The 72,089-nt window shown below is 34.4% G+C and overlaps 4 protein-coding genes and 2 pseudogenes across 5 annotated transcripts; 2 read left to right on the top strand and 4 right to left on the bottom strand.

Moving 5' to 3' along the window:
• Positions 1-19,123: 19,123 nt before the first annotated feature.
• On the bottom strand, positions 19,124-24,328 carry LOC128166066 (uncharacterized; annotated as a pseudogene).
• A 6,048-nt stretch (positions 24,329-30,376) lies between these two features.
• LOC128164443 (polypyrimidine tract-binding protein 1-like) lies at positions 30,377-36,625 on the bottom strand. 2 transcript variants are annotated; one of them, XM_052828253.1, is made up of 8 exons: positions 36,512-36,625; positions 34,901-34,934; positions 34,636-34,728; positions 32,979-33,076; positions 32,525-32,646; positions 31,970-32,044; positions 31,657-31,720; positions 30,377-31,319 (listed from the first exon to the last, which is right to left on the bottom strand). In XM_052828253.1, the coding sequence occupies exons 1-8, from the start codon at positions 36,581-36,583 to the stop codon at positions 31,251-31,253; spliced, it is 627 nt and encodes a 208-aa protein (XP_052684213.1). In that variant the 5' UTR covers positions 36,584-36,625; the 3' UTR covers positions 30,377-31,250. The 2 variants fall into 2 exon arrangements, with proteins under 2 accessions (XP_052684213.1, XP_052684214.1); XM_052828254.1 differs by having other exon boundaries at positions 32,525-32,643; positions 36,512-36,624.
• Positions 36,626-43,536: 6,911 nt separating this feature from the next.
• On the bottom strand, positions 43,537-46,364 carry LOC128166065 (uncharacterized; annotated as a pseudogene).
• Positions 46,365-50,384: 4,020 nt separating this feature from the next.
• LOC128166064 (uncharacterized) lies at positions 50,385-52,798 on the top strand. Its single transcript, XM_052830965.1, has 2 exons — positions 50,385-50,686; positions 50,839-52,798. The coding sequence occupies exons 1-2, from the start codon at positions 50,385-50,387 to the stop codon at positions 52,796-52,798; spliced, it is 2,262 nt and encodes a 753-aa protein (XP_052686925.1).
• Positions 52,799-55,306: 2,508 nt separating this feature from the next.
• LOC128164444 (uncharacterized) lies at positions 55,307-56,081 on the top strand. Its single transcript, XM_052828256.1, has 3 exons — positions 55,307-55,460; positions 55,571-55,719; positions 55,829-56,081. Exons 1-3 carry the CDS (start codon positions 55,450-55,452, stop codon positions 56,011-56,013), a joined length of 345 nt encoding a protein of 114 aa, XP_052684216.1. The 5' UTR covers positions 55,307-55,449; the 3' UTR covers positions 56,014-56,081.
• Positions 56,082-61,807: 5,726 nt separating this feature from the next.
• Positions 61,808-65,899, bottom strand: LOC128164440 (uncharacterized). The gene is made up of 2 exons (XM_052828244.1): positions 65,872-65,899; positions 61,808-64,507 (listed from the first exon to the last, which is right to left on the bottom strand). Exon 2 carries the CDS (start codon positions 64,505-64,507, stop codon positions 62,582-62,584), a length of 1,926 nt encoding a protein of 641 aa, XP_052684204.1. The 5' UTR covers positions 65,872-65,899; the 3' UTR covers positions 61,808-62,581.
• Positions 65,900-72,089: the final 6,190 nt, after the last annotated feature.

Genomic DNA, 72,089 nt, shown 5'->3' with positions numbered 1-72,089 from the left:
AAGAAATAAGATGCAAGGTATATAATATGTGATGAAATGCTAAGTTACAAAGTGTTTTGATGCAGAAATATTTCGTACACTGCCTAAAAAATAACATCCTTGCTAATTGCTAATTTAAGAAAAATATGTATCCCCTTGGAGTAAAATTTTGACGTCCTTACTAAAAAAGAAAGTGTCTAAGAAGAGCAGTCTTGTATTGGTATAGATTATTAACTCTCTCTCTCTCTCTCTCTCTCTCTCTCTCTCTCTCTCTCTCTCTCTCTCTCTCTCTCTCTTTCACATCCAAAGATGAGATCTGCCCCGATGAAATATTGGTATCATTGTTGAATAGGAAAAAGTGAAACTAATTGACACTTTTATGACTTTCATTTAATGATCTTTTATTTCAGTGGGGGGGGGGGGGGGGGGGGTAGGACCCAATATTGTAGTTCACGAAAAGGTCCGCCTCGTTGTAATACTGAATGCAACTAATTAATAAAAATATTGATATTGCCTTGATTTATCTCGAAGAACCTTTAATTTAGGGGTAGGACCTAATATTATGACTCAAGAAAAGGTCTGCCTGTTAAAATACTTGATGCAGATAATAATATTCACACTGATGCTTGCTTTGATTTATCCCGATCTTTTAATTTAGGAGTAGGACCCAATACTAAAAAAATTAGTATGAGGATCTAATATTATGGCTCATGAAAATGTCCAGACGTTGAGAAAAACATGTTAACATTGAGTTAAACAATGAGCTAAGTACTAGTAGTTAATACATATTGGTCAAGTTTTGTTGTTCATCTAAATTACATTTTCATTTAGGGGGTAGGACACAATATCATTGTACAAGAAAAGGTCCGCCCCATTGAAATGCTGTATGGAAAAAATTAACGGTTATTTAACCCGATAACCTTTTATTTTAGAGGAAGGACCCAATATTATAGTTCAAGAAAAGGTCCGCCTGTTGAAATAACTGGTCATACATTGATGTAGTGAGTTTTAATATTGATTTTGTAGTGATATTTTTCACTTGATCTTGGAGTGGACATAAAATTAACTTCAGCGTAGTTTTTTTTAAATTATTCAGAGTAGTTAAACATGATTTATAATAGTATTGATATACTTGATTTCCAACGTAAGATATTTAAATTAAAGGAATGAAACCCGGTACATGTATATATATACATGCATTGTGTCATTAAAAAGACCGTAAAATTAATCTAATGTTAAGTAAGAGAAGTAATAAAAAATATATACAATTGAATTTTATCCGATGACTTTTTTAAAATGTGACAAAGGCCTGGAATCCATTTGAAGCGATTGTCTGACTCGTTGAAAAATCTGAAAATATGAAGGTGGGTTTGTCTTATTTATCTCCCCCCCCCCCCCCCGATTAAAAATTTCTTGAATTTGGGAAATAGGGTTTGGTTTTTTTTTTTTGGCGTGTCAAGATTTCTGATGATTAGTCTAACCCCCCAACTCCACTTTCAATTTGCTTCCAACGCCACTGCATATGATGGCGTTCTTATTCTTTTTATTGGGGGAGGGGCCCAGAAATGCATCTCATAATGTTTAAAGTGACTTGGACACGAATTGTGATCAAAATTGTAAATTTTATTTTTCCATTTTTAATGTTTAGAATGGTTAATATGGGTATTTTTAATGCTTTATCAAAATTTGAACGTCACATATTGAGTTATAAGCAATATACAGAGTTTGGAATTCTTTGTTTTGTAAACAAAGCTGCCGTTTACATATGTGTTTTATTGGTATAAGTTTGAATCAAATGTTGCTTTCTTCTATTGATAATATATTTTATAAACACATTGAACAAGTTTGCCTTGTTTCTTACGAGTTATTTTGTCAAGGAAATGGTAATTCCATACTTTACATTACTTGTAAACAAATATAAGAATCGAGCTTTGTTTACATAACAATGAATTCTTACCTCTGTATCTCTCTTATAAGTTAAATTAAAACATTTAAATTTTGGCCAATCATTCAAAATATGCAAGTCAATCAGTTTATATCTAAAGAATAAGAAATAAAATGTTGATCTAAAACCGTGTCCAAGTCCTTTCAAATGATGCTTGTGAAAAAAACCAATTAATGTTATATGTGGGTGTAGCAGGCAGGAATTTAGAATAAAATTTTACCAGGGTGTCAACACTTGCCTTTTTCACACAACTATTTTCTTTTTAGGAAAAAAAAATCCCCTTAAATTCTTTTAAGATACAAAAAGCTAACACAGCTGAAGGAATTGGACTCTTTATTAATCTTATCTGTGTTTAATTTCTTAAAAACAAATAAATTCCTCTGGATGCTCCCTTTCTTTGATTATAACAAAGGTAAACGTCCGATCCAAAAATATAATTATAGAAAAAAAGGATCGAAGAACTAACAATTTATTATTATAGCAAATAGCAATGATAAGTACCGCTTGCAGGTATCGATATAACTTAATTGTAAAGAATATTTGATTTTGTAATGGGTCACGTTTTAAAGCGTGTATCATTTTGGAAAGATGTGCAAAAAGAGGAATTTCAAATATACGTGATCATTTCAAACAGTCAAACACCTGATGGTGTGAACCTTCCACACCTGCAGGGTGGCGTGTGTGTGTATAGAACACCTGACTGAAGCCATTGTTTAATTAGTGACACCAATCAGTTTCATTTCCTGTTTATAAAAGATCGACTTGCAAAATTAATGTTGAAATAAAATAAAATTACAGTTTTAAATTGTTTATTTGTGTCCTAACTACATGCAAAATTATGTATTTTCATTTACACTTTGTGATGCGTGTTTACGAACTCACTTCAGGTAAGTACATTGTACTCCTATTAAAGAATTACAAAATAATACCACTTATTTTATAACAAAATACCCGAAATTGAAAAAAATACAAATGAAAAATATACCCCGAACCTTTTATGTTAGGCGGACATTTTCTTATACGGGTCGGACCCTTTTAGTGCTAAGGCGGACCTTACATGTTAACATAAATGGTCCGCCGCGGACAATTTTACAGGGCGGACCTTAAATTATACGACAACGGTCAGCAGAGGATGCTCACTCTTCCATGGCACTTAAAATCCATTGTTTAATAAACCTTAGAAGTGTGCATTTTTGTACAGAAAAGGTTTGTACAGAAAACCTTTTCTGTACAAAATGAAAAATTACTCCAAAAGATTTACCTTTGGCTTAAATAGTGCACAATGGAAGGTTTATTGATTAATCAAAACTGATAACTAGTTTGACCCGTGTATATATATAATTAAAACTCTTTTATAGGGATGGGAGGGGGTGATCCGAGTTATAATATCATTTCCAAGGAAGGGATTGGTTCCAGGCGGTTTTATTTGTCAACACACATTATGCAGAATCAGGTATCTACACCCAAGTTTTGCTTTTGTTAACACATAGTCGCTCCATTGAACACAGATCGATATTATCAGCACCGCTCCAATAGATACAGATTGCCGATATAAAAAAAAATAATTTTTTTTTTTTGGTTTCAAAACTATTGTAGGGGCGAGCGCAGTTTTTGTAACTAAATCTGCGCATGAAATTATATTAAAGTATGTTTGTTTCCTTTAAAAAATTTATCGGTGAAAGAGCTCTTTCTCGATCTCGCTCTCTCTCTCTCTCTCATTAAAAAATAGTTTCATCTTCTTCCTTGCATTTCAATTAGTTATGAATTAAGTAAACGTATATATACCCGGTTTAAATTCATTAACAAAATACTAGTAAGCCTAACAGTTTTCATTCAGGTATAATATATTCTTTTCCACTGAAGAATAAGTACTGTATTTTATTCTAAGTACATGCATGCATGTAATTTATAAATTAGATATAATTGATTGTTACAAACTAAATGGACGTCAAAATCTTTTCAAGTAAAATATACACTCATTACATTGATTCAATAGCCACCGATTTATAGGATTAAAATAAACATAAAACATATAAGTTGCCGTGGCGCTGAGGGATTTAGGTGATGCTAGTAAACGAAGTATTCAGGGTTCAATCCTCGTCTGGGCGTTTTGATTTGTTTTTTTTTTATTTTTTAGAGCAAAATCCGTTTTAATACCTTTTCTGTATTGGAATCATTAAAATTTGTGACAGAATATACATTATTTACTTATCTTTTGTACATGTTCATGTATAATCAAATTCACTTGTTAAAATCGCTGCGTTGTGTGTCTAGACATGCTTTTATTTCTTTGTGCATATGTAATTAAAATCCATTGTTTAATAAACCTTAGAAAAACCCTAGAACTAACACAGAATATACAGGATATACACAACAGATGTATTTTTTGTCCAGACGAACGATTATGCTTTTTTAAAATAAATACTTCGCATTTAGGTTGAAAATATATTTCTCTATTGATCACGGCTGATTAAATTGTCATAAAGTTATACATTTTGTCGGTATATTAAGCAAAATATTTGAATAAAGATTTTTTAAAATGGCTTAAAGGTGGCTTAAAGACGCTTGGACATTAAGGGCCTATAAGTTCATCTTAAAGGTGGCTTAAAGCTGAATTGAATTCATAAATACGCATTATTTCCCTTTTATCTTCGACTACCGTCATATTAGTTGTCGATTTCTATTGTTCTGCTCATCGCTACACATCCCCTATATAAGGCCGAGATCACTATTCATGCTTCACCGCATTCAGGAATTTCATACACCGAACACGTTACCTTGGACGAAAAGACCTGTAAAAATGCGTTAGGAACAAAAATAATATGACAACCACTGCACTGGCAAGATATATCCAATAAACGACGAAACAAGATAGACTGAAATCCAGGCGCAGATACTTCGAAAATTCCTCATTAATTGTAGACCGTTTTCCTGTGTATGTTATGACATCGCACATGCGCAAACCACACGCTGTAGTAGATCGAGCAATGTCAATTATCGCATGGATTTTAAAAACGGGGCATTTTTGTAGGAACGGATGGAAACGTTCAACTTGTTACTTTGTTGGATTTACTATCGTTTAGCCACTGTGTTTGATGTAGTGTCGCCGGCCAGGTTTTCAAGAAGATGCAGACGTTATGTACTCTGTATGAACGGCACACGAAGTAAGACAGCATTGTCAGTGCAAAATAATACGGATACCTTGGACATCCTTTCAAAGAATAAATATATTTTGTGATTCATTGATTGTTGTTATCTTTATTCTTTATTACTACATTTTACTAAAATGTGTAGTTCATGCATTTAGAAGTCCGTGCAACGTGAATGCCTCGATCGGAAAGCAACCGACCGTAACTTTCTCAACCGGTATATACTGTGGTTTCATTAATATTCAAGGGTATCAATTTTCGTGGATAAAGTAAAAATCAGAGTTTGAAAGATACGTAAAGTCGTGGCAATTGACCCTAACAATAGAAAATGTTAATAGAAATTGCACTTCAATGAACATTTAATTTCGTGGATCAACTTAACAACGAAATCCACGAAAATTGGTATTCAACGAATATTGATGAAACCACAGTATACCCCAGTGGCAGTAGAGGAGAGATCGAAACTAATATGGCGACCAAATGCTTTTATGAATTCATGTCAGCTTTAAAGACGGTCTTTAAGGCGCCTTAAAGGACCAAGCAGCCATCTTTAAGTCACCTTTAAGCCATCTTTAAGCCACCTTTAAGCCACATTGAAAATTAAAGGTAGTTCACCTTTAATGAAAACTTAAAGATGATCATTCATCCTGTGCATAGGGTTTATTGCAAAACCCTATGGGGTTTGCATGGGGTTTTCTGTGGGGTACTTTTTCCAAGCTAATATGCCATGGGGTTGGAGCTTTTGAGTTCAAATATCTAAAAAAAACCATCTAAAAATGTTCCAACTTTCTTTCCATCAATTTAATAAGAATAAAAAAAACTACCATTTGGTACTAAACTTTGGTGGATAGTGTGAATTGAAAAGGGTCCGCAAAGCCGGCAAAATGTCCATTCTGTAGTTCTCCGTCCCACTGATTACTTGTAGATTTTCCAACAATATTCGTTGTATATTACCACCAAATCACACATTTCTAGGTATACGTTGTGAATTAAAAGCGTACGTTTGGGAAAAAATCCTGACATTTTTAATTAACATATACTGCTTTCTTTACATTTGCTTAGCCCCCCCCCCCCCCCCCAAAAAAAAAAAAAACAAACAAAACAAAACAAAACAAAAACAAAAGCAAAAACACAACAAAACAACAAACAATTTTAACAATCTAACCAACACAAAACAATACACTAATACTGAACAAGAAAACCCGAGCGAGTGTTGCAAGATAGGTTGTTTACATCGAACATTTGAACATATTAGTGTTTAAAGATTTATCCTTGGGTCTTTTCAATTCTTATGAAACAACATGAATCGAGTATTAACTAAAAAAATTAAAAATTTCATAACAAAAATAGGATGATCAGATATATAACATTGTGATTTTATTGTTATATATACGGACATTTTATTTCTTTATGTATAATATACAACCCTACAAAATGATTTAATGTTTAGTGATGTGAACAGCTATACATATCTTTTCATCATAAGCAATTGCAACTGTTCAAAACTATCTTGATGGAAAAAAGTAATATTGACTAGTTTACCTGCTGTTTGATCCACGGTCATTGAACATCTTGAATAATTTCATTTTAAACTGGAAGTCTTGTTATTCATATCAACATGAAATATTACTTTTAAGACAAATTAAATAGTTCAACTTACTTATACTATTAAAAGCTAATAGTGTATCAATATAACTGAATAGAATGTCATAGTTTAGACTTATTTAGAAATATATTCTAAAAAATATTACATTTTACAAAAATGTATATTCTTCGATAATTAACAATTCGATGCATTTTCCAATTGCTTTGATAATTTCCGTTTTATGTATAATTATAGGTAAAAATTAAAAAAAAAGTCAATAGTAATATAACCTTTCTGTTCTCCAAAAGAGTTTTGGTTTAAATTTTGGTTGAGAGCACATTAACAAGTAAAAGAATCACACTGATAATACGCTACAAAGTCTGAGTTTAGTAGGTAGTGCGTATATATAAGGTTATCGTTTTATGACTGATTAGAAACTTGTACATGTATGTTACATAATCAACGTAGATAAAGTCTGGGTGGTACGTCATTTAACTTCAAATGATTAGTAACGTAAATATCTCTGTACTTTGTAATAAAACAACTTCCTAACCTATAAATCAGGAATGTTTTTAACTTACCGTATTTCCGCGGTGTTTTGTGTGTCACAAAATAGGGAAGGGGGGAAGGTGAATTGGTAATAGAACTTGATATTCATAAATGGTCAATTTCTTCGATATGAAATCTTATAGAGAAAGTTTCGGTGATTAAAGTTGTAAATGTTGCTAAATAATATATCTAGATTATCCTTATCAAAGCTTCTTTTTGTTTACCAATTGATTTTGAACTATAGATCCGAGTTCCTTCGTTCTTCGTGTTTACAATATGCAACCAAAAAAGGGGTTATGATTTCATAAGAGCATTACTTTTTGAAAATACATACATGATAGTGCTATCGTATGTGCGTCTAACTTTTGGCTGATGACAACTCAGCAGGTCTGTATGATTGATCCCTTTAAATGTTATCCTGTGAGGGAGAGGATACAGAGAGATAGCTTTGGAGGCTCTGTATTTCAATGTTTTACATGTATGATACGTGAATGTAAGCGCAGTATTATTATGGACTCCTTGTGTGTGATGCAATGAAAACAGATAATTGACGCACAGGTTACTCGCTGTTAGTGTGGAATCAACTGGTGGTGTGTGATCTGGTGTTAAGGTCATATGTTTTGTACATGTTATAGTGTAGGACAATACTGTTATTTATTCACACATATTGAGTATTCTGATCAAACAATTTTTCTTTGTATCAACGTTACACAACTTCATTCCTTTTTTTATCTTCAATAAATTATCTACATATAAGAAATTTTGTCAGCATCTTTTTTTTTTTTTATTTGTCTTCAAGTACCTAATTTTATTACATTCTGGCATTAAAAAAATGAATTATTTAAAAACTAACGTAAATGGTTTTATTCGTATTAAAGGTGTTTCCATTCTATACGGGGTTTTAATACTGGGTTACGTTTCAACAGTATTTTCTAGGTTATTGCAAACCATTGTTTTCACTTACCTTTATTTTCTGAAAACTCCAACTGTATATCCGTGTAAGTTGTTGTCGGCGTCTTTATTTGGGTAATTGTTAAAAGTTCTTGATGCTTAAAATCATGGAGCCTTTTCAGGATGCGCTGAAAGAGATAAGATTGTCTTTATGTACTCTAGTTTTAAACTTCAAACATACAAATATACACACTTCAATAATCTGGAAAATATAAAACCCATCTTATCATATTATCCCCCCTCTACAAAACAAAAAGGAAAAAAAAAAACTTGCCACTTAGTAATGAAATTTCATGTACCAGATAATCTATATTCTATATTCAGCTAAGCTTAAGATAATATAAGGAATTACAAGAAGACCAGGTAAACAACCAATGTCGCTTTATGGCATAACGGTTTAAAAACTAAAACAATTATAGGCCTTATCAAAACGTTCAGAAAAAAATACGGAAATAATACGGAAAATCAGAAGGAAACATTTCAATCAAATAATTTTAAATGAATTACATAGGGAAGTAACGTAGTATAAAGAGAGTCTACTTGCTTGAAGCCAAGATCTAATGCTCTGAGGATATTTTGTTGTATATATGATACATATACAAATTGTTTGGACAAAACTGTTTACAGCTTACAAGGTCTTTACCACAAAATCTAATAAAGGCAAGATGCCCACAGGTTAATGAAATTCATATATTCTTTTTTAATGATATGTGCCTCATAACAATAGCTTTGTTCAGAGGGGTGTACCGAGGCTGAATGTTTTAGCAAACACAATAAAATCGAGGCTGAATGTTTGAGCAAACACAATAAAAATCCACGTTTTTAATTTCTATTTAATATGAAGGAAATAATATAAAAACTTCGAATTTACACACCATGTTGACATTTCGGAACTCCCGGGATTTTTCGTATGCAAACTAAGTTAGAGTTATCTTCCGTATTTTTTTTATGAACAGAATATATGACAAATTCTCAATAAAAATTGACACGTATTTGTAATATCGTTTTTGAGTTTGTCCATGCAAATGTGCTATAGTGGAAACATACACTAAAGAGCCTCCCTTGATTTAGCGTGAATGTTATGCGCTTGCGTAAGATTGTAAAATCAAAAAATCCAGAAGATTTCCGGATTTTGGAAAGGATTAATTAGCGAAGCTTGGTTGAGAAAAAATAAAAACAAATTGATAATCTTCAAGTACCAATGATGTTTTAAATATATATAACAAAAGACAGTACTCTTCAGATTTCTGTGTATTAAAGCCCAAAAATTCGAGTCTATTATTTTAATATAGTAGTATAGAAATATTCCATAGATGACTGCAAAGTAATTTAATGTTTAGTCATTTGATCAGATATATTGGTGGGTGTTTTTGTTTTTGGATTATCGACATATTCGACTCTTAAAAAGTTCTTTTTATACAGATAATTTATATACGATGTTTTAACTGATGTTTGATCCATGCTCATTGTATATACATAAAATAAATCAATAAAGTCGGGCTATGTCGATTTTTTGACATGTTTTAGAAATAGTTCAGCCTTCTTTTATTGTTAAACGTTCATAGAATATCTCAATTGTAGTGTGACGACATAATTGAATAAAATGCCATTGTTTAACTTATTTGAACATATATTTTTATAAAATATTACATTTTCAGGAGATGCAGTTTCGAAAATTGATATTACAATGCATTTTTCCATTGAATTAATAAATTCAGTTTGATGTATATATAAATTTTAATAAAGTTAGCAAATATTAATATTACCTTCTGTTCACCAAAAGATATTGGCTTCTATTCTGGTTGAGAGCACATTAACAAGTAAAGTATAACACTGATAATACGCTACAAAGTCTGAGTTTAGTAGGTAGTGCGTATATATAAGGTTATCGTTTTATGACTGATTAGAGACGTGTACATGTATGTTACATAATCAATGTTGATAAAGTCTGGGTGGTATGTGTTTTGTGTTTCACAAAATGGGGGAGGGAGAGGTGAATGTGTAATAAAACATGATATTCATAACTGGTCAATTTCTTCGATACGATATCTTATAGACAGGGTGTTGGTGGTTAAAGTGGTAAATGTTGTTAAATAATATATCTAGTTCATCCTTATCAAAGCTTCTTTTTGTTTACCAATTAACTTTGAACTATTGATCCGATTTCCTTCGTTCTTCGTGTCTACAATATGTAACCAAAAAAGGGGATATGATTTCATATGAGCATTAATTTTGAAAATACATATACGATAGTGCTATCGTATGTGCGTCTAACTTTTGGCTGGTGTCAACTCAGCAGGTCTGTGTGTTTGATCCCTTAAAATGTTATCCTGTGAGAAAGAGGATACAGAGAGACAGCTTTGGAGGCTCTGTATTTCAATGTTGTACATGTTGATACGTGAATGTAAGTGCAAGATTATTATGGACTCTTTGTGTGTGATGCATTGAAAACAGATGATTGACGCACAGGTTACTCTCTGTTAGTGTGGAAACAACTGGTAGTGTGTGATTTGTTGTTTAGGTCATGTGTTTTGTACATGTTATAGCGTAGGACAATAATGTAATTTATACACACCTATTGAGTATTCTGATCAAACAATTTATCTTTGTATCACTAATACCAAATATCCACACTTCCCCGAAAGGTTAAGTACCAAAATCAAGTTGACGCTGGAGGATGATCACACATCTGTCTTACCCTCCGTCTCTTGGTATCAATGCATTTATAGATCCTCAATTATGTTCAGTAAAATATACATCTTTTGAATCTGTTGTGAATATGATTGCAGAGTTGGGACAGGGTGCAGAACTGGACAAAGTTGACATTAAAAATTCCTTTAGGTTACTTCCAATTTTTCCTGGGGACTTTGAGCTGTTAGGTTTTAAATTTCAAGGACAATATTAGTATAATAAATGTTTGCCAATAGGCTGTTCATTATCCTGTGCCATTTTTGAGGTTTTCAACATTTTTAGAGTTGGCTACAGTTGAAAATTCAGGTTTAGATACATTGTCGCATTATTTAGATGATTTCATTTTTGCAGGAAGTAAAGGTTCAGGAAGTTGCTACAATTTAATGAGTTCATTTCAGTCAATTTGCACAGAATGCGGTGTTCCTTTGGCAGTTGAAAAAACTCAAGGCCCAGTCACATGTTTAACTTTTTAAGGTATAAAGATAGACACAAATCAAATGTGTATTAGGATACCTAGGGGAAAATACTAGAGCTGAAAGGTTTATTTGAAGCCCTCGTGGTCAGAAAAAAGGTCAAAGTTCGTACATTAGGATCTTTGGTAGGTAAGCTTAATTTCTTTAGCAAAGCAGTCAGAGGTGGTCGAGCTTTTAACGGAAGGTTTTATGATGCGATGATAGGTATTTCAAATTCAGATTTTCATATTCGACTCAATTTAACTGTTAAACAGGATGTGACAATGTGGCTAAGTTTCTTGGTTGATTTTAATGGTTAAGCTTATTTCCCCCAAAGGGAATGGACTAGTTCAAGGGTTCTTCAGTTGTTTTCAGATAGTGCTGGCTCAGCAGGATGTTATTTTGGGGGTATATGGATGTATTGTCAATGGCCTTGTTGTTGGAATAATCAGACTATTATGAGAGACATAACTTTTCTAGAGCTAGTGCTTATAGTATTGTCAGTGATGGTTTGGGGGAGGCATCAAGTGGGAAAAAGGTGCAATGTCATAAAGATAATATGGCTTTAGTTGGTATCCTGAACTCACAGTCATCAAAATCACCAAGAAATATGTGTTTGTTAAGGCAACTGGTTTTTTTTGTTATGAAATATAATATTACATTTAAAGCTAAGCACATAGCTGGTCTAGATAACAGTAAAGCAAATGCAATTTCTCGGAAGCAGTGGAGGCGTTTTCGTATCCTTGCTCTTGTAGCTAGAAAAGACCCAGATCTAATTCCAGCAAGGTTTCACAGTTTGATCTTAGAAGTGAGGCCACTAGATTGTTAAATTCAGCAAATGCAGTTAACACCAGATCTACATACATCACTGGAATTTCTGCCTTTGAAAGGTTTAGAGTTAACCCAGTTGTCAGTTACCTGGCCTCCTCCTCTTGATCAGTTAGTAAATTTTATAGCATACCTGTCCCTAAATGGCTATTCAGATGCAACAGCTAGAGCTTACATATCATCTATTGGGTACAAATGCAAGATTGAGTTTTTAATAGATAATACAAATAGGTTTATTGTAGCAAAACTCCTTCAGGGTTTTAAGCGTCTTCGAAATAGGGTGGACGGAAGATTACCTTTGATTGAGCACATGCTTGCTCAATTGATCAGGGTGCTGACTAGCATATGCCATAACAAGAATGAAACCATTTTGTTTTCGTCTGCCTATACCTTAACATTCTTTGCATTTCTAAAGTTGGGGAACTGACTTTATCATAAGGTAACAATTTAGAAGTTATATTAGGGATTCAAGATGTCAAGATTAAAGATAAAAAATTAAAAATAGTGTTAATGCATTCCAAGACTGATCAGTTTAACAAGGGAGGTAACAATTGTATTAAATAGTCATGCAGGCATTGCATGTCCAGTGCATTGTTTGATTGATTACATGCAAAAATATCAGGTCCACTGTATTGTCATGTTGATGGCAAATAACCTACAGGGGGCATTGGAATACTTTGTCAAAAACAAGGAGGGAGTGGTTCTCTCAGTGAATTAAATTCTAGGGTCCTTACAAACATGTCCACAGTGGTGTTAAATTGAAGTTGCCTACCCCCACGAGGTGGCGGTGGACACCTTTGGTGCCCTAAGGTGCCCATATGGCGTAATTGTCACCTTCAATTTAACCATCGAACTGTTCTTAGTATGTAGTGAGTTTGCTGTGGTTGATGTTGAGGTATATTGATATATTATATGGAGTAATAAGACATTTCAGTAAAGAAAATCAAAATTATGTAATACAAATATATTATCAATTTGTGTTGAATTGTGTCTGTAGCACGATTGCGGTCAATCCAGCGTGCTACTTTTTCCAGCAGGGAGGGCATAAACTGTTGATGTAGGGGGTATGCAATGTTGTTGGCTAGCCTATTGTTGTTACATTTTTTGACCACTGTGGACATTACCTGCCAACTTAATAAATCAGTTCAAAAACACTTGTGTTGTTGAAAATATACTTATATAAGGTCTTTGATAAATAAAATAAAGCCTTAACGGGAGGTTAAAATAGCGTCGCAATACGTTTGCGGTTGCTCCGGGTCACTGGACATTGGCAAGTTTGTCAGCTTACCAGGAATGATCAAATTGTTCCATGGACAAGAACATTTTTACACTTATAAATTTTATCCTGGTGTACATTTTGGACAGTTTTCAAGGGTGCTACTACATTTTCTAAGAAATAAGGGTAATTGTTTCAATCATTTCCTAACAGCCCTCGTAAACATATATTTCATGCATATGTTCCACTTACCGGTGATACGTATTATCAATTAAATCACTAAATTAATTTTGATTTTTTGCCCAATAAACGTTCGTTAAAATCACACGATTGTTTTTTTCTTAATTGCTGAAATTCAAACATTGTAAATATTTTAACAATTAATTGTACTAGATCTAAAAGAACTTATGCAATATAAATTTAGATATTATAACAACGAACGTTAATGAAAATATGAAAGCAATCATGAATTTACTTTTAATCATACACTAAAACTGGGATAGGAGCATCTTAATGTTGTATGTATTTGGTCTTTGCCATGTCTTAGCACGGTGTCTTGATGTGTCGCATAAAATTACATCATATCACAAAATTTGAGGAATTTTGTCATTAATTATATCACAGTTTATATTTCTAGAATCCTTATTATAATTTTGCAGATTATTTTTAATTATGTATACATGTAACTATTGGTGGCTCGAACTTCTATCGCTCGAAGTTCTTGATCGCTCGAAGTGAGTCTAAGGTCCTGATTTTTTTCTCTATATAACTAAGCAAAACTCTTGATTTCCCGAACTCTTGATCTCTCGAAACCCTTGATCCCTCGAAGTCAAACTGCAGTCCCGTTCTTCATAATCTATAGTTTTTCACTCTCGATACCGCGAAGTGGCTGTATATCTCCAAGAATTACCTTATTAACACCTTCTTGGTCATTTAAATGGCTCCAAGGGTTAAACGCGGGACCCGTGTCACGGTTTGTTTATTCAGGCGAAACTTGTACTGTAAAGTGATAATTGCTTGATGATTGACCATACCGATACCTAATCTACAATTAATACCAACCTTTTTACGATAATTTGGAGACGCAATAAAAATGCGAAATTAATTGAGATGAAACGATAATACTAAGTATATTAAGCAATGGTCAAAATTTTAGAATTATAAAACTGTTAAAATTGTGCTTATCAGCATCATTTTCATTATAATGATTATTGCTGTTCAAGTTCTTACAGCTGGTGAAGGACCCATAAAGTGGGAACAATTGGTAGTACTCAGTTATCTCATTAACGGCATGTCGTCTCGCAGTCCAGTAGTGCTGAGCAATCTGGTCTTAATATAATGCATGAAATAATAATTATCATGAATTTATTCAATATTTGTTTCTCTTTGGTTTTTAAAACATCTAGTTCTGTGTATTTAAATGAAAAAAAAAACGTTGTTTAACACGTGCGTAAGGTTACCACTAAATAAATGGCTAAATCATAACATCTTGTAAGACTAATTTTATAAACCCGTCGGTCACACCGGAAAATTCTGATCTCTTGAAAACTCGAACTCCTGAAAACTCGAGTTTTTCTCGGTCCCATGGACTTCAAGCTATCGAGAGTTACAGGTATATGTATTCAAATGCTTAATAATTTATATAAGGTTTTTTTTTATATTTATCTTAAATATAACCTGTAATCAAAGCAGACATTGAGAAACTAAATTAAAGAACATCAAATTTTTATTATTAGCCAATACCTTTTTTAACCCTTTAAATATAGTTTTAAGTATGGAAAAAACTTTAATGAATCAGGTTCTACAATAATATGTTAAATTGCCATATGCACTTTTTTCCTCATTAAATTCACACAACGAATGCTAAAAGTTTTTAATTCAAAACGCGCATAAAATTCCTATGTACTTATTTGGAAACAATATTCTCTATTTATTGAGGCTCTTCAACATGATTTGAAGGTTTATTTACATGAAATAGTCAAACTTTAAAGGGACTTGGACACGATTTGACTTAAAATTTTCAAATTTTATTTTTCTATTTTCAATGGTTATACTGATAAATATAGAAGTTTATAATGCTATGTCAAAATTTGAAACTCAAATATTAAGTTATAAGCAAGATACAGAATTTAAAATTCTTTGTTTTGTAAACAAAGCTCGAATATTGTCATTTTTACATATTCGTTGTATTGGTGTAAATTTCAATCAAATGTAACATTCTTTTGTTGATGATAGTATTTAAGAAGATATTGAATTAGTTTAAATTGTTTTTACATGTCATTTTGTCTAAGAAATGGTAGTTCTCTACATAACAATTTTTGTAAACAACAATAAAACTCGAGCTTTGTTTACATAACTATCAATTCTTACCTCTGTATCTCGCTTGTAACTTGACGTTAACATTTAATATTTTGGTCAATCATTTAAAATGCACCAAAACACTATTTTATACAAAAAAAATAAAAATAAAATTTTTGATCTCAAATCGTGTCCAAGTCCCTTTACGTTTAACTTTAAAACCAAGGTTACATTTCCAATGACAAAATAAACGAACAACTTTAATGAAGTCGTATTATCTTAAAAGGCAATTGGACATCCAGCAAGTATGTAATCTCATATCAAATAAACTCAAACGAAAACAACTTCAAATGGGAAATTTAGCATAATTTTGCCTCAGCCAGGTTTTTCCGTAAACCTAATAGGCGATGAATTTAAGGATATACTAAAAGGTTTTGTGAATACAATTTTTTATATAATAAACGAGTCTTGTTGTTTTCCCATCTATTTATTAAGCTTTGAGCCTATAGTTAAAGAATTATGCGAACGTACGATATTTTGTGGAAAAAATTAATTGTATAATTACGGTAGAAAATATATGGCTTGCTATCTAAACTTGCTCTTGCAAAAATAAGGACACTAAAACTAAGGTCTGTGAATTTAATGAGGACCATACACTCTGGACCACCTTTCTGTAACATTCTGTGTTTTCTGCGCATATATTGATATTCATATCTCACAATCTGCATAAATAGAGTGTTCCGCCAATCTTTGGCATATCATTTTTCTATTTGTTTTTCTTTTCTATAAATGATAATTGTTTATTGACAGAATGTTTTTAATCTAAATCTGCTGAATATTTTGTTGCGGTTTTTTTGTCTTTCTTATTTGCTTATGATTTTATGCATTGAACTTTTAACGTAATTGTCTTTTTTTAAAATTTAGTTTTTCTATTCTCGAGTGTGTCCGTCAGTTTTATTTTTAAATCTAAAATGCTGTTTTAAATTTGCTTTATTAATATCTAATTATCCTCTAGATTTTTACAAATGAGCATAAAAGTCTTATTTCCTTTTATTAACGGGGTTTTCCAAAGGAAAAATCCGGTAACTGAAATTGTGAAAATGGCGGGCGGGCGGCTGTCAAAAGGGTACCCTTATTGTACGGATAACTCTTCCTACAGTTTCCAAGATAAAAAGTGACCTTTTGCAGATTAATTGGCCATTGATAAGAAGTGTGCATATTGTTAGGATTTTGATTTCTAATGATTTATGAAAAAATTCCAGCTGTTGAACTTAGTCATTCTTTGGCAAAAAATTGCATACAGGGTACCCTGATTGTACGGATAACTCCTCCTACAGTTTTCAAGATAGGAAGTTGTTCTTTTGCAGATCAATTGGAAATATATTAGAAATGTGCATTATGCTAGGGCTTTAATGGATTATAGATACTGTTCACACAAAAGAAAACCCGATTTGCTGTCACATTGACAGCTTTTCTCTTGTCTATGATAAACGTTAATTAATAGGGTCAAATGATATTTAAAAAGATTTTACAAAAGAACCCCTTAAAATGATTTGTTCATGTATTGTAAAAGCATACAGAAGATTTCACTCTGTCCCGTGTCTATTTATGAAGATTCTAGACTACCTAAAACCTTTCTAAACTAAGTTTTGCTAAAATAAGTATTTAAAACAGCAAAATTTGTTTGTAAAGATGATCAGGGCTCAACAACCTGAATCACTTTTGGTAATAAGTTTCTAGATATATACATGTGCTAAGTTTTTGAAAACTCTTAGAGAATAGTGCTTGGTCAGTATCTTTAAAATTCAAAGAAAGAGTTGCCTCATCAGCGGTCTTACCTCGATTAATTATTCAAATAATGTTGCAGTAACTTATAATCTTACATGTATGTTTGCGATAAGCAGTCATTGAATCAAACCGACTAATTTCATGTAAGTGTTTTTAATAATACTTTTTAAAAACTCTTTAGAGTGTGTATTGTAGTAACTATAACTTCTCACTTAACAAAATCTGCATAAAGGAAATCAATTTTCTTACTAAAATATAAAGAACCCATAGAGCTTAGTCATTTAATTGCAAAAACAACAAGTATTAAAATACAACAATTTAATGAAATAGCTTAAACTCCGTTTTAATAGATAAATCATATTTTAAAAATGATTCTAAAATAATGAGTCCTGTAATTTTCAATAAAGAAACATATTTATAATGAAAACCATTGTAGAAGATGAGATATAAATGGGAAAAGTATTTAACAACTGAAAAAAAATTAAAATATAGCAATGAATTAAAGGAAAACCAGAGTAAATACATTTTTATACAAAATATGATAGACATTTTGTTTAGAAATTACATATGTAAAAATAGAAACATAAACGATATCAACAATTTAAGCAAAATTACCTTTACAAGTTGAAACAATGTTAAATAAACTAAATGTTGGTAGCTTCACAGAGCTTTGTTTGTGGTATTGTAATTTCTCAGAAAAACCTTGGATGAAATAATTATGCTGAAACAATTTCTAAACATCAAAATTTAAAAAAACTCTCATACAATCGCATAACAAATCCACTATCATATTGTTTCTTTTATGCACGGAGAAAAACTGTTTTTTTGGCATGTAAGTATTATTAAGAGAATGTTTGCAATAGAAAAAGACAGTGCTTAATTTATTCCTAGTCTTTTTAAAAGCCAAAGTTTCTATCTGTATTTTAGTCCTGAACTGTGCATTAAAAAGACTCAGTCATAGAGAGTTTGGTTTGAAATGATATATACAAGCAATTGATAAACCTGATGGTGTTAAAGAAGATTTTAAAAATATCAACAATTTCTGAATAATTCTTAATCTTCCCTTACTGAGAGCCTGGCAAGTTAAGTTGAAATCGACCCAGTGGTGTAAGAAGTCGAAAATGTAAACAGGTTACGGATGGACGGACGGACAAACAGACAAGCGGATGCCGGATTAAAAGTGATCAAAATAACTAATTTAAGCTTACCGCTCAGGTTAGCCAAAAATATTCATCAATATGTCTTTCGATGCATTCATATTCCTCATAAATCATGATTTTTATATGTTAAAAAAGGAATCTAACAATATAAAAGCCAAGAGGTTAGCACCATATACAAGACAATGAAAGCAAGTTTTTTATGAATTCAAATTATACCACCCACCAAAGAATGAAATTAATGATAGTATATACACAATATGTTTACGGCATTAAAATTATTCTAAAATCGGTATTTTTCCTAAATATAATGAAAAAAGGAATGTTTCATTGACATTATCAGTTTAAAAAATAAAGACCATGATGACTGAAAAGCATTATTTATTACATATTTGAAGATAAAATAATATATCCATAATATTAATTTTATTCAAATAATAATGAATGATTTTGCATGGGGCGTGAAAATGGTATAAACACATCTCTTAGTAAACGTATTTCAAATAAGTAAATATTTTCTTTAGTTATATATCTTTCAAAAAAAAAAAAAGCGTTCAGTTACGGGAAAATGTGTTACAGTATCAGCTAAGGCATCTAGATTTTCCCGAAAACAACCGTTTTTCAACGATTTCTTGATGGTCGTTTTCATCTTGTTGTATTTTTCTTTATCTTCTGCAGTTGTAAATTTGGCATCAGGTTTAAAAATCCTAAGAATTTCAGAATTATTCTCCCTGCTACTTAAGAGAAAATCTTCTAGGTCCCCATCTCTCCAAATAAATGTTTTTTTCCTTTGTTGCCAAATCAGTAGAAAGTGCTTCAAAACCGTTAGGGTCAACAAGAAAGTCCGAAACGAGAACTCCCTCAAACCTATTATAACTTGAATAACCAAGTCCAATTTTCTTAATACGCTTGGTTGACTCTTCTGTTACAATAACTGCGTCCCTATCCAAGACTAGGCAAAATTTTATGTTCAATTTGTTGCAGAACTCTGATATATTTTCTCTTAGAGCATATCTCGTGACTCAATATTGGAAGAATATCTTCGTACGTCTTTGAGGACCGTTGTATCAAATATCGAAAAATTGCTTCCAGAACAATTTTGTCAGTGCTTCCTTCAACAAAAAGAACTTTTGACGAAAATAAAATTGCTTTTAAGTCTTCCATTTTTACAATCTTCAAATATTTATTGCTCTCAAGTTTGTCATATATATTAACGACGTCAATCGCGACATCATATTTCCTGGAAAAGAAAAAGATGTTTTTCAACGACATGGAGTCGAGAAGATATGGAGTGTGTGTTACAACAATGATTGGTCGAGAAGATATGGAGTGTGTGTTACAACAATGATTGGTCGAGAAGATATGGAGTGTGTGTTACAACAATGATTGGTCGAGAAGATATGGAGTGTGTGTTACAACAATGATTGGTCGAGAAGATATGGAGTGTGTGTTACAACAATGATTGGTCGAGAAGATATGGAGTGTGTGTTACAACAATGATTGTTTTGTGTCGACTTTCGTGATGCAGCACTTCTTTTAAACGTTCAATCATCTGAGGATGCATTCCGCGATCGGGTTCTTCTAAACAAATTGTTTTTAGTGTCCTGTGAGCCATTATGAGAGAAAACTGTTTTGCTTCTATGATCCCAACTGAGGTCTGGAGCAGTGGAAACTCATTCATTCCATTTTTGACCTGAATTAAATTTATACGATTCGCATTCGGTGCTTCCTTCCTAAAGACAATTTTACTGGGATTTGTTAAAAAAACTGAATATTTCTTGCTCTTTCTGTTTATCTATAATGTCGCTGTCCAAAAGTTCGGTAATAATTTCTGCATGAACAAAAGTGCCTTCGTAATTTTTTGTTTTATTTTCCGATTCTATCAATTTACTCTTTGTCCACTGAATTGTGCCTAGTCCTCTCGTGGGTAAAATTCCAACAAATTGTTCTTCAATTTTTCTCCATAACTCTTGACACACATGGTAAGTCTTATTTTCTCTTTGCTTTATTTCTATTTCTCCTAATACTTTTACAACGAAATCTTCATTAAAGAGATCCGTGATCCCCTTACTAATATGATTTTCCTTTGTTTCTATGTACCCTCTAAGGTCATCCAGTATTTGAGAAAGTTAAACATTCTTTTCGAGATTAACAATTTTACCGTCACTTCTCTCTAAATATTTTTCAGAACAAAATTCTATTTTTCCTCCTAACGTGTACAATTATTACTTTGTGAAACATCGTACCCTCCTCATCCAAGTCCATTTCTTTTTCTTTCTTATTTTGACTTCCCTGTTCCTCTCCCTGTTCTCCACTCATTTCTTCAGGTTTATTGTCTTTTTTCATTTTCTTCTTTTGACTTCCCTGTTCGTCTCCCTGTTCACTCATTTCGTCAAGCTTATTCTCTCTTCCTTTTTCTTCTTTATCTTCTGATTTCACTTCAGGGTTTGCTTTTACTTCTTTGTCAGTTTGCATTGTACTAGAGTAATTGTCAGTTCTGGCATCTACTATCATTCCTGTTATAACAGTTGGCCCATATTTATCGATATCAAGATAAAATTCGCAAAACACGTATGCTCTTTCATTTGAGTTTGCTCTGTTGGTAAGAGATGAGTTGAGTCTGCTGTCCATACATCTTCTGATTAGTTCAAGGACTGCCGTTTTTCCCGTTGAGCTTGCACCAACAAAAATGTTTGGGCCATTTTTGGTTTTGGAAAAATCTAAGACAAATCTCTTTTCGAAATGAACAAAGTTCTGTAGAGCCATACCACGAAGCATCTACAAATTATCACCAATATTATGTTTTGTTTTTGTCATATGAAATTTAATCATTTGCTCTAAGGATTTAAAATTTGATATCGCATTACATCAACCACATGGAGACTTAATTGCGGTTATTTAATAAAATAAACTAATTTGTTGTTTAAAACGGAATGTAACAGTGAAGGACAATTAAGGAGAAACTAAAACTCGAAGACTATCTGATGTTATATAGGGAAAACATATGATTTTAAAATACATGTATGTATAAAAGTGAAACAGGAAATTTTTTGAAAAAACAAAAACTCAAATAAGGAAGAGGAAAATGCGATTTTATGAGTAGAAGATTACATTTGATACAACCCATTATTAATTTGATCATTCTAATTGAGTTGACAGTGACAATACAAGCTAGTTTGCGTGTTATAAAGAACGCCACGTAAATAATTTATCAAAACTTCATTGTTTAGATAACATTACTCACGAAGGAATATAGTTATTGGATATTTGTAGAAAGTAACCCTATTGTTAATATCGCATCAAATAAAAATGTACATCTTTCTAAGAACTGGACAGACACGAGAGGTAACGCTTTCCTCATTGATACAAGTTTATTCGAGATTTTCCCAATAGATTTTTCACATCAGTATTTTTATTTTCTAGATAAAAATGGATAATCGGGATCTACCGGCATCTATATTACATCCCGGAAGGAGATTGCGTAATGTTATAATAAACTATGTTTTACATTGAAGACAAATAACTTTCTGCTAGGAATTTAACAGTCAGCGAAGGCTCATTTACGATTTTTAAGTATATAAGTATGTGACAACCACAGAGGTTCAGTTAATTTAAAACAGCGCTCAAGAGATTTATTTTCTTTTAGTTTTCAGTTGTGTGCAATATTAAGTTATGTCAAACTTGCATTTTAGCTAGTTCACTAAACTACCACAAATCCCAAAACTGTCTTTGCTAAAAGTTTTTAAAAAGGATGAAACGTTATAATATTTTACGTAAAACTGAATAAGATATATCCTATTATAACAAATTTCTGCATCTGAAACCGTATTGTATTCAGTCCAATATAATGAAGTACATGTTTAAATAATCATTTATCTAACAGAAATCATCCTTTTAATGCAAAAATATAACATAAGCATTGACTATTCAATGCATCATTTGACCCTAAATATTAGGCAATAGCAAACTGGTTTAAAAGAAGCATCTATCGTAATTAAAGTTAAACGAGAAACAGTACACTTTAGAAGGACTATGGACAAAAAAAAGATTAAAGGTCATATGAAACGATATCCTGACCATATTGAGTTATATACGGAAATGAGTTCATAAGTGCTTATTTAATCAGACTGACATTGTTTTTTGAATATTTTATGCAAAATGTGAGCGCCACAGTCGATCAAAATCACTTATTGGCGAAGAGGAACATTGACTTACGCGGCTTACCTCCCTTGCTTATGTCGTTAGTAAGACCCAACATCCCTATAAAGCTATGTTGTGAAAACAAATATCCATGTCATTTTGCAGCATTTTAAAAGAAAAAAAAATACTATTTTATTTAAAAAACTTGTATAATTATACAATAATCAACCACGTCAGTATTTTTTCTCTCAAGAAATGAAATCGTTTGCGTTTATATTTATAATAGCGTGTACATATTCAGTTTCGAGAGTGCATGGAGAATGAATGATTTTCTTCATAGATCCACATGCAAGTATAATATGATTTTAATATATGCATGATGCCTCAAACATTTTCATTGGCCTGCCTGATACTTTTTTATGTGACAAAATAAATCAAATCAATTAAAATGCTTTAATTCCCTTTAAATGTAGCTCAATCATTATACGTATCGAAGAAGAGAATGATGTTTCTATTTTAAAAAGATAAGGATAACTCATTAATCAGCTATTAATGTTGGAGCATTTCTTTCGTTAAATTTACACTGTAGTACGGGATCTTCATCATGAGAAGCTGCTATTAGATTTATTCATTAACGACCAATTAAAAATAAGTCATCTGTAGGCTACTACGAAATCAAATTATCTCATTTGAAAAGAAAGACACGTTCATATTTGCAAAAATTACTGAAATTTAATCGATAAACTACTTTAAAATTACACTAGTTTTGATGCATTGTTTACATCGGTGGGTCTGTGTGACAACATAAATCCACAAAATCAAGAACGATAAGCGGGGAATAATTTTTTCAGGTGCTCAGTTTTCACGGTTATTTCTCAGTAATGCAAAGGCAAAAAAATCTTACATCACGTATTTTAACATTTGTTTATACCAAGCTTTATATTTATAAAAGAAAATCATAGTGTTAAAAATCGTTTCATATTACCTTTAAAGCCCTTTGATAACACACCATCAAGTCCTGACCTTTTATTTATACTTCAAAATCTATTAGTAAGAATGCACATTCCTCTACACCATTGGCATTATACATCGGACATAAAACAGAAACTATTTTTACAACACACATTTATTATTACAAATTATTACCTTGGTAACTGGCGTATTAACATTCAATTTCTATGAGGTATGCCAATATTACTTCCTAAAATTTAAAAATTCCATATAAACGTTAACACTGCAAAATTTGAAATCAAATCACAAGGATGATTAGAATTTGTGTTAAAAAAGATTAGGGTCAGCAAACCACCATACACTTTTCCAAATATTAAAAAGTTTTATATGTGATAAATCTATTATTCTTTAAAGTTATTGAAATAATTAAGGAAGAAATATATAATACTGATAGAAATAAATGGAACCACTGATCAGAGCATGCAGTTAACAAGATGGAGAACGATAAACTATAAAACTACCTGTTGCAATGATCAATGCATTGACCTGATCCATCGTTGAAATACATGGTTGTAAACTGATTTAGATGTAATTCTTTGTCAAAATCAGTAATTTCATGTCTTCCTAGTTTACTGACATTTGATTCTACATGTACATGTATACATCCGGAAACTCTGTCAGTAATGCTTGTTCTACGCTCAGAACATGGATGTGAACAAAAATACCATCAGTACCAATGCTATTGCTAGAAATATCAGGAAAATAAAGTTCTGGTGTATATGCTTGTATCGCTTCAAGCAAAATGCTGAACAGGAAGTGATCTGTGTTTAGAATTTCACATACTTCAAATTCACTTTAAAAAAATAATTATATATATAATAAATACAAATAATAAATTTGGTGTTTAACAGATTTTTTCCCTTTAGTGTGCAACGCCGTGCATAGGTAAAAGCAATGTTTTGGCTTGTCTATATGGCCGATTGGTTAGCGCTGGCCGTGCACTGCTAGGATTTTAAAGAACGGATGGGGTGTTTATCCTTAATGGAATGACCTTTTCTGTTTAGTTTTGCTTGTTGAGAATTGATTTAGAGTTACTGATTTGTTTGTGCGTTATAATTAACATGTCTCATGTCCGCATCTAGAACCAGTCATGCTGTTTGATGGAATATGACTCCTTATCCAATAAGATACGTACTCTACCTAAGCATGTAATAGTTGGACAAGCGTCTCTTTCTATGAGAAATAATGGAGATATATGAGAGACCATCTACCCATAGTTTCGAAATTCAAACTATTAAGTAGATTTTTTTTTTCTTAACTTGAATATTATTCAAAAGTTTCTGTAAGATGGGTTTTAATTGACAAATACCATGAGTGCTATACATATAAAATAATATGTAAATTTGAATCTTTAAAAGGATCTTCTTCATTATCTGTCGAAGTCCGAGTACAAAAGAGGAAATTTAGGTACCCTATCTGTTTTTGTTTGTTTGTTTGTTTGTTTGTTTGTTTGTTTCTTTTTGTTTTTTGCTAATGCAATTAATTAGTTTTAGAAAATATGAATACGGACGTTTACCTTAACAAACAAAAAGGAATGACACCACCACGCTATTTGCTGAAGTGTTAGAAATACTAATGAGAAACAACACTATACAATTGGAAGGGTAGAAAGTGCAGATAAGTAATCTATCATGGAGTAATATTTGTTATCAAAATGTTTGTTATCTATATCACATTTTATCTATAAAAAGAGTAATTCAACCAACTCTTTGTTTATGTTACCATACTTGCTTAATCATCTTAATTGAACTATTAATTTGTGGTCTTGAAATAAATGACACACTCAGATTGAAGATTTACTCAATGTTATATACTTATGCTTATAGTACTAATAACTATTGTTTACAATTCTTATTCATCATTGTCATTAGTCAGGATATAGTCTTAAGATTGTTGTGGTTTAATGTTTAGATTTTTAGAATTCACCATACCGACCTAAGTTTATATAAAGGGTTTTTACCATCTAAAGCATTTTAGTCTTGTTGTCGCCGGAAATACAGAAATTCCTTAAGTTTTTACCCAGTTTTAGACAGTTCTTGTAACTATAGTTCTTCCGTTTATCCAAAAGCATCACATCTGTGTTTCATTATAAACTACTAAAGTAAAATGAGACAGAGTTTTGATTGACGTGGAGATCAGATGGAACCCTGTAAGTGCTTCATTATCTCCTAACCTCGCACCCATGCCTAAACATGCCAGCTAAACATTCATAAACTCTGTTTTCAATTTTGCTGCATGGTTGAAATCTGGTAAAGATTCTATTACCTTTTGAAAGGTTACCTCATACTTTGGTTAAACTGAACATGCAAGCTAAGATGAAGAAGGGAATTCAATCACATAATATTTTTCTAATGGCTTGTTTGTTAAATGCATTAACGGACAATACTTTGCTCATGAGATAGAACACATGCTTTTCTAAGAAAACTTGTTTGTCGAATCACCCAAATCAAGAAGCTGAAAGACAGCACAGAGGCACCAAAGAAAGGAAAACTGACTGATGTTGCACCAGTTTACCATTTTTTTTAGTGAAGCGAGGTTGAAAACGAATCTAAACAAAAAGAGTGGAAACAAATTCAACAACGGAGGAGGATATCAAAGTCATCAAACAAAAGAAATGATAAATACAGACAACGATGATTGTTTAGAAGATGGTGTATGTACCTGGGTAAACATGGATGTGAGCAAGCTTCAGAGCATGACAATTAAAGATATGTATGATATCAAATTGAAGAAATAGATATCGAATCAACTGCTTTATATAATTGAAGAGAAGAATTCTCGTTAATTGCTAAGACTGTTTTAAAAAAAAAAACAAAGAACTGTCCATCTCATATGCATATTCAGTAGGGGTTGTCATTAAATGTCAACTGTTTGGTTGAAAAAAATTGTCTTGATCCCAATGCTTCCTTATGACAAACTTGAGAAAATTTAGATTTTTGATAGTGTTTAAACGTAGTTTTCCGTTGCAGCACATGTTCTTCCGCTGTTTATTTGTATTTAGTTGTGTACATTTTACAAGTATGGCTGTGTGAGTTATTGCACGTTTTATTGTAAAGTTACAACATAACTTATCCATCCTTGTGATTTCCTGTTATATTTTATAACCGTTGACTGCGTTGTGGGTTTTATTTTTAGAAAATGCGTACATTTTTAATCCAATCGGGCTCCTTTTCTCTCCGAATATTCAGAAACATTATACTCCAGGCAATTTGTTGCGTGAGGATAAGTTTTCATTTCTGATCATTAAATTGTACATTTTCAATAAACAAAAGACTAATATTGGCTGAAAGTTTTTATGGCGGTGGGAATTAATAATTCTAGGTCTTATCTAGGTCTGTCGATATCATTTCAATAGGTATAGCTGTACCTACTTACGCAGGCAAGTGTACCCCTAGTCTGGAAAATATGCATAATACGTTAATTCTACTTGTAAATTCATATTTTACAATGCCAAATAAACTATCTTGAATAAAAAAGTTCAGTGAAAATTGTATATTTACAGAGTTTAGTAAGGGATTATATTTTGTGGCGAAAGGTTTTTAAGAAGAAAATGAACATTTATAATAACTATGTTGTTTTAGACTACTCTAACTTTAGCTTCCTTATTTACAGTACAGATCAAATTTTCAGATAGTTTGTGCATTGGAATATCTTCGACTTGTTTTGACACATATTTTAACAATTTTTCAATATCTTAATCGGCATATTAAACTGATATTTCATTAAAAAAAATCTCCAGACCCCCTCCCCCGGAAAATAAAAAAATTATTAAATTTACATACTAAAATTATAGCAAATATGCCTCGGACTAACCCCCCCCCCCCCCCCGATTTAGAATTTCATGATTTTGGTAAAAAAAAAATTAACCTACGTATGATTTTTTGGGGGAAGCGATAGGTACCAGGATTATGAATTTCATGATTTGGGGACTTTTTGTTTTGGTCAAGATTTCTGATGATAAGTTTAGCCCCCACCCCTTCCGACTTTCAATTTGGACCCCTCCCCCCGGAAAAAAATTCTGGATCTGCGAATGATTAGCTACTTTATGAATATGCCATTGCGTCGATTTGTTGAAGTTGGAGCGAGCTTATGCTATACCCCCTGTGTCGGCGTCCGGACCTTGTTAAACTTTTTGTTACAGGTCCTGCATCTTACTTATCTTCACCAAACTTGCATGGATGATGCATGTGGACATACTTTAGACTTGAGAGACTTGGATGCTGAATCTGGGCCATGAATTTCAGATGCTGGAGGAGGTAAAGGTTTTTGGACCAGGTTAAAGTTTCTGTAGCAGATGTCCTTTGATAGCCATTTATAATTACTACTGGTCCTTATTTCACCAAACTTGCATAGAAAGTGTGTTTTATGATACTGATGCACATGACAGGCTTAAACGCTGAATCTGAGCCATAGGTTTCGGATGCTGGATGAGGTTAAGTTTTTAAGAGCTGGATAAAGTTTTTGGAGCAGGTGCCCTCTATAGATTATATTCAAGTTATTACTGGTCCTAACTTAACAAAACTTGCATGGATGGTGCGTCTTATGATACTGATGCACCTGACAGACATGAATGCCAAAATCTGAGCCATAGGTTTTAGATGCTGGATGAGATTTAGTTTTTCGGAACAGGTCACATGTTTTATCGATAATAGCTTGCATAAATGATTTGACTAAATACTAATGAATTAAAGAGAAAGCTTTAAATGCAGAGCCCGATCTCCATTATCAAGGATGCTAAAAAATCGACCTCACTCAAACCTGCTTGATAGATGTGTTTGTACATTGAAGAAACAAGTGAAAAGCTGTCAATGTGACAGCAAACCGGGTTTTCTTTTATGTGAACTGTATCCACAATCCATGTCAACCCGTATTCAGTGAAATGGAGTACCCTATATGGAATATTTTGCGAAAAATGACTAAGTTCAAAAGCTGGTATTTTTTCATAAATATTCAAAAATCTAAATCCTAGCAATATGCACACCACTGATATATGTACTTGTAAGTGATTTGCAAAAGAACAATTTCTTGTCTTGAAAACTGTGGAAGGAGTTATCCGTACAATGAGGGTACCCTTTTGGCAGCCGCCCGCCCGCCATTTTCACCATTTTAATAACTGGATTTTCCGTTGGAAAACCCGGTTAAAAATCATATACAAATATTGACTGTGGTTAAGGGCAACATTGATTATATTAGCCCCGAGGGACGAAATATTGCCCGACGCGATGCTAATATTAAAATTATTGACTATTTGTCTATATAGAGTTAAATAGTGATAATATACTATTAAATATAGCACATTCAGTATAATAAAATAATTAGTGCCTGTTTTGGAGGGTAACTGTTGAAATTGACACCCCTCGAAAAACATTGTCAACCTGTCAATTTCAACAATTACCCTCCCAAACAGGCGCTATTTATATAATATTGACCTTCTAGGTCACATGCAGGTAAATATAACGTTCTGTTTTCGAGATAGTTGTATTTGAGCCAATCACAGAGCTAGGATTTAATCCATCATATAATAAAATATATAATTATCTTACTTAATCAGATGATATTGTATTTTTGAGATGGTTCACGGATTGTTATTGTCATTTTTTCATCATATGATATGAAACAATTTTTCAAATTATATTGTATCATGATACAATATCATATTATGTGTCTAATATGATCGATATCATACTATATTAAACAATGTAATTTCATGTTACAATATGTATTGTGATGTATCACATGATATGTTATAGTATCATATAATACTACATTGTATTATAAATATTGTATAATGTGATTAAATACAATAATGTATAACATGATGTAATGTCATAGTATAGGTTACAATATTATATTCATCATTATTTATTACAGTTTTATATTGTATTAAATGAAATATATTGTAAGTATGATAAGATGCAATATTGTATTTTAAATTATTGTATTGATAAACATGGTATCTCATAATACCGTATGAAATGAACATATGATTATCATACAATTTTTTAACAGATGATATACAATATTGGGTCAAAACAGAATCCATGAATATCCAAGATCATCAACTATGATTTTCATATAATATGATAAAGGTGGTCTCATAAAGGCGATGCTTCATCTCAATGAGCTTTGTAATTTGTGATTACCTATGTTTTAAATAAAGGAACACGAACAAGTTTGTGTTAAGAATACCCCACTTCTTAACATTTTTTAAAAGTCACATACTCTTTTCTACATTTCGTCCAATACTTGTAGATTTCTCTATATATTCGGGTGTTACAATTTGAGTAAAGGCATCATGAAACACTCGTATGCACATTGTCTCTCAGATGACATCATGTTTAATAGATTTCAATTTCAGTTATTACAGTCTAAAATTTAAGACATGGGTAGGGTTCTTGAAATTCTTAATTCATAACTTTCAACATTATATTGGCTTCTGGTCCAATACGTTTGAGCAAACCAAGACGACAGATAATCAGTGATCACAATGGGTCAGCGAGAGACCCAATATATATAGTAGTATATATATAGTACCAGCAAGAGAGGTCCAGAGATCACGAGATGAGAGTCAAAGGTCAAGGTCACAGGGAGCTGGAGACAGTGCACATAGGTAAAGAGAACAGAAAGAGACAGAAGATCAAGTGTCAAGTTTAATGCACAAATATACAAAGTACTATGGTGATGACAAAGAAAACAAAAAACAGACAGAGAAAATCAGAGAAGGATTATATAGCTGTAATGACAACAGAGGCTAATTTTGATTTGTTTTTATTACAAATATGTCGTAATATCTTAACAGTTGATCTGTAACATCTCTGAACTGTGGCTCTCAAAAAATCAGAGACCAGCAGTAATAAATAAAAACATCTCCGTCTTGATAAAAAAAAGCTACAAAACATCAACATAGTACAAAAAAAGATGACTTTTGTTCCCATAATTCCCTCAGATCCATTTGTGTCAGTGACAGCAGTATACCCCCCGCCATGTTGTATTGCTATGGTAACTGACATTACAGTTGATGATTCGGTTCCCCTGAATGTTTTGGACACTCTAGTCTGTCCTTGGTAGTTAAAGCTGGGTGATTCAATAGATATGAATGCTGATATCAGCACCAATGAAAACCAGGCTTACATGTAGAAATGGATTTCTTTGTGTGGGACGTTGAAAAATACTGGAGAGCCTGGTTAGAAACACATCATATAGTAGACCAACAATTTCAACAATAAAAATAAATCAACTATTAAAAATTGAAACTGAACAAATTTGACCCCTGGGGTCCAGTGTGGTGTGGGGCGAGGTCAGTGAGCCGGTCAGTGGTTCCTGACCCCCCAGACACCACACTGGACGAGAATGGTAAATGTGAGATCATTGCACATTCAACATGGCATTTGTAAAACTCCAATGCCATTACCACATAAAGGCACTTCACATATACCACCAGAGCCCCACCCACAAAGGGAGGCAATTAATCAACGTTCAGTAATGTCATGATGGGCTGCACACGGCACACACTATATGGTGGACTTGGAAAATGAGACTCGCAGGTGGTTGGTGTCACTTAGGGGGTAGTTGTGCATAGCCTGCAACAAAAACAACCATTCAGTTATCACCGACAACTTATCGATCAAAGAGCATAACTTTCTTACTCAAAGAATGAAAATATTTCAAACTTAGTTTCTATCTCTATTTCTACTGCAATAGTCATCTTTCTTTTCATTGTCAAATTATTTGAAAAGGGGAATAAATTTACTTGATCAACCTAAGATACAAAATTGTATTCTTAAAAAGTGTTTAAAAATAACAATGCAATTAATGTTTATGGTAGTATTTTACTGAATGCAGCAATGTACGAGAGGCTTTCTATCTCTCTACCACGAAAAGAACAGTACATACTAACAAAAGAGTACTAGTACTTACTATCAGTGCTGTCACCGCCTCATCAACTGAAGCCATCTGAATCAGCGCCATTTTTCTGTCTTTCCTACAACACAACAAGATCAATGTCAAATTTATATAGCACAGTTTAAAGAATTGAAAAAGTGTGAAAAGTTGAGCAGAAGCAATGGGCTTTCACTAAACATCATTGAAATATCAGTTTGATGATTGAAATATCTTCAGCACATCGAGTTGTTGCTTAAAATGACTCTGAAGCTTTACTTATTTTAAATGCATAAAAATTTTTGATCTAGAAAATCTTTTCAAACTATTTAATATTCCTCTGGAAACTTACGGGAAAAATTTGAATGCTTTGACTTGTCCATGCTGTGCGAAAGCATCAGATAGAAAGTCCTCCTCTATGTTGGGTCTGAAAAAGAATTCATTTGAAACTGTTATTTAAGGGTTTTGAGTATAAATATATTTATCAATCATTTAAAAATTCTAAATACCTTATTTTTTATTTACCTGATTATCGGTTAAAACTGTATGATAAATCTGAAGGAATGCTGTTGTTTTGATTATACACTGAATCTATAGCTACACGACAGCAATAGAATTGGCTTCTAAATGGGATTTTGTGTATCTGATATTGATAGAATATTTAGGTTTGTTGATTTTTTTTTTAAACTATAACTTGGTCTGACATCCACTGAATATAAGGGTTCTTGATTTGAAGTATCCAGACACTTACGGAATGTTGGATAAATGCAGTAACTATCCTGACACTTACAGAATGTTGGATAAATGCAGTAACTATCCTGACACTTACGGAATGTTGGATAAATGCAGTAACTATCCAGACACTTACGGAATGTTGGATAAATGCAGTAACTATATGGACACTTACGGAATGTTAGATAAATGCAGCACTGCGGATGGAGGGAAGATGTTCTGACAATTCTTGGAGCCGGGGCGTTTGAAGCGGTGTAGAGGGGAGTTGGTGAAGTCTTTGGTGAGTCCAGCATCCTGCTCAAAACAAAAGAGATCAATTACACACCTCACTCTATACTACTCACTACTCACACCCATCATGTGTGTAGGAATTATTCAGTACTCACACCCATCATGTGTGTAGGAATTATTCAGTGCTCACAATACAATCAGATTTATAGATTCATTCACTGATAACAATCATTACAACCATTTGACAGAATTATGCTTAAGAGATTATTTAGTGCTAACAATCATTTCATAGTTCCATGCTGAAGATTCCTTCATTTCTAACAATCATTTAATTGCTCTATGATTAATATTCCTTCATTGTTAACAATCATTTAATAGTACTGTACTGTAATGCTTACCGGTTGTCCCTCTTTGGGCATCTGTACCAGGGTGTGTTTGGACTGTGTCACGCGGATATTCTTACCCCACACCTTGACTTTATCCAAGTGAGCAATTGCTGTAACCAAGATAAAACAAGTTGTCTCACCAAGATCTTTACAACATCTCAACAATATCTCACATTTCAACAATGCCTCACATATCAACAGTATCTCATATCTCAATAATATCTCACATCTCAACGGTATCCTCTATTTCAACAATATCTGACATTTCAACTATGGGCAAACATCACCAAGGTTTTCAACTTCATTCTAACATCTCTACATTTCACCACTAAATGATGGACCGGTTTTTTTCACAGATTCGCAAAGAATCTTGGAAAGTCTGGGCATTGTAGGTGCACGTGTATGGTGTTAGATGGTAATGTTTTAGCATAAAATTTAATTTTAACTGAAGCGGAAAAATCAACACTAAATGCTGCAGTATGAAATCTTTTGTAGAACCATTTTAACAAGAGCTTGGACTTTGGGTAGTTGTGTCAAACAGCATGGTGACGTAGGCCTGTCTATTTCATTGTAGGCCACCCAGCCATTGCTCTTTGAAATCAACAAGATTTGTCTGGCTTTTGAGGTAAGGCTACGCAATCAGTGTATATTTCGCTTAAAACCAGTGTCATTTTAACTTGCTTTGACGCAAGAAATAGATAGTTACATCAAACTGAAAGTCCAAGGACTTGTTAAAATGGTTCTATTTACTCTTATATCTTAGTTTAAATAGATTTTGTATTAATTTATATCTTGGCATTCATTTAATACCTTGATTTGCATGTACTCATTCTTAACTATGTTTTACATCACTGCATTTAATTTGTTCAAATTTTCAGCAAAATAATATGTAGTGTGTAAAAACATATAGTATATTAAGTGCTTTTTTTAAGCAAAATGCAAAATTTAGTGACTTTGAAGTAGGGCATATAATCTTAATAAATAGAACTAGTTTAAATCATGATTAAAAACAAACAGTATTTTATCCTTCATGTGGAATGAAGTGATACCTAATTTTGAGAACCTTAACATTTCTACTTGTCTGTTTATGCAGCATTTTGTCAGGTAAAGGAACAAATCATATCATTATGATTACCCTCATTGTCAATGCCAATCATGTAAATAAAGAATTTGAGGATTTCTCTTATATTTGTTACATGCATTCAATATCATGATCTTAAGTCTGTCACATATTTTTCTACCCTTGAATTGTACACAGTTTTCTAGAATAAAGACCCTGAAGGGCTTCGATAACATTCAAGTTATGTAAGTAGAATTTTGGGGGAAATTGAAATTTAATGCACACAGGATTATTCCAGCCCCATTTTTTTTATCATTTGCCCTCATTGACAGTGGACAAATTTAAAGCAGGTCAAATTGAAAACTGCAGGTATCTTCTGTTAAATAACATTCAGGCAAATTTAAACAGGGTGAAATATCTAATTACTGCGACATGTCAAAAATAAAACGAGCAAAAATAATTCTGTGTACTATAAAGAAATACTAATTTAAAAATTCAAATGTTTAGAAAAGTTGATATCTTTAACAAAACCAAGATGATGTGATGTGAATGGGGTGGGGGCTGGGGTGGTGGGGTGGGGTTAATTGTACCTGATGAGGCGGCACCTACCTAACTGAGCTTGATGAGGTTCAGCCATCTGCACCAGGGCGTTATCTTTCTTGTTGAACAGAATTTTCACTCGGTGCACGTCACCATAGACACCTGTACAAAGTCAACACATGTAACAATAGAGGACTCCACTGGCCAAGTAAATCACAGCAGAACAAATTGATTCTCGTGCTCTTTATGAAAATTTCCATCTATGTACAGATAATACTACAATACACAGGAAACAGACTAAATAAAAAAGAAGTGCTTTAAAATACAAACGTACCAAAAAGGGTAAAGAGAGCGTCGGGCGTAACCTTCTAGAGACAGGAAGTTAGCAGAGCGAAACCAAGAATCCGAGGAGAAAAAGTCCACGTGTAGAACACCAGCAGAGTATGGGAATAAAAAAAAGACATCAATAATTTAGTGAATGTGGTTACTTTCTAGGGACTCTAGCAGTGTGCTACATTAGTCTATACAAAATCAACATGCCCACTTATGTCATGCTATTAATTCCCTAGTACAAGCTATTCAGTCTCACCTCCCCACCCACCCACATATACACATTGTCTTATAATTGTACATTCTCAGACATGGTCCTTACACTGAGGTACAGATTAACCCTTTATACCAAGACTTCTCAATTAACCCACAGCAAATGAGCTCTATTTCAAGCTTTTTTTAAAAATACCTAATTTCTCTTACACCAAAAATGTGCACAACCTTACACATACGATACATATATGTAAAAAAAAAAACCTAACCCTGTGATACTTTTGATATTTTATGTTACGGGCATTGTAAGGTTTTTTTTCTGTTTATTAACAGGTAATGTTAAGAGCTTACAATAAGATGCTCTCAGCTAGCTATAAATAGGGGCTTTCATAAAATCCGTGTTCTAAGCTAACTATAAATATAGGGAAATATGAGCTCGTAAATCTATGTTTTGAGCAACCTAAAAGAAAGTGAGGTCATAAATTGCTGCTTTGAGCTATGTATAGATTTGGGAGCTCATAAATTGGTGTTTTGAGCTTGCTATAGATTTGGGAGCTCGTGTTCTGAGTTCGCTTTAGATTGGGGAGCTCATTGGTTGGTGTTCTGAGCTAGCTATATAGATTGGGGACAAGATGAGCTCGTTATGCTGTGGTAAGCAAGAAATACACTTCTGTAAAAAAATAAAAGTGAATAAAGAAATATATATATACATTGATTTGAATAAAATCTAACTCAGGTCTACCAAGATAGCAGGAAAAAATGTAGATTATACGGACTGAATAGCTTAAGAATGGTGAAAGCAACTGTAGAGCTGAGTAAGCATGCCTCACATGAAGATAAGCATTGGTAGTTACAAAGCACGGGAAAATGGGGACAGACTGCACAGAATTCCAAAAGTCCTTGTTTACTCTGGTATTTTATTTCATACATTTTGCATTGATATGCCCGATAACGAAAATAATCAATCTTTCCATTGGTCCATCTGAAGTAGAATTTGTTTTAAATGTTATAGGGCTGCGTTCTTCCTGTGGGGTCAGCTTAGCACAGTACTGAATCAATCTGCTCAATGGCTTATAACAATAAAAATACACCAATCCATAAGCAGCAGACTAGAACACTTGGCAAGATTTTTATAGATGATTAGCAGAGTTCTTTACAAAAACTAAAGTAGCTAACTTTGCTAGCTCACCCGCTAACTTTGTAACAGCAAGCACCTGTTGGAGTGGTCGACCATAAGCTAGTCTTCAGCCCCAGACAAGTCAACAGTGGCTAGCCCCACCGTGATAACTTAAGTGGGCCTCGGTCTTCCTCAACCCCCCCCCCCCATTGGGCGGGCTAGCTACTGCTCATTTGCAATGTTAGCTTCTTAGCGGTGGCCTACAGCATTGTGTGTAACACTGACCTGTTCGTCGAGATTGGAGACCAGAAGCACTGCGTTTCCTGCTCCCGCTGCTGCCACATTCAACGTCATCATCCGTGCAGCTCACAGAGCACTCGGAACGCCGTAACTCGACATCTGAGAAACTTGAGCTATGAAACAAAATATCAAAATTTATATACAAACAAAAAATTTTACTTGACAAAACCAAGAGCTGTTCTTGATTACTTGAAGAACTTCTCATGTAAATTTCACCAGTAAATTTGCATACTTTTATCAAATATTTTTTCATCTTATCTAGATTTAAGCAGTTTCAAAAAAGGAATAAATTCATAAAGTACAAATCAAGCCGTCTGTGACATACACATATACGATCCACATCAATTATCATCTATTGTCAAATTTACAAATCTATATCAGCTTTTGATTAAACCTTAAAGAAACAAATCTAATCTAAACTCAGATGGACCACCGTCACTATTTTCATGCATAACCGTTGTAGACTGAATATTCAATAAATGCAGATTTGTAGTTTAGCTTTATCAAACAAGATAATATTGGATAATAGCCCTAGCATTACTGAAAGCACATCATAATCGGATTTTGAAACAGGAATTACATAACTAAATATTACACAATACTCAATAGCAAACTACAGACTTTTATAGAGGACGGAATGCAATCAAATGATTTCCGTGTTTTGATTCAAGCCTGTTTACAGAAATAACAGCAGTGAATCATTCACATTAAATTTCATGGCCTGTGAACATTCCAAGGGTCATGACCTCTTGAAGAAGCAGATTCACTCACCTGAATTGTTTCCACTCAAGTTACTTGCTAAAAGAGGAAAGAAAACGAGAGAGTCAGAGCAGATCAAGAGGCAAGAAATCTTCTCATGCCAAGCACACACTCGGGATTCACTCTGTCAATCAGTAGTCTTAATACACCCATTCAGCATTGGTTAACCAATCAAATTCCAAAACACTGATTGACAAAAGCAGCGGAGGTGTTATAGTGAAGTTAAAGACATGCAGCTAGAGTTAGTTCTTCTAGTCCACTCCACCGTTACACATGGTCATGTCAAATACAGCCTCTGTCACTACTCCGTAAGGTTAAACACTGTCACTGTCACTACTCTGAAAGGTCAAACACAATCTCAGTCACTGGTCTGTTAGGTCAAACACAGTATCAGTCACTGGTCTGTTAGGTCAAACACAGTCTCAGTCACTGGTCTGTTAGGTCAAACATAGTCCCTGTCACTACTCCGTAAGGTCAAACATAGTCTCTGTCACTACTTTGTAAAGTCAAACATAGTCTCAGTCACTGGTCCATCAGATAAAACACAGTCAGTGTCACTTGTCCGTAAGGTTAAACATAGTTTCTGTCTCTGGTCCGTAAGGTCAAACACAGTCTCTGTTACTACTCCGTAAGCTCAAACACAGTGTGTGTCACTGGTCTGAAAGATCAAACATAGTCTCTGTCACTTGTCTGTGAGGTCAAACATTGTCTCTGTGTCTGGTCAGTAAGGTCAAACATAGTCTCTGTCACTACTCCGTAATGTAAAACACAGTCTCTGTCAGTACTCCGTAATGTAAAACACAGTCTCTGTCACTACTCCGTAATGTAAAACACAGTCTCTGTCACTACTCCTCAACGTCAAACATAGTCACTGTCACTGGTCTGTAAGGTCAAACACAATCTCTCTCACTACTCCGTAAACTCAAATACAGTCTCTGTCACTACTCCGTAAGGTCAAACATAGTCTCTATCACTGGTCCATTAAGTCAAAGACAATATCTGTCACTGGTCTGTTAGGTCAAACACAGTCTCTGTCAATACTCCGTTATATATAACATAGTCTCTGTCACTAGTCTGTTAGGTCAATCACAGTCTCTGTCATTGATCTTTAAGGTCAAACATAGTCCTGTCACTTGTTGTTTAGGTCATTGGTAAAGTCAAACACATTCTCTGTCACTGGTCCGTTATTTTAAACACAGTCTCTGTTTCTACTCCCTTGGGTCAAACACAGTCTTTGTAACTCAAACACAGTCTATTTTTCTACTCCGTAAGGTCAAACGCAGTCTCTGTCACTGGTCTGTAAGGTCAAACATAGCCTCTGTCACTGGGCTGTAAGGTTAAACACATTCTCTGTCACTAGTCCTTAAGGTCAAACATAGTCTCTGTCACTGGGCCATTAAGTCAAACATAGTCTCTGTCACTACTCCGTAAGGTCAAACATAGTCCCTGTCACTACTCCGTAAGGTCAAACAATGTCCCTGTCACTACTCCGTAAGGTCAAACATAGTCTCTGTCACTTTGTCCGTAAGGTCAAACACAGTCTTTGTCACCACTCCGAAGATCAAACACTGTCTGACATTGATCTGAAATGCCAAAAACAGTCTCTGTCACTCATCCGTAAGGTCATGCTCTCTGTCACTACTCCTTAAGGTCAAACACAGTCCCGGTCACTACTCCGTAAGGTCAAACACAGTATCTTTCACTACTCCGAAAGGTCAAACGCAGTCTCTGTCACTTGTATGTAAGGTCAAACACAGTCTCTGTCAGTGGTCTGTAAGGTGAAACACAGTCTCTGTCACTGGTCCGAAAGGTCAAACATATTCTCTGTCACTGATCCTAGGGTCAAACACAGTCTCTATCACTACTGTGTAAGGTCAAACATAGTCTCTGTCACTACTCTGTAAGGTCAAACATAGTCCCTGTCACTACTCCATAAGTTCAAACATAGTCTCTGTCAATGGTCTGTAAAGATTAACACAGTCACTGTCACTACTCCGTTAGGTCAAATGTAGTCTCTGTTACGGGTATGAAAAGTCAAACATAGTCTCTGTCACTGGTCCGTGAGGTCAAACATTGTATCTGTGTCTGGTCAGTAAGGTCAAACATAGTCACTGTCATTGGTCAGTTAAGTCTCAGTCACTACTCCGTTTGGTAAAACACAGTCTCTGTCACTACTCCTTAAGGTAAGACACAGTCTCTGTCACTACTCCGTTAGGTAAAATACAGTGTCTGTCACTACTCCTTAAGGTAAAACAAAGTCTCTGTCACTGGTCCGTAATGTCAAATATTGTCTATGTCACTGTTCCGTAAGGTCAAATATAGTCTCTGTCACTGGTCTTTAAGGTAAAACAAAGTCTCTGTCACTACTCCGTAATGTCAATTATAGTCTCTGTCACTTGTCTGATAGGTCAAACACAATCTCTGTCACTGGTCTGTTAGGTCAAACACAGTGTCTGTCAATACTCCGTTAGGTCTAACATAGTCTCTGTCACTGGTCTGTAAGGTCTTTTTCACTCCACTGTAAGGTCAACATAGTCAGAGTCAGTCTACCACTTCTAGAGGTTAATTGCATTTGATTATAAGATATTGAGGTTAGTCGTTGTTGATTTTGAGGTAAGTCTAAGTTGATATTGAAGTCAGTATGTTTGTGGTTGTTTCACAGGTGTTCGTAGGTTGTTGATTTAGTCATTATTGATAAGAGCAGCAGACAGTGTAAAGGCGCAGCCTGACAGGAGAGAGAAGGACATAATAAAGAGAATTAGTGATAAGTGCCTAGTACCATAAACAAGTGTTCCTCCCACATTGGCGTCACCGTAGGCCGTTAGTTGAGCTGCTCCCATCCCTGGGACCATGGGTGTCACCAGGCTACCCGAACCTTCAAATTCATATTACTACGTGATAACTGGCTACAGACAAAGCATAAAGCGATTCACCAAAGCGGACACAACTGCTATCTACACAGTAACACCCTGTACTGTTTAATGTGGAGATATGGATTAAGTCACACCCTGTACTGTCTAATGAGGGATGAGGGGCACACATTGGTATCAGTGCAGGCTTGGTGGTTTTTTTCTTTTTCTTTATCTTTTACAGGAACAAAGCAAAACTGAGATTCTAATTAAGAACTGAAGTTATTTCCGAACATATCTAATCTAAAATTTTCAATAATCCATAATGATGCATAATAATTTAGAATAATTATTTTTGTTTTACATCAGACAGCTACAGTACCGATCACACCCAACCTAACACCAGAGTAAACCCCAAATAAACCCTGGGTTTACTTTCTTGGTTTACTTTGGGTTTATTTTGTTTTAAATTTTGGTCCACTCGGGGTTTACTTTGGGTTTACTCGGGGTTTACTTTGGATTTACTCGAGAATTGCTTTTGGAGTCAACTATACACACTGAAGTGTGAAGCAGACCTGTATTTTATCTTATCATCCTGCCCCTTGTATAATCCGAATACACATGTAGCGTATGCTTTCAGGGTATACTTCTGATCGGTGTTTACTCTCTGTGTCCACTCTGTGTCCACTCTGGGTTAACTTGGGGTTTACTCTGGGTCCACTCTAGTAAACACAGAGTAAACCCAGAAAGTAAACCAAGGGTTTAGTTTGTGTTTACTTTCTGTTTGGTTGGGTCTGATCGGTACTATATTATTTCAGGTTTAGATATGTATTAACATATTGTAACGGTGAAAGATTGGGCGTTCGGTAACTTCAACGGGATGTAACTAAGGAGACTACAGTGGACTCTCCCAGAATGCTGGTTATCCCTTTGACGGGTGGAATGACCCATTGTTATACTGAGAAGTTTTCAGAGAGAATTGACCTAGCAACTGAAGTGAAAGGACGCATAAACGCAAAGCTGTAGAAGAAGAAGCGAAAGAGAGAAAGAGCAAGGGTCGAAGTGAGTAGCACCAGTGGGTAGAGAAGTCGAGAGGAATTGTGGTGGGGTACCAGGAGAAGTAATCCTGAATAAGGGTGAAATAACCTGGTACTCCACGAACACAATAAGAACTCTGACAAGTAACAAGGTGCAGGGTGCCCGGCTCTAGGACACATACACACACCTCGCCTTACATTGATTATTTTGTTTTAAATCCGATCATTCATACTCAGGCAGAGTAAAGAAAAATTATTAATATATATAATACCTTATTCACTTGAAAAGAACTCAGTAGATAACACGTTACAATATATTCTGGAGGATAAGGTATAATTTCTATAATTTGTGTGACGGGGGCTGTTTCTAGCAGGGGTGTGAGGGGATGCAGCAAGTGTCACTATGAATACAATGATTTGACAGATTACTGCTCTTAATCTTGACACCAGGGTGACCTTCACAAAAAATCAGATCTTTAAAATTCACTGTGCAATTTTTAAGCATATTGTCATACATGTATTCTTACTCCTTTTTTGAAATAAAAAAAATCACAAAATGAAAGTGAATAAATGTGAGAAGGTGCACTAATTAACACTAATTGAAGTTTAAATTCATAGTACATAACTAGTTTAAAATCTGTATAATAAAAATTTTAGTTCTATGATTCAAAACAATTTTTGTTCAGTTAGTATTTATTGGTAAAAGCAGGATTTAAATAGACATAGTTCCTAACTTTTTACAATCATTTTAGGGCTGTAGTAATTATTTGGTCTGCTAATTACAATAACAGAATAATCCATGGGTACGGTACCAGTGGACTCACCGGTGGCCTCGTCTCACACACGTTCAGCGTCTGAACTCGCCGGTTTTAGACTTTTAACTGGCGGTAAAAGCATATCGTGCTGGAACTCTTGCTAGGTGTCATCACGGGCTATAAACAGCCCGTACTTGGAATGAGTCCAAAATCACAGTAATCCCCTCCATTTTTTTAAGAGGAGTAGGTCCACGTCTGGTTCTAACAGGACCACCGAATGAATGGGAAAGCTATCCCTACAACAGTCGGGATACCAAGTCACATGGGCAGGGCCCGGTCAAACGACAAGGGACTCCACACACAAAAAGTAAAATCTAGGGACAGTTCAAGTCGTTGTTCAGGATTGCTGGTCTAGTCTAGGAAAGTAGCTCTACTACGTCTGGTCAATCAGACATGCCCAACGCAGTCCTGGGGGCAGGATTGCATCGTCGGTACATCCATCACTTCCGCCAAGACACCAAAACAGGGATATTTCAAGTTTGGTGCTGCTCCTTGATGCTGTCCACCGACAGAAACCTTGAAATTTTCCTCCGCTGTCTCTTTACTAGCAGTCTGGACGGTCATGACATGCATATCGTTATCCTGGAAAACTGTCTCCAGGATCTTGGACACAAAGTCCTCCACCCTAACCATGGCCTACTGGCATCTTGATTTTTATGAGTCTCCTTATTGACTGCACCTGTTGCCTTAGATTACTGTTTACTGGGGTAACTTCTCCACCATCAAGCACCACAGATTGAATTGACAATTTCAGCAAACTTGGCCTCTTGTGCTGCACTCTTCACCCACCACGCTTCCTTCTGGGCCTGATAATAAAAAAAGAGGTGTCCCGGTTCAGCAAGCACACAGTACAAAGCATTGACTGTAAACTGCCCATTTGTGTCTTTATATCTGTAGCTGCTCGACAGGCACCACGCTAAGGCAGAGGACGGTCTTATAAGGAACTTCCTTCCGTCTTCCGTCTTGCATAAGTGCGACATTCTCTCCGAAAAAGGCCAGTCTTCCCCCGCCTAAAACCGAAGCTTGTCCTTGAGCCAGGATGCCTTTGAGGGGGGGGGGGGGCAGTCATCTTAGTCCCAAGCCGAGCTGAGTTAGGAACTTTCTTTAGCATTTTCTCCAGTTGCTACACTCTGTCCCTCTACTCCCATATGTCGCTCTTAGCTTTACAATCCCCATAACTATTAACAATCCCAATCGAGATCATTGTCGTCCATGACCACGACCTCAGGGCTCCCAGAATCGACAGCAAGTTCCTCACTTAGCCGCATTCCAGTCTGCTGGGGTTGACAATCTATTCACTGAAACTCATGTTCTTCATTGGAGAACAGATCAGGCGAAGGTGAACTCTCAAATCGCACCCTAAGTCCACCACACTTTCTCTTGCTCATCATGCGGGAACATAGATTCATCATCCTTGGATCGGAACCTGACTGCTATGCAGTCTGCTCCGTGGTATAACCATCCCCGGGATGTTTCTGTTCTGAGACTTCTTTCAGAAGTCAGCATGTGTACAGTTCTAAAAAGCTGACCCCCAAAAGCGGCCCTGTTCTTCAACTGTGGTATTCTGCTATATCCCTCCGCCGGACAGGCACCTTGGTTGGACAGGGGGTGTCCCAGTCCCAACTAACACTTCCATCCGACTTCCAGCTGTTAATTAAAGGGCAATCCCCGAAGAAGTGTCTCATCTCTCCGTACTGGAAGCAGAGAACTGCTTCCTCAGTGGTAGAGGGCGGAGGGTCCCCGACCTGCTCGTTTCCATGGGAGCCATCTCCAATTCACCGGTCCGGTGCCTCCTCAGCAGTCTTCGGCTTTCTGTCACAGGCAAAAAGGCCGGCGTCCGCATCCTCCATACCACAGCTGAGGTTCAGTATAGCCTTGGTGTGAATATCTGGCAACGGGGGAAGGCATGTCGTTTTCCATGCGAACTGTATAAAAATTGAGAATGTTAAATAGAACTGGACGAATAACAACTTATATTATTATTATAGAGGGAATTAATAATATTACAGCAACAGATCTTATTAATCTGAGATGTTTTAAATCACTTGATATGTTTTTCTACCAGGGGTGGTGTTAGGTTAGGTAATATATATATAAGCTAATTATGTAAGCTAAAGATGCACGTGTTTTGTACTAGGTGATACAGCAACCAAAAGCTAGGGTTGTATTGCCTTAGGGGCTGATATTTCTCTGTCTCAGTCCGTCGTCAAGTGGGTGAATTGTAGCGCCGTCAAGCGGTTACAGAATAATTAATTTATAAAACTGATAAATCTTTCTTTTGATTATAATTACTGAGTGAAAGGTCCAAGTTGTATATTACAATTTATTTACATTATTTCCCAATTTTATATCGTCACAAAATAAATCCACGAAGAAGAACTGACTATATCTACGGCAACAACACCTCTAGGAGCAACGGATGTACAAATAAGCATATGAAATAAAATGATAATATATGAAAACAATTAAACTAAATGTAGTTTATAGCGTTACATCTTCCCCTCTAAACTTTTGGTCCCATACAAACGGTATTTGAACATAAAGTATAAATAAAAGAATTGGATAAAAAGGTCCGCTCTCTTTTTCCGGTTCTTATTTTTCTGCACTTGTCAACCCGATTGTGTAATTAGTTTGCAGATACTACTTCCGGTTTACATTAGCATGTTTTGGCTCACGACAAAGTACCTAGTGGTAAGCGCTCTTTTTATCTAATTTGTATAGAAGTAAGCGCTTTTTTCTCTGTTTTTTTGCTCGTTTCGTTATATTTTGATGTATGTATTGCTACAGTTTTCGATAATTTCCTTTATGGGGGGCGGGGTGGTAAATATGCAGTGCTATCGCATACCTAAACCCCTATCACCACATTCATCTCAAAGAAAGGTTATGCACAAGTCTTAATAATAGTAAATAAAAATTTGATCATGTAAAATATGCTTCTGAAATATTTTGTTATTCACATTAACACATGTTTAGAAAAATTTCAGTACATGTATCTTGACAGCTCATTTGAACTATTGATAAAAAAATACTTAGAATAAAGACTTGGCAACAAGTTTTTCTTACACCTATACTATATATGCATTAAATAGAAGATATATTAATGGGCTTTTTGCCTTTACAGCAGATTATCTTAACTAATTATCAGTTTTTTTCGGAGAAAAAACCCCACCCATTCTATTTATTAAAGTCTTTGAATTACAACATGACTGCATTTTGCAAATGCACTTTTTCTTGTTTATTTTTTATCACTCAACTCTTCTACCACTTGGATTTTTTAAATCACCCACAGACAGAGGCAGTTTAACCCATTTTTTAATTTTATTTTTTTATGTACATGATGTGATTGCCTGTTTGTCTTTTTTCTTTTTTTTCTTTATCAATTATATATAACTCTTTTGCAAAATAGTATGCTATATATTGATTTTTTTTGTTCCATGTAAAATTGTAAAAGAGTTTAAATAGAATGTTTCCAAAAAAAAGAAATAAATAAAAAAATAAAAAGAAACATTTAACGTCAGTGCTGTTCTTAAATAACGTATCAACAAATAAAAAAGACATATAAAAATTAACAAATTATTTTTTGCAAACAGTTCATATTTACATTGTCAACATTCACACGGAAACCCCTCCCCCTCATATCACGGACGTTTCCTTTGCCCAAGCATTCGGAAACGTCTTCGGCAATTTCACAAACAACGCTTCGGAAGTCTACATCTTCTGGATCCACGTCTTCGGAATATACAATTTGTGAATTTCGGCTTATTTCTGTCCGTCTATCTTGGTAGGTTGTGGTAACTTAATTGATGACGAAACAAACTGAAGATTTCGTTACAATAACGTCTCTACTAGTGCCCATTTCACTGTCCTGAGCGGTAAAGTCACTGATTAAATGGTTTTCGGCTTCGGATGGTTGATCATCAACAGCATCTTCTTCTGTATCCTCAAGAGGTTCGTTGACAAAGCTGTCGGACGGAATCTCTAAAGAACCTAGCGACACTTCCTCCAGGAAATTCCATTCATTGCTACGTGCATGATGAGATGCTCTAGGAGACTTCTCTGTCTGTATGGCGAAAGTAGTCTCATTTTCGTCCGACGATATGTTCTTGTACTGTTCGCTAAGTACCTACAAGGGTTTACGCAATTCCTCGTAACTCTGGCGATTGACCCTGTACTTCTTGTATTCCACTGCACGTTTCAGGTCTTTTCACTCTAACCTGTGAATATCTCTATAGTGTTTCTTCAAGTTGAAACTGTGCACGAATGTTCTTTGACAAAAACTACACTTCAAACAGTCTATTTCATCTTCATGTTGCTTCTTCATATGTAAAATCAAATTGCTAATTCTAGAGAAAGTCCGTCCACAAATTTCACATCTCATATTCTCACAAAGTTCCTCGAAATCGCAATGGTCTTCGTACAATCCGTCCGTGTCTCGTCTGAATAATCTTATGGGTCGGGGTATTATGTGGTGTCACGTTTTTTGGTCCTCCCTCTGATTCGGAATCTTACTGGCTGGCAACTGTTGGCGGGGATTCCCGGGTGGAAAGTTAAGCGGCATCTTCAAACGGGTTTGTCTTCGCCCGCTGACTGCTGCGCGGCGATGCGTGACGGGTACCCTCTTCAGCTGGGCGCTTGCATGTTCGGTATCGCTTCTAGCCGGGTTTTGTTTTTTTCCTCTATACGGTTTGATATTATCGTAATGCACAACCATGGTCTTCGAATTTTGGGAGTGTTTTATTTTTAAAAAATACATCACTTAGTCTATTTACAATAAACCAGGGTCCTGTCCATTTTCGTGCTAACTTTGTTTTACATCAAACACTAATTTTGGGCTGGCTCCGCCGAACTAAATATCCAATTTCATAATTAACAGAACGCACATTTCAATCGTAAACGCATTTTTGTCTCAAAACACTTTGTTTAGTTTCACTTCTTACAATTTCATACATTTAACATAAATATTTTTTCTAAATGACGCGCATATTCCGCTTCATTTTTATACACAGCTATATCATCACAATCCAAATTTTCTGTTATACGATAAAGAAATTTCTTCACAAAATACCATTTGATAAGGCGTCATACCTGTTGACTCGTGTATAGTGCTGTTGTACGCAAACACTATTCCGTCAATGAATTTATACAAGTCTGTTTGATTCATTGAAAAGTATTGCTAAATTTTACAATCATTTCGTCGGATTGAGGGTGCTACGACGGTGTGTGCGTTTAATTTTTTTGCAAGACTTTGCACATCTCTCGGAATAATTAATTTTTGAACTGAGCACATTGGTTCGAATGTATTTCTTGGGGGCACCCGTAGCGTTTAATTTATCCTTTGAACAAAGTTTCTGCTTCTGTTTTAGCGTAAATATTTCTCAAGGGAAATATTTCCGTGAATTTGGTAAACTAGTCTGAGATCAGTATAATATACGTAGATATGCGAATGTTTCCTTTCTTCACATATATTACAAGAGGCAATATAATCCTAAACATGTCTTCTTAAATGTAATTATTACTACTTCTGTTGTGTATATCGTACACCTAAATTTCCAGCAGTTGCAGTGTCGTGGAAATTCCAAACTACAACATCGCGTGACTTCTCGGGAACAATAATCCGTAGTCGTTCTCCCTTATTTTCCATCCATTTAATGCATAATACCCCTTCTTTCACAGTCAGCAACTCCCAACGAGAATATAAAATAAACTTGAGATAGAATCTATAGCTGGCTTTGGAAAGTTCGAATTCTTTTTTCACTTAAAAATGGGTGATATAATTCCTTCGTCTAGCTGATGTTCTCTAATACTTGATAAACTCAGTGATTTATCCGGCTGTTCCTTGGGTTTGGATCGTAATGAACGATTTGGAACACGATTTGGCCTCTTATGTGGTTGTACAGTATCACTTGAATTACAGGCAACAGCTATCTCACACATAATCACAAGATTGAACATCTACTCCGTTAGTTGATTCATGCAAATCTTCTATATGATAGTATTTTACTTCATCTGTCGCCTCGTTTACATTTACTTTGCACTGTTTACACTTCCCATTTTGTATATTTATCCTAGGTAAACCATTTGAATTTCCATGTCTTTTTCCTTGTCTATGATGAATCTGGAAAGTATATCAAGCCATTAGTTGAAGCCATCGAGCAATCTGTCCATCCGGTTCTTTAATCGTATATAACCACACTAGCGATCCATGATCTGTCCTCAGGATAAATTCTCGTCTAATCAAGTTATGTTTGAAATGTCCAATAATGTAAACGAGTGCAAACATCTTTCGTCGCATAACACAATGATTCCTTTCAGGGTAAATGACTCCCGTACGCTATCACTTATTCCATTCCGTCCTGAATCTGTGACAATACTGCTCCCATTGCATCATTGCTAGCATCTGAATCAATCCAGAATGAAGAGTCCCCCATTCACATCTGGATAACTAAGAATTGGTGCGCTCACTAAAGTTGATTTAAGATGATTAAACACTTCATCACATTTTGCTGCCCAGTTCCAGGGAGTGTTCTTGTTAGTAAGTCCGTGAGGACACTTCGCAATTTTAGCAAAGTCTTTGATAAATCGTCTCTGTTACACTATGAGGAATTTTCCAATTCATAACAGATTTGGTTTTACTTGGGTCTGTTTTAACTCCTTCTCTAGAAACAAAGTGTTCTAAGAAAGTCATTTCCTGCTTACAGAAACAACATTTCTTTGCTTTCAGTTTCAAGTTAGCATTTTCAAGTCGATCAAATACTAAACTTAGGTTTTATAAATGTTTCCCAACATTTTTTCTATATAATATTATATCTTCTAAATACAGGATTGCGACATGCCACTGCAGTCCACGTAAGGTATGCTCTATCGCCCTCTGGAAAGAAGCAGGTGCTTTGTATAATCAAAAAGGCATGAATGTACACTGATACAATCATTCAGGGCTTCCAAGTGCTGGTTTTTCCTTGTCCCTGTCTCGCATAGGAATTTGATGATAACCATATTCAGATCTAGCGATGTAAACCAAGTAGATCCAGATAATGCGTCTAAATCTTCAGCAATTCTCCTTTAGGGTAAGCATCCTTTATTGTTTGAGCATTCAAGCGTCAATAATCCACGCATAATCTCCAGGTTTTGCTTTTCTTTTGCACAAGTACAAGGGGAGATGAACAAGGACTTGTTGATTCTCCTATTAAGCCTTGAGTTTTTAATTTCATATTTCCGTATCCAAATTTGTTAGTTATTAATTTACAATTTCCTCCAGAAATGCTTTCTCTCTGCATTTCCATCATGGGCATTTGTAAAAGCAAATATCAACCTAATTGACTCGCTTAATGCAATGACATTTTCTTTTCGGTTGAACATTAAGTAACATTTTGGGCACTTTTTGTGGGCAAATAGGTCCATTCGTCCCACAATCGTACGAAATCCATTTTTATCAAAATCAATCACATTTACAAATATTTGTCTTTGCACATAATCTACTTGATTTGATTCCATTGTCACAAATTTTAATTATCAAACAGAGCAGTTCACAAAAGTTCAAAAATAAATCCGTAGAAATTATTAAAATCCGACCGCTGCCACCAGTTGCAGCGTCGTCGAGCGATTACGACATAAATATTATAATTCCTGAGTGAAAAGTCCAAGTTGTATTTTACAATTTATTTACATTATTTCCAAATTTTATATCGTCACAAAACAAATTCAAGAAAGAGCACTGACTATATCTACGATAACAATAATATTTTAATTTTGTGATCAAAGGGAAAATCCACAAGTCGAACGGTATCAGTTATACAAGGTTTATTAAAACTCCTAAAACTCTCAAACTGCTGAAAGGTCAACTGAAATGAAATTTTACTTTTATTTATTTTACCGACTATAACTTTCAAAGAGGACCCAACAATCGATTAATACCAATTATTTGGTTAAATTAAAGCGTATTTGCAAAATAAGGGCGAAAGAATTCCGAGTTCAAAAAGGACAAAGATGGCTTTTGGACCGCACCACTGCCGTTTAAGCCAAATCGTCAAAAGCTGCAGAACAACTATGATTCAGCATTGAAAAGAGTTTAGACAGAAGCTTGGAAAAGAATCCATTGAAGAAAGAGCAGTTTTTAGCATATATATTCTACCACCCAAGGAAAAAAGATCAAGTACGTGTCGTATTCGATTCAGCTGTGAAGCATAATGGCATCTCCTTGAACGATGTATTATGTTCAGGTCCCGACCTAACAAACAGCCTCCTATGTGTGTTACTTCGCTTCAGACAGGAACCAGTAGCCATTGTCGCTGACATAGAGCAGATGTTTTATTGTTTAAAAGTCAACGAGGAACATCGCAATTACCTTAGATTTTTCTGGCATGAAGGAAACGATTTTCACAAACCTCTTGTTGAATATCGCATGTGTGTACATGTATTCGGTAACACAGCCTCCCCGGCGATAGCTACATATGGCCTTAGACTTGCAGTAAATCACAGTTGTCCTGGTTCTGATGTCAGCGACTTTGTGTGTAAAGACTTCTATGTCGACGATGGACTCAAATCACTACCTACAGTTGAACAAGCCATAGACCTGCTTCAGAGAACACAGAAAGCACTTAAAGTTGAAGGAAATTTGAGACTTCACAAGATAGCTTCAAACCGAGATGAAGTCATGCAAGCATTCGCACCTGAGAACCTGTCAAAAGATTTAAAGGACCTGGAGTTTGGCAATGAAATTCTACCGGTCCAACATACTCTTGGTGTTTCTTGGAACCTGGAGTCCGATGCCTTTTTGTTCCGCATCTCAACTGAAGAACAGCAATTCACAAGACGAGGAGTGCTTTCAACAATCAACTCCATATTTGATCCCTTAGGATTCTGAGAAAGTTTGCACCAAAGCATGGTCACACCATCCCCAGGTTGGAACTTTGTGGTGCGGTACTTGCGGTGGAAATAGCAGAATCCATCGCTACTCACCTAGATCTTCACATTAAGGACTTTACATTCTACTGTGACAGCAAAGTGGTTCTGGGTTACATTCAAAATGACACTAGAAGATTTTACACATATGTAGCCAATCGAGTTGAGAGGATAAGAGCTTCCACCCGACCTCAACAGTGGCGCTATGTGTCGACAAATCATAATCCAGCAGACCAGGCAACACGCTCTGTAGCAGCTAGTAAAATGCAGGACAATCCTTGGTTAGTAGGACCAGCCTTTCTCCTGGACGAACATGTTTCTACACATGATGCGCATGAGTTACAGAACCCAGATGAGGACAAAGAAGTTAGAGCTGAAGTAGTTGTCTTAAAAACCAGCATGATGGATCCACCTCATGACCAGCTTGGAACTCACCGGTTTAGTAGATTTTCTAACTGGAGAAAACTTGTTGAAACTATCGCTCACCTACAACACATAGCTCAATCGGTTAATGGCGCAGAATGTTCAGGATGGCACGTATGTTCCAAGTGGAAGACAGTAGATGCCTTTGAAGCAGCACAGAAACTTCTGCTTGTTGAAGTTCAACAAGAAGCCTATCAGAATGAAATTCAGTGTCTCCAAGCAGGGAAATGTCTACCAAAGTCCAGCTCAATATCCAAATTGTCACCCTTTATTGGTATTGATGGTCTCTTGCGTGTTGGAGGCAGACTGAAACACTCAAGTTTGACAGAACCAGAAAAACACCCTATTCTTGTCCCTGAACGTCATTACATTGCCATACTAATCATCCGTCATTATCACGAGCAGATAAAACACCAGGGCCGTCACATCACAGAAGGGTTCATTCGTTCGGTAGGGTTCTGGATAACAGGAGCAAAGTCATTAGTGTCCTCTGTAATCTACAAGTGCGTTAAATGTCGGAAACTTAGAGGAAACCTCGGCAGTCAAAAGATGGCTGACCTTCCTTCGGACAGACTGGAAACCGGGCCGCCATTTACTAATGTTGGGGTGGATTGTTTTGGCCCATGGCAAATTGTAACAAGGAAGACACGTGGAGGTCAAACATGCAGCAAAAGATGGGCAGTGGAAGAGCTGAGTTCTTCAGCTTTTATCAATGCCTTGAGAAGATTTATGGCAATCAGGGGTCAGGTCAAACTTTTCAGATCAGACCGAGGGACAAACTTTGTCGGGTCAACAGACAACCTTGGCATCAATGCCATTAATGTAGAAGACAGTAGTGTGAAACAATGTTTGTACTCCCAAGGATGTACTTGGCTGTTTAACCCACCTCATGCATCCCACATGGGTGGGGTCTGGGAGAGGGTTATTGGAATTTCAAGAAGGATCTTGGATTCTCTTCTAACGGATGTTGCTGGGACAGGTCTGACTCATGAACTTCTATCAACCTTTCTCGCTGAAGTGTCCGCCATCATGAACGCAAGACCACTAGTTCCTCTCACCACAGATGCAGAGAACCCTGTGCCGTTGTCGCCATCGTTGCTGCTCACTCAGAAGCCTCAGCAAATTACCTCTGTTACAGAAACGTCGGATAGTAGAGACCTTTTCCGTAAGGAGTGGAAACGAGTACAAGCCCTGGCTGACATGTTTTGGCACCGCTGGAAAGCAGAGTATATACAGACACTTCAACAGAGGAAGACATGGCATGAACCTAAAAGAAACTTGTGCGAAGGTGATGTTGTTTTAGTGAGAGACAAACAGACAGCAAGAAATGATTGGCCGTTAGGATTTATTCCTAAAGCTTTCCCATCTTCAGACGGTCTAATTCGCAAGTGTGAAGTGCGCATAGTAAGAGATGGACGCTCAACCTTATACACCCGTCCAAATGCTGAACTTGTTCTATTCTACCATGTTAATATGTCAATGCCTATATAGACTATATGTCTATTGTCTTAGTAATGTAAAAATATAGTGATGAAGTTGTCATCAAGCGGGGAGTGTTCTGTCCAATGTTAGAGTTATCTTTCTTTAATTATTGATTTTTAATTTTAGAACTCTCTTGTGTTTTTCGGTAAAATTGTCATACGAAGCCCGCCATTTGTTTATGCGGTTGAACACCACACTCTGTATTTTTTGCTAAGTTTAGCCTACCACAGAGTAAGTAATGATTTAAAACTTGTTTATTATTCTGTAAAAAGATGATTTCAACATGTTTATAGCTTTTACAGTAGCCATAATCAGTTTTATGTGTAATAATTGAAGCTTTCTTATTGGAGTGTTGTCGTCGGCAACAAATGTAAACATAGGCTTGTTTTGATTTGAACAACTTTCTGTGAATTATTTGCTTAACTTTATATTGATAGTTTTACAAGTTATCTTGAATGTTTTCTGATAGTTTTGAGCTAATATTTGTTGTTAACTATTTTTCCAAGTGTTATGCTGCAAAATTTTATTTCTATGGAAGCCCATAAGTGTCTTAAGCTTTATGTATAGTGTTATTATTGATAACTATATATTAGCATCACTTAATAACGGTGTGTAAATTTTATTTTGTATGAAATTCAAAGTGTCTCATTGTATCCTTTGTTTATATTTCAGTCTTTTACCAAATCCAAATATACATACACTTTGACAATCTTCCTGGGAGTTGTTGTTAATGTACTTGTAAGAGGTTAAACATTCTGTGCAAGATTGGACCAGGGCGTCCTTACGCGACAGAACACTTATATTTAAAAAAAGTCAGCTCATCATAATATATTACCCTTGTTTAATTGTTCGAAGAAATAATATGGTACACAAGTAAATCTTTATTGCAAAAATATGAAACAAATAGTATAATTTTTTTAGGTAATGGAATCGTATATCTTGATTAATATAGCATCGTTTTCAAAATTGTATATTTATAAATCACGTTGCAAACTTAAAAAGAGAAAAATTAGCAAATAGTGAGTGACAATATAAACATAAAGTTAGTTCAGGCTCCATTTCACATTTTCCAGAGTAACCAGCAAAGATACTGACATTGTTCTGGTTGTGAAGACATGTCATTGTTTTTTAAAATGTTTACATCATAATATCTCGCGTTTCGTAGAAATGTGCTTAAAATATGAATATGCGTAACTTAAAACGAAATGGTAAACACTAACTTTACACATGCTTTTAATACATAATTAAATACCCCTTAACCCTGATTTAGAACCCCATCAATCAATCAATCAAAGTAAAACTTAAACATTTCAGTTTCTCGTCATATCATTGCATTCTGTCTCCCGTTTGATATTTAGAAGAAGAAATATATACTAGTAATTGTTTTTAAGATCGTCAATTCTAGCGGTATTAACTTAAAATTGATGGCCTTTTGGACGAAGGGAGTGATACATTTCCAATTTTTATTCCCTTCCTCTACAAAATTAAGTCAAGATTGGTCAATTAGTACCCTGGGAGAAGCTTATACATTAATGGTAATACATTTCCAAACCGGCGTATTTTCACTCAAATGTGTTCTTACATGTTCATAACGTCGAAGTCAAAACTGTAGATAAGCATCGATAAGATGAAAAAGATTCAAGGTATTCCGAAATCCGTGTAAAATGTGTTGCAAAAAGGGGTGAGAACAGGTGAAATAATGCATGTTATGAAGGCGAATGCCTTAGTTCATATTTGGGGTTGAAAAACCATGTATTTTATTCTATGTATTAATAAATGCCATAATTATCCTTTTTTGTGAGAAATTACTATCATATCAGCTATTGCAAATTATTGTCACGAATGGTCCGCAATAAACATGGCCGGAAAGTAAAAATGGGGGGAAATCCACTATAAAGTAGGTTTTCTGTGGGGGTAATCTGGCTATAAAAAGGGGGAAAGCCCACTATATAGTCAGCTTTCCGTGGGGGAAAAACTGCTATATAGCCATTTTTCAGGGGGGAAGAACTGCTATATAGCCATTTTTCAGGGGGGAAAGATGGCTAGGGGGAAAAGGCACTATATAACACCGGTATACAGTGTTCATGTGTATTACTATTACATATACTGTAGTCTGTATTCATGTTATTTACATAATATATTTAACAGAATTAATGTTGTATTGTAGGCATATACAAAAAGCTGGAGACTGTTGGTAAGAAGTGTGAGCTAGTGGGAGATTGGGCCCGGTCAGTTTCAAACCACCTATAATGGTGTGCATCATCGAGTGACGGAGATGGGGAATTGGTGTCCGAGAAATGGCTGTCCGTCCTCAACCATATCACTGATGTTCATGAAGGTCATGGACAGCGATTTCCCAAATGTTTACATTGTGAATTAGAGGATAGAGATTGGATCAAGAAGGGTAATGTTTTTTTTACATAAAACGTTAAAAATATGAATTCAATGCATGAAATATTAAAGATCACAATTTAATATTTTTTCTCTTCAATTTTTAGGAAGTTTTAGCTTTTCTAGAGATGGAAAAAGTTGTTAAAGGCAAACTATTGGTGAATGACATCAAAAAGCTTTCCCCAGCCGAACAAACATCAGCACTTGAATCCTATCACAATGTTGTGTGTCACTTTGCACCATAAGCATTGCATTTCTTCTATGCTCCAATGAAGGCTAGGTAAGTTGAGTTATTTAATTCTGTTTAATAAAACAAAATTCAAAAAGATTTCTGAAATATTTATTTTTGAATATAATAAAATAATATGGCACTGTTCATCTCTATTTCAGGCTGTATATTGCTGCCCTACACTTTAACGAGAACTCCTATCGGGATCAAGCTGTAAACAAAAATGGGGAGCCGATATACTCGATATCATATCCAAAAGGCAGAAAAGGTGCTGGTATTCCAAAGGAAGTGAAAGTTCAGCAAACTTACAGTAAGTAAACTCTCTAAGATTAAGTTTTGTAATTTGTTTCTATGAATTTTACAAAATAAACCATTATTCTATCATTATCATCAATTTGAGCCCATATGTTTGTTTTCAGATTATGTACTAGTCTTGATGGAAGAAGTGGTCAAAGTGAGACTTGAGTTGGGTTCCTACCGAAATTCCAGGAGTAATCGGGAGGCTGCCATGAGGAATTACCCAGCTCCAATAGCAGACTCCTATCCACACGTTCCAAAGACTGAGCTTGTTGAACGCCACATCTGTCGTTTTAACAAAAAGTGAAGATTATCAATAAACTGAAATGAATATAATTGTAATCTAATGTTCTAATCTTTATTAAAATCATGACATTTTTAACAAAATTTGTTAAATGTATTGTTGGATATTTTATTTAAGTTAAGTTTAGAAGACTTTACAAACAATAATATTTTATTTCAAATGCCAGTGAAAGTGATAACCAGGTAATTTATATGATTTATGTTAATACATGTACACTGTGCCTATAAACTCCCTGATGGGTACTTAAAACCACAGTATTGTTGGGAGGGAAAAACAGTTCTAATCTTGTTAACAACACAAGATGACAGAATCCTCCTGTTGTTTTTCCCCAGTCGCTGCCAAATCCACCGAACAAAACGTCGATATGCTAGGTGTCTGTAAACCCTGAAATTACAAAAATGTTCCGTCATGATTTAAATTGTACTAAATATAACTGGCTATCCAAGTTGCTAACAATTAGATGACCCCTCTAGCTAATATCTAAATATAATACCTTCATTATTATGAAAATAAAAACACAAAATTTGATTAATTTCATTTGGAATATTCTATGATATTTATTGTTTCTATTGTACATGTAGATCAAAAATGTGATAGTGGGATATTTACTTGTGTATCAACTCATTTTCTTCCAAAGGTCCATTTTCATGTAAATAATCATAAAAGGATGTTTCCAAGACCCATCTGTTAAGGCAATTGGCAACAAACCCCTCATGTTCTGTGATGCACTTGACACTGGCCTCCTCTAGTCTAGACTCTATAGCAGTATAAATATTGCAGCACTTGCACTCTCTTGCAATTTTCACAGGAACACCTGCATTGCAAAACGAATGTATGAAAAATCATTTACATAGGCTTGACAGGGCACAAACAATCACGCACACTTGGCTTACTTAATTTCCATGCCACTCCATGCCTTTCTACCCCAAATCTTTTTCGATCTCGTTTCTGACTTTCATACCCCCCTCCCCCATCCATGGCTACTGTTTACTTTAATCAGCGACATGTATACGTCAGTAATTTAATTTAACAATTTTTTTTTATTTCATTCTATTTCATTAAGGTTTTCCGCTCTCAGCGGAAAACCTTACTATTATTCTGAAAATTTTTCAAATTTCTTATTATTTTTTTTTTCTTCTAGACGCCAACTTTGATCCTTAATATCTCTATCCGGTTTTGAGGTATTCCCCTTTTAGTAAAATTTAACGACTTCTTTTGTCCAGGGGGTTTAGCTTTATTGATGACTGGCAGAGTCTCAAAGATGGGCTGGTTTGGAAGCTAATACATTGAATTTGTGCGAGATATATTTTATATATTATTTAAATGCAAATAAAAGGGGTTGTATAAGATGTTGAAACAAAGGTAAGAAAAATAAATAAAAAAAATTAGCGTTTTTTCAGTGTTAGTTTTCTACCTGATAAAAAATTGTTATAACATGTATTTTAAAAGTTCTTGGTCTTACCCAGACCTTTCATTCGGTATACCGAAAAAGGGGCTGGCCCTTATAATTAGGGAGTTAGAGGCGTCCAAAGTTTCTTGTCAATAACTTAAAAAGGAATATACATTTCTAATGCCTTATTGAAGCAAAGTTGTAAAGAAATTAATTTTGAATCCTTCTATAGTATTCAATTTAATGTTTTCGTAATTTATAGTCAGTAATTGCAGAAACAATTGTTGTCAATTCGGTCCATTTTTGTGGGGGTGCGCACGTTTATGAGGTTATGAAAGGGCTTCTTGTAATGCACTAACTGATACATGTAGCGCGCAAAAATGATTCCACATAAAATTCCCAAATGTTTTTATACATATGTACATTTTCATTTCATATAGATGTTGTTTGTTTCATAACTGTGCCTCTGTCTATATTTAGATGCATTACGAGACTCAGGTAACCGATCGATAGGAGAGTCGTTAGCTGTATTCAGGACGTAGCCTAGACGACAGTGCATGTGCTTGTAGAGCTGGACGTACACGATTAACGCCCCACTGTGTTACTGTAACAGAGACAGTTTGAATTCTTTCAGTACTGGGAGATGTGTTAATAAAATGGTTCCAATGCATTGTAATTAAACTCAACGTTTCTACAATACGTATACACGGCCGTCATATAAAGCACAATGTGTAAATGTACGCTGGCAATTTAAACAAACGCGGGATTGCTCCCGATAGAACAATTCTTTTAAAGCAAAAAAAACAATACTGATTTGCGATGGATATAATATAATTATCCTCGTGGAGATGATTTTAAAAAGTAAACTTAATATTCGTATACGATAATATTTGAATCCAAAGCCGCTAGTTTTAAGTTACGGTTATTAGGGATATTAATTATGACTTGCCCCGCATTTCAGGTTTTTTACTTGCAAAACATCTACAAACGAAAATACCAAACAACCTTCAGCAGCAACTTATAAATTATTTATTCCATACACAATTCTAAAGAGGTAATTAAATAAATTTAATAAATGCTTTATACTTGTATTCGCTATCTTCCGTGGAAAAAAGTGGCATGGAAAAAATGTTGTTCAATGTTCATCAAATCGAAAATAATTAACAAACTGTATATTGATAGATTGACATATCAACAAACATTCAGACCCGCAATGTGTTTTCTTACAAGTTCTATAAAACGTAGACTCAATGATTGAATTCTTTACCGTTTTCCGTCTGGGTTATTTTGAATCACGTGTGTACGTTATGTGTAGCCATATAGATGAACACTTTAAGTGTTTAATTTTCAACAGAAATTGTGTACATGCAGAGCAATGCAATGCTAGGACAATAAAATTCCAACAATGTATATATAGTGAGGCCGGTCAGACTGATACTGGTTCTGCTTGTTCTACAAATAGCGAATGTAAGACGAAGTATTTGTATGTTATATTTTAAACAAATATAAGTATTGCTTTCTTAAAAGCTTGCATTACTCAACAAAGTATTTTATTGGAATCATTCTTAGTTACCTTAGCTGCATATATGTACCGCTCGGTCGGTATCCCGGAAAAATTGACTACCATCCGAAATGTTTCATACAAGGTCTACATACTTGCAGCTAATATTACCTTTAAAAATACATTTTAGAATTTTCTGCTGTTTATAAATTCATTAAAAAGACGCGCAGAATCAAGTGGTAATATGTCGTTTGATATGGGATTTATGACGTCTATTTATATTGTTTTCATTAAAATTATTTCATTATTTCAAGCTTGTGGGTGGAATGAAATCAGTTTCACATGTTATATGACATAAAGATGTCCTCTCCCCACTTTTTCTCGAAGCAACTATTTTTATAAAATTTACATAAAAAAATTGAATTATCATGGAGTTGCCCCCCCCCCCCCCCCCATTTTGGTAGCATGAAAAAAAAATGGTATGAAAATCATGAAATTGTGAGTGCAATTTTGAAAATTTTAGAAAACTAAAAAAAAAATTTGTTTGGCTTGTCAAGATTTGTTGGATGAGTTTGCCCCCCCCCCCCCCCACACACTTTTAAAAACGATGCTCCTCCGTGCTTGGAAATTACTCATTTCTTTATTCCCCTCTTTAATAAACAAAACAAACTAACAAACATAACCGATCCAGATAAATATAATTAAAAAACAAACTTCAAATTCATCCTTCACCCACAATATTGCCTTTTCGATATTTGTCATCGTTGTAGACCCGTGTAATAATCGGTTAAGTAGGTGCTTGCACGAAAAAGAACCGCTTGCTGATCTACATTTTCATTAACGCATACAAAGAAAAAATATATTTTGATTTATTTTTAAATTTTTTTGATGTAAAAAAAAAAAGAAATTGGTTCTCAGTCTCTCTTTATGCCTGTTTGTTAGCGGTTAATCCAAGTTCATTTTGAATATCCTTTTGTAATTTGAAAAATTCGATGTAAATTTTTTTCATGCAATATTTCGGATAAAGCACTGAAGAGTTGTTTCTTGAAAAAATGTTTCTTGTAAAATGCTAACATTGAAAATTGTGCCCGATTTCTTTCTTTTTTTTAAGGTAAAACTTTATTGATTTAAAAAAGGATTCTTTGAGACAAACAAATTGACATTCTCAATAAGAGTTTGACAATCTCTAACTGCAGGTCTGTAGCTTTTAGTCAGAAAAAGAATCGGATGGACGACCTAGGACACAGATCGTCTATCCGAATTTCTTGAAAATTGCCATTTTTTTTTTTACGCAGACGCAATACTCACCGAGACTAAATGGTTCGTATCTTAAGTTTTAAGTTTTAACTGCTTTAAAAGGTAATATTGGTTTTCTGATAATTATGAACATGAAAAATTAAATAAAAATGGTTAAAATTACAGTAAAATTACCGGCATCGGTCTTCTCCGTGCGCGGATCTAGAAGGGGAAGTGTTCCAGACCCCCCCCCCCCCCCCAGCGATATTTCTTTCAATTACGTGTACATTATAAACTTACCAAATATGCCTCGGACATCCCTTGGCAAACTCAAATAACCGTCTGACTTTTCAACCCCCACCCCGGAAAAATTTTCTGATCCGCGCATGTTCCCCCTCCTCGAAATACAAAATTATTCCTCAAAACCCCTTGTAAAATTTCCAGGATCTCCGCATATATACTAAGAGATTCATTGGCGCTTGCGTTCGATAAAAATGCGTGTAAAACGTTTGCCAATGGTCTTTTTACCTTCGTACCGGGCAAAACCACAGTCCCACTCTGTGAATAAAATGCGGCGAATCAAACTAGAGACAACGTGTTAAGATCTGTATTTGCTTATAAACATGTAGTATTATCGTGCAAAATGCACTGTTCAATTATAATTTTTTTTTACTTTACTTGTAAAATTCAACATCTGTTTCGTAATTTTTTCTCACAGTTTATTTCTTACATAGTACTTTTTTAAATTAGTGATTGACACTTTTCAGACTTTATATGTGATTTCAAAGAGACAGAGTGTCATGTCTCAAGGACTGTTAATCTCTTAAAACAACATTGTGCAATTATCAGATTTTCATTTCTTGGACATCAAAGACTCATTGAGTTTATTTAATTATTTTATATCTGTGAACCTTTCACTTAGCTTACTTATATAATTACCTTTCAATTGCAATTTATACTCATTGTTAAGATTCTTATAAATAGTTATGTACAATTGTCAATGCGCAGTCTGGAATACGGCGGCCAGCCCCGGCCACGTCCGACTATCCCAGAGTCTTGAGTCCGGAGGCCACTACTGGCCATATCCGACTTGTTTGTAACATGTCTGTATGTTAAATTGTTATAATGTTGCCATCGTTGAGTCTCGTCCAATTTATGTGGAATCCTGCATCAATTGCCTGTTTATTTCTCTGGAACTGTATACGGGTGGACCTTCGGGAATACGGCAAACCTACCCTTCGTTTTAGCTTACGGCCCACAGCGCGCCACAACTATATACCTTATACACTTTACGCCACATTCCCTCACCCGGTTCGTATACTGCACACGACCGATGCAGGTCCAGACGTATTCTCTAGCACCGTAAAATCTACGCGGTTACAGAAATAATTTGTTTCTCAGTGTTTATACATCTAATATTTTACTATGGTCAGCTATCAATTTTTTGTAATACGTCACAAGTATGACGCAGCTACGACGGAAAACCTAATCGTTGCTTGCAACGAGCTCATCTCTAGTTATATCGGAGGTGCAGTCAATGTTGTATCAGTCATCCAGTGGACGATTGCACTTATGGGCCCCGATAAAAGTGAAAAAAAATATTCAAGTTGAGCATAATTTCTTATCTCTCATCCCCTATTGATATTTAAATGATAAGAATTAACAAGTCGTTGCGCTTTATTAAGTGTTTATAAAAATTACAAAGCTTATAAACATAGTAGCGGTCAGCCAACATTCGTAATTTTACATATCAAATCAAGGACGAACATACATTTTAAAGCCAATGTTTACCGTCAGCCAGACTGTGAACAAAATTTGGGAAAAGACGAAAAACGCATTATACATTTGGAAAAACTCCCGTGAAAGAAGAAGTTTGTATAACATTATGCTAGCACCTAAATAGGAAAAATGAATATACATTTCAAGGGTTTTCCTATTGCAAGCTAGAGCTTAAATTATACAAATAAAGCATCTTGTTGACATTATCTACATAAAACGGCACTGAGAAAGGTCCCATTCTCTATACATTAAGTGCACTTGTTCTTTAGTGCAAATCGATTGAATAGTTTCTGAGTTATAGCTCTCGAAATATTTCAGTTGTAAAAAAAATAATAAAACAAAATAATAAAACAAAACCGTAAAATAAGATGAGGGTTTTCCTTTTGAAACAGAATACTTCAATTATGATCAACAAAAAGCGCAAAACCCCTCATACGAATAGGGAAAAAGAAACCGAACAAAAACAATCAGTCAAAACTTAATAATTACAGAATAAAACCATTCGATTACAGCATTCTATGTATTCTTTTCACAAAAAAAACTCAAAACTCAAAAACTTTTTTCAGTGCAATTGTCCATGTAAGTCTTAATATTCATCTTAGCATTTAAAGAAATATTATGCTAATTAGAATACAATACTTTTTTAAACATGTGATACAGAGTGTTTATTGATATTTTACAGCATTTATGCTTTCCAGGAAATTAAGCAGGCGTTTAGTTTCTTGATTATTAATTACATAATTTGCTAACTTATCAAGTTGTTCCCGAGATATTCCATCATTCAAAGATGCCTTGATCTTCCCTTTCATCTGTATATATTTTGAATGTGTGGCATCGAATGGATACTTGTCTTCCCTTGAAAGGTCGTCCGGAATTAAAAGTTCGCATATTTTAAATTGGTTTTCACTTAAAAGAAAGTCTTCCAATTCACCATTTTTCCAAATAAACAGATTTTCGTTTTCTGCCAATTTATTAGAAAACGTTTGAAATTGTTCTTCAGGAGACGTTGAGCTGCTACAATCATATTCTTTAAAAGGTGAGCTAAAACTGCTTTTATAATAAATTTTTGACTCTTTGTCCTTCATCATTACATCCCTATCCACAACTATACAAAACTTTATATTTAATTTTTTGCAAAAATCTTTCATTTTGTCGGCTTTTCCTTTTCCTCCCATAGAACATATTCCGTGACGTAATATTGGAAAACTGTCAGCAAATGACTTTGAACTCGTTCCATAATTTCTGAAGATAGCTTCAAGAACAAGTTTGTCAGATGGTCCTTCAACAAAAAGAACATTTGAGGAAAACAAAAGAGTTTTGAATTCTGTTGTTCCTAACAACTTTAAAAGTTCATTTTTCTCAAGTTCGTCGTATATGTTGACGACGTTTGAACCATTCTCTCCTCTCGAAAATAAGAAAGAGTTTTTCAGTGACGTGGAGTCGACAAGATATGGGCTATGAGTGACAACAATAATGGTTTTCTTGCAACTTTCGTCGTGCAGAACTTCTTTCATACGTTCAATCATCTGTGGATGCATTCCTCTATCAGGCTCTTCTAGACAAATTGTTTGCAGCCTATTGTGTGCCATCAAAAGTGAAAATTGTTTGGCCTCTACAATTCCAAGAGAGGTCTTCAACAACGGAAACTCTTTATCGTCTTTTTGAAGAACTATCGCCGAATTCGGTTTCTTGACAAAATGAAAGTTACTTTCACTGGTAAGAAAATTAAATATTTTGCGTTCTCTGTTTCTATCAATTTCTTTACTTTCTATTAGTTCAGCTATAATTTCCGCTTGAGCGCTTGCGCCTTCATAATTCTTTGATTTGAATTTATCGTCGATTAATAAACTTTTTGTCCATTGAAATGTACCTAATCCTCTCATTGACAAAACACCAACAAATCCATCTTCTAATGCTCCCCACACTTTTGGATATCGATTGTGGATTCTATTATCTTTTTGTTGTTTTCTAATCTCATTTGAAACTTTTTCAACGAATGCAATATTGAAATCCTTTTGTAACCGACTGCTAATCTCATAATTTTTATTTGGTTTTCTATCTTTGTTGGCAATAAACAAACTGTTATCAATTACTTTTATGTCATCCAAAAAATCTTTACCGAGTCTCACATTCTTTTTAAGATCAACGATTCTGTCGTCAGGTGTCTTGAAGTACGTTTTTCTACAAAATTTTATTTTTCCTTTGTATACGTACATTATGACTTTATGAAAAATTGTGTCTTCTTTATTTACTTTCTCGTTCTCTTCCCATTCTTCATCTTCTTCATCATCGTCTACGTTATCTTCGTGTACTGTATCTACAATCATCCCTGATATGACCGTAGGTTCATAATTTTCAAATGTATTCTCAAACTCGCAAAAAACATATGCTGTTTCACTTTCGTTACAACGATTTGTGAGGGATGAATTTAATTTTATATCCATGCATCTTCTGATTAATTCTAATACAGCTGTTTTTCCTGTTGAACTCGCCCCAACAAAAATGTTTGGACCATATTTTGTTTTTGAAAAGTCTAATACAGATCTGTCTTTAAAATTAACAAAATTCTCCAAGACCATTCCTCGAAGCATCTATAAATATGAAAAGAAAATATTTTAATATAATGATAAATCAGCTCTTATGAAACATGCCACAAAATGTATTAACCTTTTAAAGTCAACCTAAAATTACACACTTAACTGCTCATTTTGTCTATGCATTGGCATGTTATGTAATGTTTAATTTCTATTATTGTGCTGGTTAAGATTATTAGGGTCTTCCGTTTTCCAACGGAAGACCCTTTTGTTATTCTTCTGGAGCATTTTTGCACAATTTTTTTCTTACAAATTTTGTGCACGCGATTTCTCAAAAACGGCTCGGTCGATTTTTATAACAGATCTGGTAGCTAACTATCCGAACCTTATTGCGGTTTTTTGAAATTGATGGAGTCACTTCCGGTTTTGAGATTTTGACGTTTTAGCGATTTCAGAGGATCGGTTTGTCCACGGATCTCCTCCTAAACCATTGAAGGTATTGAGTTGAAATTTTCAGGGATGATTGTCAGAATATTGTAGATGTGCAATTTTGCATCCGATTCCCTCTGGCTCATAAAGCGCCAAAGCTCGGCAGGGATCGACAAATGAGAGGTAAAAAGCGCCGTGATTTTTTGTTGTTTTCTGTCATTATCTTTTTACTCTGAATTATTTTCTTAAGACATGTAGAACAAAAAAGTTTATACAGACAATGTCTTTCATTTGCCGTCAAGATAAAGGGACTGGCCCTTAAAATGAAGGGTTCAGAGGGGTTTTGATTCTTTCATTGATAGCTCTTCATCTAAGAATATTTTGTTATACATTAAAGAAGGAAATCTGTTCATTTTAAAGTTATACGCCCAGACATTTAAAAAACTATCTCAAATCTTACGTAAATCGGGATTTAGAGGGGCTAGACGTCCAATTGCCCGCTCTATCATATCTCGAAATGGAGAAATAATTTAAAAAGCAATATTGAACATAAAATGGTCAGAATTCTATTCTTAACATTATTCTTCCTTTCAATCTTCAATGTTTTTTTAATAACAAAGAGCACACGGCGGGTATAATTTAAGGTCCACCCCGTAAAATGGTCCGGCCTGACCTTAAATGTTAACATTTAGGGTCCGGCTTTCCCCTATAAGAAAAGGTTCTACCCGTAGTCACTTATTAAACGTTCTCTTAAAGTAATTATTCTCTTTGCTCATGTACATGTATGTTAAAAATGGCTTTGCTTATTTAATCCAATCGGACATTTGCGTACTTCGTACATGTATGCCCGTATTACTAAGTAAATTACTTTTGGGATATTAAATATTGAAAGCGCGTTAGATTTTGACAATTGTTTAAGAATCTGAAAAAGGAAAACCAGGAGAACATTGACCATAATTTGTACACACTATTAAGTCCCTTTGTTTTCAAACCTCTTCCGGTGTATATGTTTCACTACAGGTAAACACGGATAACAGAAGCCCTGCAGGCATTCACACCAGTGCTAATCAGAATACACCGCTGATCTGTGAAAGAAAAAAAATCTCTGCTGTAGTATTCTACACAACTTAGATTGTCTTTTTAGCTCGTGCTTTGTTTAATTTTCAGTAGACCAGGAACGTATTATTATATACTAATAATTTATACGTCTCTAGGTAGATTTATCATTAGTTAAAGATAATAAGACGCCGCATATGTGGATTACCTGAACAAAATGGAAATTTGTTGACAATATAGTGTACATACGGAATTGTAGTAACTATAATGGCTTAAAATGACAAAAAAAATTTATTAGAATATACATGTACTTATTATTAAAAAGCATGTAAAAGTTCATGTAAAGTGTTTATTCATGCATTCTTTGTTCACTTTAGGCTTTACAGCCCGTCCGTATTCATGTACATATAACATACAAATATGCAAGTGGAACAGGAGAATAGACAATATACATGTATTTAAATTATGGCAACAAAATATTTCGTAATTTTTTAATATTATCTGCATACTTTTCAAGTTCATTCTAAATTTTCTTAAATTTTCTTAAATTTTAAACTTTGAACATAGAAGATCTTCTCCAAAAGTATGGTTTAATATTATTTTACGAAAAATGTCATACAAAGGACACACCAATATAAAAGGAAATTCATCTTTCACACAATTGATATTACAATATATACATGTTCTCTGATTTCTGGTGGTTCTATTCAATCGACCACTTTAAAAAAGTAATAAAAGTCTGATAGTGTGATTATGATAATAATCATCTCTCTCTCTCTCTCTCTCTCTCTCTCTCTCTCTCTCACACACACACACACACACACACACACACACACACACACACATAATATGCATGTAAAAAAGTATAGATGTTTATTCCCGACCGTATTTGATCATCCAAAAGATTGATTCCATACACCTTTAATAAAATGTACAATATTTTTTACATTTATATAATGATGCATAATTAAGCAAAGTTTTGGAAAGGAGTGATCACTTAATAATCAAATCCGTTTCCATCGCTTAAGTTTACAAATTTCAAATTTTAAATATGTCCACGTTAGGATTTTTCATTTATAAAAAATTCAAGCTGAACTAAGAGCGTACTTACAAAATTCGCGTTGAGGAAGAAATAAGATGCAAGGTATATAATCTGTGATAAAATTGCTATGTTACAAAGTGTTTTGATGCAGAAATATGTTTGTAAACTGCCTAAAAAACATCCTTGCTAATTGCTAATTTAAGAAAAATATGTATCCGATCGCGATCTTTTAATTTAGGAGTAGGGCCCAATACTAAAAAAATTAGTATTAGGATCTAATATTATGGCTGAAGAAAATGTCCATACGTTGAGAAAAACAAGTTAACATTGAGTTAAACAATGAACTAAGTGCTAGTAGTTAATACATATTGATCAAGTTTTGATGTTCATCTAAATTACATTTTCATTTAGGGGGTAGGACACAATATCATTGTACAAGAAAAGGTTCGCCCCATTGAAATGCTGTATGGAAAAAATTAACGGTATTTTAACCCGATAACCTTTAATTTTAGAGGAAGGACCCAATATTATAGTTAAAGAAAACGTCCGCCTGTTGAAAGAACTGGTCATACATGGATGTAGTGAAATCTAATATTGATTTTGTAGTGACATTTTTCACTTGATCTTCTTAATGCTGGAGTGGACATAAAATGAACTTCAGCGTAGGTTCTTTTTTTAATTATTCAGAGTAGTTACACATTATGTATAATAGTATTTATATACTTGATTTCCAACGTAAGATATTTAAATTAAAGGAATGAGACCCGGTACATGTATATATACATGCATTGTGTCCTTAAAAAGACCGTAAAATTAATGTAATGTTAAATAAGAGGAGAAATAAAAAATATATATAATTGAGTTTTATCCGATGACTTTTTAAAAATGTGACAAAGGCCTGGAATCCATTGCAAACGATTGTCCGTCTCGTTGAAATAATCTGAAAATACGAAGGTGGGTTTGTCTTATTTATCTGAAAGTATTGATTTTTATCTCATAGGCGTCGGAACCGGGGGGATGGGGGCTAAGACAAGTTAGACCTAACCATTAGACACATAGCATACGGGAGGGGCTAGCCCCCCCCCCCCCCACTATTTTTCGCAGCAAACATAATTGTTTTAAATTTACCTTTTAAAAAATGATAAATTAATAAAAATATTGAAAATGGGAAATATCATACTAGACTTAGCGCCCCCCCCCCCCCCCCCGAATTAAAAATGTCATGTATTTTGGTAAGAGTTTTTTTTTTTGGCGTGTCAAGATTTCTGATAATTAGTCTAACCCCCCCCCCTTTCAATTTGCTTCTAACGCCACAGTAAAATGGCTTTCTTATTCTTTTTATTGGGGGAAAAATGCATCTCATGATGTTTAAAGGGACTTGGACACGATTTGTGCTAAAAATATTAAATTCTATTTTTCCATTTTTAATGTTTAGAATGGTTAATATTGGTATTTTCAATACTTTATCAAAATTTGAACGTCAGATATTGAGGTATGAGCAATATACAGAGTTTGGAATTCTTTGTTTTGTAAACAAAGCTGCAGTTTAAATAAGTGTTTTATTGGTATAAGTTTCAACCAAATGTTACTTTCTTCTATTGATAATATATTTTATATACACATTGAACAAGTTTGCCTTGTTTCTTCCGAGTTATTTTGTCAAAGAAATGGTATTTCTATACTTTACATTACTTGTAAACAAATATAAGACTCGAGCTTTGTATACGTAACAATGAATTCTTACCTCTGTATCTCTCTTATAACTTAAATTATAACATTCAAATTTTGGTCAATTATTCAAAATGTGCAAGTATACCATTTTATATCTAAAAAATAAGAAATAAAATTTTGATCTAAAATCGTGTCCAAGTCCCTTTAAATGATGCTTGTGAAAAGGTTGGCAGGAATTTAGAATAAAATTTTACCGGGATGTCAACACTTGCCTTTTTCACACAAATATTTTCTTTTTAAGAAAAAAAAATCCCCTTAAATTCTTTTAAGATACAAAATGCTAACACAGCTGAAGGAATGAGACTCTTTACTAATCTTATCTGTGTTTAATTTCTTAAAAACAAATCAATTCCTCTGGATGCTCCCGTAAGGCCTAACAAAGGCAAAAGTCCGATCCAAAAATATAATTATAGAAAAAAAAGGATCGAAAAACTAACAATTTATTATAATTAGTATAACTCACAGATGTGCCCTAGTGCAAATAAAGAATAGCAATGATACCTACCGCTTGCAGGTATCGATATAACTTAATTGTAAAGAATATTAATGGGTCACGTTTTAAAGCGTGTATCATTTAGGAAAGATGTGCAAAAAGAGGACGTACAAATATACTTGTTATACTTTCATGTTAAATACTGAAATCTGATTGGTTAAGACGCAGTTAATAATATTTACTATTACCCTCAGCGTTAGCAACGCACTTGGCAACGGGTAACATTAAAAAATGTTACATGCGCGAAAATTATGCGCGTACGGTTCGCTGTAGAATTCACGTTATTCCTATATAAAAGCAGTAAAATTTTCTTAAAAATTTTTAAAAAGACATTCAGTATAACAAAATAAATAGTGCCTGTTTGGGAGGATAACAGTTGAAATTGACACCCCTCGAAAACCATTGTCAACCTCCGCTTCGCGTCGGTTGACAATGGTTTTCTCGGGGTGTCAATTTCAACTGTTACCCTCCCAAACAGGCACTATTTATATAGTGTTCATTTCAAACAGTCAACCACCTGACGGTGTGAACCTTGCACACCTGCAGGGTGACATGTGTGTATATAACATCTGACTGAAGCCATTGTTTAATTAATGACACCAATCAGTTTCATTTCCTGTTTATATAAGATCAACTTGCAAAATTAATGTTGAAATAAAATAAAATAACAGTTTTTAAATTGTTTATTTGTGTCCTAACTACATGCAAAATTATGTATTTTCATTTACACTTTGTGATGCGTGTTTACGAACTCACTTCAGGTAAGTACTCCTTTTTAAGAATTACAAAATAATACCACTTATTTTATAACAGAACTAGACTTTGACCCGTGCGTGCACGGGTTGACATTGCATATGAATTTGAACATTTACGAAATAGATACATCGACACACCGTATTGTTGCAATTTACATAATAGAGCTTTAAGCTTACAATAATGCTATTAATTTCACTACACTCTGCTTACTTACAAATGTAGAATAATCTAAACTGTGTCTCGGGACAGGCCTATGCCACAGTTAAAATGCCTCCAATATACTCGTAATGTAGCAAAAATTTGCAGAATCGCTCCGAAACGATTTTGGAGAAAATTAATGAAGCTGCATTGAAAATAACAGTCAAATTATTCATAATAAACCGTTTCGGAACTATCGGCATTTTTCATATTAAATGCACTGAGTTTTATCGTATTTCCTTTAATGAACAGAATATATACATGTATATATGACAAATTTTCCATGAAAATTTACACGTATTTGTAAAAGCGTTTCTGAGTTTATCCCTACAAATGTGGTATTGTGGAAACAAAAACTAAAGATCCTCCCGTGATTTAGCGTGAATGTAATGCGCATGCGCAAGATTGTAAAATCCGAAAAATCCACATAATTTCCGGATTTTTTAAAGGAATTTTCGTTGATTATTAATTAGCGAAGATTGATTAAGAAAAAATAAAAACAAATTGGTAATTTTCAAGTGCCAATAATGTTTAAAATATTTAAAACAAATGACAGTACTCTTCCGATTTCTCGGTATTAAAGCCCAAAAATTCGAGTCTATTATTTTAATATAGTAGTATAGATACTCGAAATTGAAAAAAAAAACAAATGAAAAATATACCCCGGACCTTTTATGTTAGGCGGACCTTTTCTTATACGGGTCGGATCCTTTTAGTGCAAAGGCGGACCTTAAATGTTAACATAAATGGTCCGCCGCGGACCATTTTACAGGGCGGACCTTAAATTATATGATACCGGTCAGCAAAGGATGCTCACTCTTCCATGGCACCTGATCCTACCTCTAATATTGTAGAGGTTCGTATTTGCTCTGCTCCTGATTTGTATTTTTCCCTTGGACTTTTATGTTTGAGCACTGTATTTCATTCCTAATGAATAAACGCATGAAAATCAAGATTTGAAGATTGGGTGGTCTTTCTTTTAAAGTTTATATGCGCCTTTATGAAACAAGATTGGCTATATGAAAGAAATTTAAAAGGAATGACGGAACATTTTTTGTCTGTACTTTAATTTTGTCTTTTATATTGCATGGCTTTTTTTTTTCTTTTGTGTGATTCAGCATTATTTATAATGATTTGGGTAAATTACATTTATATTCCCTAAATGTTTAAATCTTAACATTATTTATAATAGCGAGCGAATAATAAAAGCAATGCTCCATCTAACCGTTCTTATGTTTATCAGCAGATATCTAATAGTAAATGACTTATAAGCATTTTACAATTACAATCAGCTTAAAATTGTTTTTTGTTATCATTAAAACAGTCTTTCTTGCTGACTGGAGTCATTTTTATATTAATCAGTACTACTGACAACGGTTTTTTTTCATGTTGATCAAATTTAGAATGAACATTATGTAATGTTTAAACCACAAACTTAATTTTTAAAATCATGCACAAACTTATCTAAACTTGTTAAAACTGGTCATACGGTTTATTAGTTGTTAAAATACCAGTACAGTATACCGGTATTTCTACTTTTAACCAAATCATAAAGCAATTCAAAAATAATATTTTGTATGATATTAATTTGATATGAATTGATTAGAAAACAGTCACCGAAAACAATTAACATAAGTGAAGAATTATATCAGACTTACCTTCAAGTAAATACGGGCGAAGTGTCTTGTCCTCAGCGATAGTTGACAGCCGTCACGTGATGCAAACATTGGTTTCCAAGGAAGTCCAATATGACGAAGACACAAGAAGAAAATTTTTAAAATCAACCAATGAATTAAAATCCTTATTGGGATCAACAATAAATGATGTTTTTACCTTACCTAAACAGTAAAGCTCTACACTTCTCTTTTCACATTTATTATCCCTTAAATGGCACTTGGGAGAACTGAATGGAAAGACCATTGTCAGTTACTGAT

The sequence above is a fragment of the Crassostrea angulata genome, chromosome 10 (genome assembly GCF_025612915.1).
Source record: "Crassostrea angulata isolate pt1a10 chromosome 10, ASM2561291v2, whole genome shotgun sequence".
In the NCBI taxonomy this organism is placed as follows: Eukaryota; Metazoa; Mollusca; class Bivalvia; order Ostreida; family Ostreidae; genus Magallana; species Magallana angulata.
Note: the sequence above shows the minus strand (reverse complement) of the source record. Positions and strands in the feature narration are given on the sequence as shown.

Bases quoted from the DNA above. Each gene is read 5' to 3' on its own strand.
- LOC128164443 (XM_052828253.1), bottom strand. From the start codon at position 36,583: ATGATGACGTTGAATGTGGCAGCAGCGGGAGCAGGAAACGCAGTGCTT. The intron at 34,729-34,900 runs GTACGTTTGTAT...GACTTTGTACAG, and splicing joins CGCTCTCTTTACCCTTTTTG to GTGTCTATGGTGACGTGCAC. The intron at 31,320-31,656 runs GTAAGTACTAGT...TTTTTGTTGCAG, and splicing joins AGGCGGTGACAGCACTGATA to GCTATGCACAACTACCCCCT.
- LOC128166064 (XM_052830965.1), top strand. From the start codon at position 50,385: ATGTGTGTACATGTATTCGGTAACACAGCCTCCCCGGCGATAGCTACA. The intron at 50,687-50,838 runs GTTTGGCAATGA...TTGATCCCTTAG, and splicing joins AAAGATTTAAAGGACCTGGA to GATTCTGAGAAAGTTTGCAC.
- LOC128164444 (XM_052828256.1), top strand. The intron at 55,720-55,828 runs GTAAGTAAACTC...GTTTGTTTTCAG, and splicing joins GAAAGTTCAGCAAACTTACA to ATTATGTACTAGTCTTGATG.
- LOC128164440 (XM_052828244.1), bottom strand. From the start codon at position 64,507: ATGCTTCGAGGAATGGTCTTGGAGAATTTTGTTAATTTTAAAGACAGA.